The 72,089-nt window shown below is 42.8% G+C and overlaps 1 protein-coding gene across 1 annotated transcript; it reads right to left on the bottom strand.

The window, feature by feature from the left end:
• Positions 1-21,146: 21,146 nt before the first annotated feature.
• trim71 (tripartite motif containing 71, E3 ubiquitin protein ligase) lies at positions 21,147-66,525 on the bottom strand. Its single transcript, XM_043707320.2, has 4 exons — positions 62,127-66,525; positions 44,056-44,223; positions 31,276-31,410; positions 21,147-28,231 (listed from the first exon to the last, which is right to left on the bottom strand). The coding sequence occupies exons 1-4, from the start codon at positions 63,225-63,227 to the stop codon at positions 26,780-26,782; spliced, it is 2,856 nt and encodes a 951-aa protein (XP_043563255.2). The 5' UTR covers positions 63,228-66,525; the 3' UTR covers positions 21,147-26,779.
• Positions 66,526-72,089: the final 5,564 nt, after the last annotated feature.

The raw sequence follows: 72,089 nt of genomic DNA, 5'->3' as shown, positions 1-72,089 counted from the left end.
GGTTTATAAAGTCATGAGGGTCATAGATAGGGTGAATAGGCAAAGTCTTTTTCCCAAGGGCAGTCCAGAACTAGAGGGCATAGGTTTAGGGTGAGAGGGGAAGGATTTAGAAAGGACTTCAGGGGCAACTTTTTCACTCAGACGGTGGTACGTGTATGGAATGAGCTGCCAGAGGAAGTGGTGGAGGCTGGTACAATTACAATATTTAACAGGCATCTGGACGGGTATATGAATAGGAAGGGTTTAGAGGGATATGGGCTAAACACTGGCAAATGGGACTATTTAGTTTGGGAAAACTGGTCGGCATGGACAATTGGGCCAAAGGGCCTGTTTCGTGCTGTATGCCTCTAGTTCAAGCCCCCAAAGTTGCCGCATCTACGAATTCTGGGAGGGGACGCCCACCCTCACAGCAGCCTCTCCTGAATAAACAAACTGGCCGGTGTCAGACTGCAGAGATGCGGAATGTAAATTGCCTCAGTGGGGTGAGCAAAATCACCCAGAGTGCAAACCGAGAACCCAGGCAGGGTGGGAAAATCCTGGCGCTGAATCTGTGAGAAATAGCACCTACCCGAGGACTGGACATCCTCCACCCCATCCCCCTGGCTCATGTTTATCTTGCCTGTCTCTAGCTTCGGCATCTCCACAAGTTAAACTCCCAGATTTTTGGAGATGGAAAGAGGTCCCTGCAAAGGATTTTGTCGGGAATGAGCAGCTGACAAGCACCAACCCGTCTCCCAGGGGGCACCAGCCAGTACTGAATACTGGGATTCACTCCGAGTCAAAGCTAAACAGGATTCGGAATGGTTGGAGCAGGCCTGAGCTTCCTCTGCCTGGAAGAGAAGACTGAGGGGTGCCCCAGTTGAGGTCTTCTGAATGATGAAAGGGTTTGATATGGTCAATATAGAGCAAAGATCAAAGGTGAAATACAGCACAGGGACAGGCCCTTTGGCCTTCCGAGCCTATGCCGATCATCATGTCTTATCTAAACTGAAAAATTCACCTTCTGCCCTTATTCAGTCCATATCCCTCTATTCTCTCCCTATTCACGTAACCATCCAGATGCCTCTTCAATGATGCCAATGTGCCTGCTTCCACCACCTGTTCTGGCAGTGCGTTCCAGTCTCTGACCATTCTCTGCATGAAAAATGTCCCTCGCACATCTCCCTTAAACATACCCCCTCTCACCTTGAACCTGTGCCACCTTGTAATTCAAACTTCAACCCAGGGCAAAAGCCTCAGACTATCCACACTTTCAATACCTCTCTTAATTCTGTCGGCCTCGATCAGGTCTCCTCTCAGCCACCGTCTTTCCAGGGAAAAAAAATCCTTGTCTTTTTAACCTTTCCTCGTAGCCAATGCCTTCAAGACCAGGCAACACCCTGCTGAACCTTCTCTGCACTCTCCCCATAGCTTCCACATCCTTCTGGTAGTGTGGTGACCAAAACTGCACACTGTACTCGGCAAGTGCGGCCTAACAAGGGTTTTATATCGCTGCAACGTGGTTTGCTAACTCTAGTACTCCATGCGTCAGCCAACAGAGGCAAGCATGCCATGTGCCTTCTTGATGACCTTGGTGGTGCCACTTTTAGGGAACTGTGGGCCTGCACGTTCAGAATCCTCGAGTTTCCCCCGAAGGAGAGGACCCGATCAAAGCTGCCCACTCTTTCTCATTGACACCTCTTCGAAGATGGCTCCCAGACACCATCTCAATTCTGAGCCATCTCCGAAGAGGACGGTCAGTGGCAGGTAGAGAGTTATCTACAAATTGGTTTAATTCAGACCATAAACCGGAGGGGCAAAAGTAGGCCAATCAGCCCATCGAGTCTGCTCGACCATTCAATGAGGTCATGGCTGATCGGATCATCCTCAACCCCACTTTCCTACTTTTCCCCCATAACCCTTGATTCCCTGACCGATTAAATATCTCAATCTTGACTATAATTGATGACCCCGACTCGACAGCCCTCTGCGGTGAGGAATTCCACAGCTTCATAACCCTCTGAGACAGGAAACTGCTGCTCATCGCTGTCTGAAACATGCCGTCTTATGAGGCTATACCCTCTGGTCCTCCACTCTCTGACAGGGAGGAAACAAACTCTCCCCATCCACCCTGTCAAGTCCCCCAAGTATCCTGCATGTCTCAACGAGCCTAATCTACTCACCCTCTCCTCATGAGACAGTCCCTCCAGACCCAGGATTGGCATAGTGAATGGACTGCCACCAAAGCCAGTGTACCTTTCCTTAGATAAGGGGCACAAAACAGGCCACAGTATTCTGACTACAATCTGACTAGCACCTTGTACAGTTATTGCAAGGCCTCTCGAGTTTTATATCCAGTCCCGTTTGAAATAAAGGCCAGCGGGAAGTGGAGGTGCTCATTAGCTGCTGGGTGCTGCTTGTACATTCTCCCCGTGTCTGCGTGGGACCCCTCTGGGTGCTCTGGTTTCCTCCCACAATCCAAAGATGTGCAGATTTGGGTGAATTGGCCATGCTATATTGCACATAGTGTTCAGGGATGTGCAGGTTAGGTGCATTAGTCAGGGGTAAGTGTAGGGTAGGGGTCTGGGTGGGTTACTCTTCGGAGGGTTGGTGTGGACTTGTTGGGCCGAAGGGCCTGTTTCCACACTGTAGGGATTCTCTGATTCTATTCCATTCACCTTCCCTATTAACCATTGAATTTGAATGTGAGCTCTGTGTAATTCATCTGGACTTCCAAATCCCTTCGTTCTGTCACTTTTTATGGTCTTTCTCCAATGAAATAGTTCAGGGTGACCCCTGTATCCATGGAAACATTTCCCGCGGCTTCAGTTACCCGCAATTTTCCATGGCCTGAGCACATGGTGGGGAGTTTTCCAGCACCAGGGACCAGGGGCCTGCTGGGAAGGTATGTTTCCCATTGAAATGAATAGGTTCACTCCTATCTGCTGTAAGTCCTGGAACTCAGCCCCCGCGGGTATGGGGCGGGGCCAGGGGAGGTCGACTGTATTCAATTCCTGCTAAAGTGTGTCGCCTCACATTTCCCTGTCTGCTGAGTTTAGGCCCTATTCAAGCCCTGTTCCCATAGCAACCAACTTCCGCATCATAGACAACATGGCGGGAGCAGAGTGTTGGGGTGTTCATTAGCTGCTGAACCTGTGTGCTAGACTTTTGTGAAACTTAAGGCTAGACAAGGTAAACAGGTAAGCTATTTACCCGGGGAGGGAATCTATAACCTTGGTGGCATAATTTAAAGGACCAAGAATAGCCACTGGGCTGCTGGATGCTCTCCTCCCCCTTATCCCCCCCAACCCTCCCCACCAGAGGTGATATCTCTGCAGGGTCATGGCCAGGCATCTCCAGTCATTCTAAGAAGATCACACCAACTTATCTTTGCCAGTCACACTCTTTCTCCAGCTTTGGATCACCAGCTCCCAGTAATTCATGGATTCCAGCCTCGGGACGCCACCCCAACATTCCTGAATGGAAAACGAGCTTGTTCCAGGTGTCTGATTGACCCCGATGCTCCCCGACCCCGTTTCAAAGTAACCCACAGGCCCGGGGCAGGGAACTTCACTCATCGTGCCAAGGTTCATGACCCCTTGATGGAGAACGCGCCTCCGTGTTGGGGTAGGGCGAAACCAGGCACCGTAAATGTGGCTTAGACGTCCAGGAATGCAGCTGGGAACCTGCGATCACCTCCTCACCCAGAGACTGGCTATGACATAAGCAGTAATCGAGGTAAAGTGCATGTAAGGACAAGCTGGATAAGGATACGGGATGGGCACAGCTGGAAGAGTAAGCTGATTGGATGAGGTGGTGTTGGGTAATCGGGGGCAGGTGGGGGGGAGATGGGGGTGAAAAGATATTGGGGGAAGGTGGGAATGCGGACGAATCAAATCCAGCTTCATCAGACTGAATGACAGAGCAAGATCAAAGGCCCAGTCTTGGTTGAGAGTTCTTATCAGTCCATAAGACACAGGTGCAGAAATTAGGCCATTCAGCCCATCGAGTCTGCTCCGCCATTCAACCCCATTCTGCTGCTTTCTCCTCATAATGGAATGAGCTGCCAGAGGATGTGGTGGAGGCTGGTACAATTACAACATTTAAAAGGCATCTGGATGGGTATATGAATAGGGTGGGTTTGGAGGGAGATGGGCCAAGTGCTGGCAAATGGGACTAGTTTGGTTTAGGATATCTGGTCAGCATGGATGTGTTGGACTGAAGGGTCTGTTTCCGTGCTGTACATCTCTATAATTGTATAACCCTTTGATACTCAAGAACATATCTATCTCAGTCTTAAATATACTCAATGAACTGGCCTCACTGTGTATATTTAAGATTGACATAGATCGGTTCTTGAATTTGTATATTCATAGGATGAGGGTCATTGGGGTCTAAGCACCAGTGGACAGTGGTCAGGCCAAATGGCCTGTTTTTGTCATTACACTCTGCATAATTTCACATAGGGATCCCTTGCCACTATTTGAAGCAGTTCAGGGTGTTTCTTTACACAAACAGAAACAGAAGTTGCTGGAAAAGCTCCACAGGTCCAGCATTGTCAGTGAAGGAGAAATCAGAGTTATGTTTCAGGTCTGTTCTGAGGAAGGGTCACCGAACCCGCAACACCAACTCTGATTTCTCCTTCACAGACTCTGCCGGGCCTGCCTTTGTTTCTGACTTACGGCGCCCACAGTTCTTTCAGTTTTTACAAGGTGCCTGTTTTCCCCTGGTAGCCTGAGCAAATTTGATCCCTCAACCTAGCTCCTAATGGCAACTATCCACTCACCACCTCACATGGGATCTTGCTGTGCACATGTCGGCTGCTGCATTGTCTGCTTTGCAATCCAAAGTTGTGTAGGTTAGGGTGAATTGGCCGTGCTAAATTACCCATGGTATTCAGAGATGTGGAGTTAGGTGCATTAGTCCGGGGTAAGTGTAGAGTAATAGGGGAATGGGTCTGGCTGGGATACTCTTTGGAGGGTCATTGTGGATTTGATGGGCCGAATGGCCTGATTCCACACTGTAGGGATTCTATGACTCTACACCAAATGTTTAAACGGAGAGTGTCGGCCCTTTGCAACACCCTCATTAGTTGTCAAGCATTGCAGGACATGGAAGGCTCTATGTAAATGCAATTCCATCCCTTCTTTACCATACTGAGTGAGGCCAGGAATGGGACTGATGCCCTATGTAGAGGAGTAGTTCACAGGGACAATACAGCTCCCTGTGTAGCCGTGTCCCGGGGGGCCTGAGGAGCTGGGGCCAGAGAAGAATCATAGACCCTTTCCCTCGGCTTGTCAGTATTGCCCCCGTTGGGTTTCTGTCAGGCCAGCTAACTTGGTGGATGTCTTCTCTTTTTCTGTTGTTCAAATTGAAGTGAGAATAATTCAGCACAGAACCAAAACGCAGAGACGTGACTTGAGAGTTCCGTTTACAGCCCAGGCCCTCACACTCATGTGTTGCCCCCTTCCAGACTATTAATGGCGCCAAATGGCGACTGAGGTAATTGCGTTTTATGATGAACAAACATGCAAAGAGAGAGACAGAGACCAGCAATATATCCCAACAGGGTGATAAATGGAGATTGTTCACGACACACAAACACCCAAGCAAGGCAAAAGATTAAAAAGAGCAGTACCCAAATGACAACTGACATTCAGTGAGGCCCTCCCTCCCTTCGTCTTTGAAGGGGCCTCCATCAAGTCCCTTTGATTTACAATTCAGAGCAATGCGAAGGAGCCAGTCTGTGTCCTGTCAGACGTGCGTGATTTAAGTACCAGAAAGAGCTTTTCTCTCCTCTTCCCCCTTCCCCTCCCTCCCACCGCCCCGTCCCTCCTTTGTTTTAAGGGGTATTTGTAGCGAGGAGACCCAATGCTGGAATTCCTGCCGACAATGGCTCTCTTAACAGACAGCACAATGGACGCTCTGCAAAGTTACCCTGTCAGCTCGCTGTACTGTACGGTCTCACAGAGCCTCTGAGTGCGGGGGTGGTGGTGGAGTGTGTACTCGCTTTGTAGAAAAGGCGAAGAAATGCCAGGAATTCTCACTCACTGTAGACTGAGCAGCCCCACCTCCCCCCACCCCTCAACCCCTCACTTTGGCGCGGACGAGGTCTGAAAGCATCACAACTGAACAGGAAGATCAAAGGGAGAGTGAGGCCACACTGGAGTCTTTCACTTGCTGAGCTGCACTGCACTTTGCGAGAGCAAGAAGAGACCTTGCCTTGCTGTTCCCCACTCGCGTCGCGATCCCGGTCTAAGGCAGGCCTCAGGCCTAGTTGACGTTCTGCCATTTAAGCCCAGCGTGCCAAGCTCTTGGGAGGACTCTGGCTTCGACTTATACCGAGTTAGTTGACCTCAGGGATCAACGCCACTGCACTGCATTCCATACAAAGACCTCCTCACTCCACTGATCCTGCCTGGAGATGGGCCAATGTTGGGAGAAGACATGGGGAGGGCATTCAGTCACTTCATCCACTCCGTCCAGTCCTGGGTAGATGGGGATTAGGCCTCAACCTCCCCCCCCGCCCCACACCCCCCCCCCCCCCCCCCCAATGTTTGGCCGATGAAGTGCTTCCTGCCCTGACTTTATTCCCAGAGCTGTTGAACCCTGATGGAAATGTAAGCCTCCCCTTGCCTGGGGATGTAGTTCCTCTCTAGAGTTGAGGTTGTACAGTCAGCTCTGCTATAACACGATGGGTCTGTTCTCGTGCAATCCCAGGTTATAAGGAAATTGCACAGTAGCAGGACCATTTAAACTAATGGGGCCTGAATCACGTTATAACCAATATATGCTTTAAACGTTCGCGCTTTAGAAAGTGTCCCCAATTTGTCGATCACAGATATAGCAAGTTTGTGTTAACAAAACGCATGTTATAGCAGCACGACCTGTACAGGCCATTGGTGAGGCCTCTTCTAGAGCACTGTGTCCAGTTCTCAGTTAGAGGACAGACATCATCAAGCTGGAGGGGACTCAGAAGAGGTTTACCAGGATGTTCCTGGGAATGGAAGGTTCGAGTTATACAGAAAGGCTGGATAGGCTGGGTCTTTTTTCACTGGAGTGTGGGAGATTGTGGGAGGAAGCTTATAAAATAATAAGAGGTGTCAATAGAGTTGTATCCATGCCAGTCATAATTTTATAAACCTCTGTGAGGCCACCCCTCAGCCTCCAAAGCCCTAGGGTAAAAAGTATCATTTGGGCCCTCTCCCTATAGCTCAGACCCTCCGATCCCAGCAACATCCTTGCAGGTTTTTTTCTGTACTCTTTCTAGTTTAACAACATCCTTTCTCTAGGCAGGGAGAAGAGCATTTTACACAGTATTCCAAAAGTGGCCTAACCAATGTCCTGTACAGGTGTAACATGACCTCCCAACTCCTGTACTTAAGGCACAAACCAATGAAGGCAAACATGCCACAACCCTTCTTCACCATCCTGTCTACCTGCAACTCCACTTTCAAGGAACTAGGAAACTCTCTCCAGCAAATGGCTGCAGATGCTTGACGAGTTGTGAATTTTAATTCTGAAATCGCTAAACGTTTTGTTAAGGAAAAGGTATTAAGGGATGTAGGCCAAAGGCCAAAGGAGTTAGGTCAGAGATCAGCCACAATTTCAGTGAATGTCCTTACTCCTGTTTTGCACTGTGAAACCTGTTGTTCCTTAGACACTCTGCCCTTCATTCAATCACAGATCTCCTATCCATCGCACCCCGCCTTCCATTTGCCCACTCAAACCATCTATATCCCTTTGGGGGTTCCTTAAACCACCTTCACAATTCACTTTCCTGCCTATCTTTTGTGTCATAAGTAAATTTAGCTGCCATTTCTTTAATCGCTTCATTCAAATATTTATATAAATTGTAAAGAGTTAAGGCCCCAGCAGCAAGTCCTGTAGCAGACTACTGGTGACTATCTACCGGCCTGAAAAAGACCCACTCATTACCATTCTGTACTTCCTGCCAGCAGGCCAATCTTCTATCTATGGAGAAAGTGAGGACTGCAGATGTTGGCGATCAGAGCCGAGAGTGTGGTGCTGGAAAAGCACAGCTGGTCAGGCAGCATCCGAGGAGCAGGAGAATCGATGGTTTGGACATAAGGAAGAAACAGAGGGCTTGGAGACCTTCATCATGGCAGATCAATGTGTACAGGGACCGGATGTCCATAGTGATGCCTTCTTGCAGATCGTTTCAGATCTCTGGGACACCCGCACCCACCAACCCCACCACGCTGTGGCTGAACACGTCGACTCCCCCTCCCACTCCATCAAGGACATGCAGGTCCTGAGCCTCCTCCACCACCAAACCATTACCACCCGATGCCTGGAGGAGGAACGCCTCATATTCTGCCTTGGGACCCTGTAACCACACGGGATAAATGTGGATTTCAACAGCTTCTTCATTTCCCCTCCCCCCACATTATCCCAGTCCCAAGTCTCCTACTCGGCACTGCCCTCTGGACCTGTCCATCACTCCCCCCCTCTGACCTATCATCTTCTCCCTCACCTTCATCCACTTATCGCATTCTCAGCTACCTCCCCCTAAATCCCAACCCCCCTCCCATTTATCTCTCGGCCCTGACCCACAAGCCTCATTCCTGATGAAGAGCTTATGCCCAAAACGTCGATTCTCCTGCTCCTCGGATGCTGCCCAACTGCTGTGCTTTACTACACAATCTTCTATCTATGCCAATATGTTCACCCCTACACCATAAAGTTTAATTTTAGGCAATAGCAAGAGGTAGACCAACTAGTGGGAAGGATTTTCCTGGGAAGGAACCAAGGGATCAGTTAAAGTGTGTTTGCTTTAACGCAAGGAGTATCAGAAATAAAAGTGATGAACTTAGAGCATGTTTCAGTACCTGGTGCTATGATGTTGTGGCCATAACAGAGACATGGGTTTCTCAAGGGCAGGAATGGTTGCTGGATGTTCCAGGGTTTAGAGCATTTAAAAAGAATAGGGAGGGGGGGAAAAAGAGGAGGGGGTGTAGCACTACTAATCAGAGAGGGTATCACAGCTACAGAAGCTTCCATTGTCGAGGAAGATCTGCCTACCGAGTCAGTATGGCTGGAAATTAGGAACAGCAAGGGAGCAGTCACCTCGTTAGGGATTTACTACAGGCCCCCCAATAGCGGCAGGGAGATGGAAGAAAGCATAGGTCGGCAGATTTTGGAAAAGTGTGGACGTAGTAGGGTTGTTGTAATGGGTGACTTTAACTTTCCCAATATTGATTGGAACCTCCTTCGAGCAGTAGATTTGAATGGAGCTGTTTTTGTAAGGTGTGTTCAGGAGGGTTTCCTAACTCAGTACATTGACAGGCCGATGAGGGGAGAGGCCATTCTAGACTTGGTGCTCGGAAACGAGCCGGGGCAGGTATCAGATCTTGTGGTGGGAGAGCATTTTGGAGATAGTGACCACAACTGCCTCACATTCTACATAGCTATGGAGAAGGAGAGGATTAGGCAAAATGGGAGGATATTTAATTAGGGAAGAGGAAACTATGATGCAATTAGACATGAGTTAGGAAGCATGGATTGGGAGCAATTGTTCCATGGTAAAGGCACTATAGACATGTGGAGACTGTTTAAGGAACAGTTGTTGCAAGTGATGAATAAATATGTCCCTCTGAGACAGACAAGAAGTGGTAAGATAAAGGTACCTTGGGTGACGAGAGCAGTGGAGCTTCTCGTCAAAAGGAAGAAGGTAGCTTACATAAGGTGGAGGAAGCTAGGGTCAAGCTCAGCTCTAGAGGATTACAGGCAGGCGAGGAAGGAGCTCAAAAATGGTCTGAGGAGAGCCAGGAGGGGGCACGAGAAAGGCTTGGCAGAATGGATTAGGGAGAACACAAAGGCATTTTACACTTATGTGAGGAATAAGAGAATGGTCAAAGAAAGAGTAGGGCCGATCAGGGATAGCATAGGGAACTTGTGTGTGGAGTCTGAGAAGGTAGGGGAAGCCCTAAATGAGTTTTTTTGCTTCTGTCTTTAAGAAAGAAACAAACTTTGTAGTGAATGAAACCTTTGAAGAGCATGCTGGAATGGATAGAGATAGAGGAAGCTGATGTGCTGAAAATTTTGTCAAACATTAAGGTTGACAAGTCCCCAGGGCCAGACCAGATTTGTCCTCGGCTGCTTTGGGAAACGAGAAATGCAATTGCTTTGCCACTTGCGAAGATCTTTGCATCCTCGCTCTCCACTGGAGTCGTACCCGAGGACTGGAGAGAGGCAAATGTAATTCCTCTCTTCAAGAAAGGAAATAGGGAAATCCCCGGCAATTACAGATCAGTAAGTCTCACGTCTGTCGTCTGCAAGGTGTTAGAAAGGATTCTGAGGGATAGGATTTATGACCATCTGGAAGAGCATGGCTTGATTAAATGCAGTCAACACGACTTTGTGAGGAGCAGGTCATGTCTCACAAACCTTATCGAGTTCTTTGAGGATGTGACTAGACAAGTTGATGAGGGTCGAGCTGTGGATGTGGTTTATATGGACTTCAGCAAGGCATTTGATAAGGTTCCCCATGGTAAGCTCATTCAGAAGGTCAGGAGGAATAGGATACAGGGGAACTTAGCTGTCTGGATACAGAATTGGCTGGCCAACAGAAGACAGCGAGTGGTCGTAGAAGGAAAATATTCTGCCTGGAAGTCAGTGGTGAGTGGTGTCCCACAGGGCTCTGTCCTTGGGCCTCTACTGTTTGTAATTTTTATTAATGACTTGGATGAGGGGATTGAAGGATGGGTCAGCAAGTTTGCAGACGACATAAAGGTTGGAGGTGTCGTTGACAGTATAGAGGGCTTTTGTAGGCTGCAGCAGGACATTGACAGGATGCAGAGATGGGCTGAGAGGTGGCAGATGGAGTTCAACCTGGATAAATGCAAGGTGATGCATTTTGGAAGGTCGAATTTGAAAGCTGAGTACAGGATTAAGGATAGGATTCTTGGCAGTGTGGAGGAACAGAGGGATCTTGGTGTACAGGTACATAGATCCCTTAAAATGGCCACCCAAGTGGACAGGGTTGTTAAGAAAGCACATGGTGTTTTGGCTTTCATTAACAGGGGGATTGAGTTTAAGAGTCATGAGATCTTGTTGCAGCTCTATAAAACTTTGGTTAGACCACACTTGGAATACTGCGTCTAGTTCTGGTCGCCCTATTATAGGAAAGATGTGGATGCTTTGGAGAAGGTTCAGAGGAGGTTTACCAGGATGCTGCCTGGACTGGAGGGCTTATCTTATGAAGAGAGGTTGACTGAGCTCGGACTTTTTTCATTGGAGAAAAGGAGGAGGAGAGGGGACCTAATTGAGGTATACAAGGTAATGAGAGGCATAGATAGAGTCGATAGCCAGAGACTATTTCCCAGGGCAGAAATAGCTAACACGAGGGGCCATAGTTTTAAGCTGGTTGGAGGAAAGTATAGAGGCGATGTCAGACGCGGGTTCTTTACACAGAGAGTTGAGAGGAAAGTATAGAGGCGATGTCAGACGCGGGTTCTTTACACAGAGAGTTGAGAGAGTATGGAATGCGTTGCCAGCAGCAGTTGTGGAAGCAAGGTTGTTGGGGACATTGAAGAGACTCCTGGAATTGCATATGGTCACAGAAATTTGAGCGTGCATACATGAGGATCAGTGGTCGGCACAACATCGTGGGCTGTACTGTTCTATGTTCCATGTTTTCTGCAAAACCTTTGATATGGCATCTTACCAAATGCCTTCTGGAAATCTCAATACAGTGCTTCCACTGGTTCTCCTTCATCTACAGCGCAAGTTACTACTAAAATGAAATCCAATAAATTAGTTAAAACATGACTTGCCCTTTCAATAAAAGAGTGCTAGCTCTGCCTGATTCACTTAAATTTATTCAAGTGCTCTGTTCAAATAGCTTTAATAGGTATTAAGCTACCGAGTCTGTTGTTTCCTGCTTTCTGCCTCCCTTCCTTTTTGAATAAAGGAGTTTCATTAGCCATTTCCTAATCTAAAGGAATCTTCCCTCAATCTAATGAGTTTTGGAAAATTAAAACCAACACATCAACTGTTTCACTGGCTATGACTTTAAGATTGTAGGATTAAACCCAGCAGTATCTGGGGACTTGTAAATTTGCAGTTCCAATGTTTTACTAGCTGCTACTTCCTTGGTAATTGCAATTTTGCAAACTCCCCCATCCCTTTTGATTCCTGATTCACAGCTAGTTCCAGGATGCATCTTGTGTTCATTTTGTCAAGACTGATGCAAAATAGCTGTTCAATTCATCTGCTATCTTTCTCCCCTGTTACTAATTTCCCAGCGCAACAGTTCATTTGTTTACTTGTTTCTTCAGATATTTGAAACAGAAAACTTGCCAACTGTTCTCATATCTTTAGCTTTCTTTTGTTCTAATTTTTCCCTCCTTATTAGTCTTTCAGTAAGTTTTTTTTGTATTCTGTCCAATCTTCTATCCTGCTGCCTTTCTCTGCACAACTGTGTCTGTTCTTTGACTGCATTGCTATCTTTCACTTATTTAGTTAACATAGTTGGAGCATCCTTCCCATAGAATTTTTCTTATTTGTTGGAATGCATCTATGCTGCATTTCTGAAATAGCCCCTTAAATGTTTGTTGCTGCACCTATATTGAGCTGTCCCTTAACCTAAACTGCTAAGTCCATTTTTGCTTTCTTCCGCTTTCACACCCTTATAGTCAACTGGAGTAAAAGTATGGTCACTGTCACCCAAAAGTGTTTTCATTATAAAGGCAATCATTAATCCTATCTTGCTGGTCAAAACCAGGTCTGATTTAGCCTATTCTCTAGTTGGTGCCATAGCATGCTGCTCTAAGAAATTGTCCCAAAAACAGTCAATGACTTCCTCACCTAGACTTCTTTCACACCATCTGATTTTTTCCAATCAACATGTAGGTTAAAACTCGCCATGATAATTGCTATTTGCCTTTCGACAAGCTCCCATTATTTCTTTCTTTATACCTTACTCTACCACGTGGTTACTGTTAGGGGCCTTATAGGCAACTCTCACAAGTGACCTTTTGCCTTTGTCATTACTCATCGCCACCCAGACTGCTTCCATATCCTGGTTTCCTGAATTTAGGTCAACCTTCTCCATTGGCTAATATCATGCTTAATTAACAGATCCACTCCACCACCCTTGCCTAGCTGCCTCAGCCTCATTCTTCAGTATTCAGGTGCCAATCTTGGTCTGAGTAATGACCTGCGATGTCCCCCACCCAGAGTACTGTGTCGCCCTTTTCGATGCGTCCTCCAAATGCTGATCAATATGGAGGAGTACTGATTCATCAGCTGACAGGGTGGTGTAAATCAATAACTGGTTTTCTCCCCAGTGATTGACCTGAAAGCATAAGAATTCACGAGGGCTAGAGTTGGTGTTGGTGGGTTCCCAGGCAGCTGCTTCCCGACTATATACCACTATGCTGCCCCTCTGCCCGATCTGAGCTGCTAGTGGGAGAGAACATAGCCAGGGATGGTGATGGTAGACGGAATAGAAAAAGCAGCATATTATCTAAATAGTGAGGGGTCGCTGACAGACTGGGATATGCTTGTACGTGAATCACAAAAAGTTAGTAAGCAGACAGAGCAAGGGATCAGGAAAGCTATATTTTATTGTGAAAGGAATTGAATGCAAGAGTAGGAAGGTTATGCTTTGGTTTTACAGGGCATTGGTGCAGTATTGTGTACAGTACTGATCACTGTTATATAGCAGAACGTTGATGTGTTGCAAACAGTTCAGAGAAAATTACAGACTAATAGCAGGAATGAATGGATTGCCTTATGAGGAAAGTCTGGACAGACTGGGCTTGTATCCTCTGGAATTCAGAAGAATCAGAGGCGACTTAATTGAAACATTCAACAAGCTGAGAGGACTTATCGAGTGGACGTGGAGAGGATATTTCCTCATGGGAGACTCCAGAACTAGGGATCATAGTTGGAAAATATGGGGTCACCCATCTACGACAGATGAAAGGGAAAAAAAAAAGGCTGGGTGTCTTCGAAATTACTTTCCTCAAAAAGGTAGTGGATGCAGAATCCTTAAATTTTTTTTAAAAAGCAGAGTTAGATAGATTGGTGATGACCAAGAGGATACAAGGTTATCAGGGATATGCAGCAATGTAGAATTAAGGATAAAATCAAATCAGACAGGGCATCCCAAAGATAATGGCACATGAGCAGCAGCAGAAGCCATTGTAAGTGATATCCTGGGGGCTACTATTAGCTCAGGAAAAATGGAAGCAGGCAAGAGCAGTCCCACCCAAGCAGAAAGCCAGAGGAGAGGCTCTGGAGGAGGATGGTGTGGGCCAACTGTGTCCAAGACTAGAGGCAGATGGAGGTGGTGGAGGAGGAGGAAAAGAAGAGAAGGTCGATAACAGCAGTTTCTTAACTGTGAATGGGAACCCAGTGGATTCAAATATATGGCAATGCTGAGAAATATGGAAATGGATTTGAGGTGAAAGACATCCAGGGAAGGTGATGAGACAGGAGTTTTTTGCAAGGATGGTGGGGGTTAAAAGGTTGCTTCAAGGAGAACAGCACATTTCAGCTTGTGCACCTCCTCGTGGAAAGAAGTTAGCAATACTGGCTAAGGGGGGAGGGGGGTGGGGCGTCAGGGTTGGGGGAGGGCCATGAGGGAAATATGGAGGACAGCAAGTTTGGTAATTGTAGGGTAATGGACCATGATCCCCCAACCTGAGGATGGGCAAGCTTTACACACTAGGTGCAATGATATGCTCAATAACTGAGGTCAATGATTCCAATCTAACGGGGAAAAAAACTCAAAATACAATAATGTGGGCAAAAGCAAAGTCTTACTGGACAAGCATGGATTGATAAACAAAAGCCAACACTGATTTGAAGATGCAGTTAATTAAACACGGTGGGGTTTTAAATTCGATAACTGAATTAAATCAGTAGCGATCCCCGCTGGGCTAGTTTAGGAACAACTATTTCTCTGAGTTGGACCAAAGTACAGGCCATAAGAAGTAGGATCAGGAGTCGGCTGTTCTACCCCTCGAGCCAGGTCTGCTGTTCACAGGACCATGCCTAATCAGACATTCCTCACATTCACTTTCCTGCAGTATCTCAATAAATCTTGATTCAGCAACTGATCAAGAACATATCATCACCTTAAATAAACACAAGCCCCCACAGCTCTCTGTGGTAAGGAGTTCCAACCCTCAGAAGAAATTCCTACTCATCGGAGTCTTAAATTGGCTCCCCTTTATTCTGAGATTGTGCCCTGTGGTCCTAGACTCTCCCATGAGGGGAAACATTCTCTCAGCACGGATGGGTGGCTCAGTGGTTAGCACTGCTGCCTCACAGTGCTAGAGACCCGGGTTCAATTCCCGCCTCAGGCGACTGTGTGAAGTTTGCATTCTCCCCGTGTCTGCGTGGGTTTCCTCCCACAGTCCAAAAGTGTGCAGGTTAGGTGAATTGGCAATGCTAAATTGCCCCTAGTGCTAGGTAAATGGGTTGCAGGTCGGTGTGGACTTATTGGGCCGAAGGGCCTGCTTCCACACTAAGTAATCGAATTATATACAATTGTTTAAAAATTTGGGCAGTGCGGTGGCACAGTGGCTAGCAGCACCAGCGACCTGGGTTCAATTCCCACCTCAGGCAACTGTCTGTGTGGAGTTTGCACATTTTCCCAGTGTCTGTGTGGGTTTCCTCCGGGTGCTTCGGTTTCCTCCCACAGTCCAAAAATGTGCAGGTTAGGTGAATTGGCTATGCCAAATTGCCTGTAGTGTTAGGTGAAGGGGGAAATGTAGGGGAATAGGTCAGCGTGGACTTGTTGGGCTGAAGGGCCTGTTTCCACACTAAGTAATCTAATCATAGAGGTTTCTATGATCTCCTGAATCCAGTGAGTAGGGTCCCAATCAGTTTATTCTTTCATCGTAAGACAATCCATCCAGACCAGGGATCATCCTCGTGAATCTTTGAACTACCTCTAATTAAATATTTTTTCTGAAATAGAGACCAAAAGTGCTCTCAGTACTCCAGATGTGGTCTCCTCAGCACCTTGTACAGTTGCTGGATTTCCCTACTCTTGTACTCTAACCCTTGAAATAAGCCATGATTCCATTTGCCTTCTTTATTACCTGCTGCCCCCATGGTAGCTTTGTGTTTTATGTACAAGCTTCCCAAGTCCCTTTGTGTTGCAGCTTTTTGCAACTTTTCTCCACTTAATTGTTAAATTTCATTTTCCCTTTCAAAATAAACTTTGCATTTTCCCTATCTTTTACTGCACTTGCCAAGTTTTTGCCCACTTACTTTATCTATCAATACCTCTCTGTAAATGTTTGTATGTCTCTTACAACCCGCCTTTCCAGAACATCAGCGTCGGTGCCTCGATTACTCGTCCAGAGACATTACCATTTCACCACCATCTCAAAAACTTGGAAATCAGCGTTCAGGGCACAAACTTGCAGCCCTCCAGCCAGTGTTTAAGATGTGCAATGTCACAGTACATCAAGTGGCACCCAGCAAGTACTTAAGGAGGAACATGATGCAGACCACTGCTTTTACTAATACAGAATGAATTTGCGACTTGGGTTTACACAGCACAGTTTAAAAAAATTTACATATGACACAAAACGCTATGTATAGTGAATAGTGACTGAATACAAAATGATACTGGTGGAATGCAAGATGTGGCAATGGAAAAGTGCGAAATGCTGTGTTTTGGGAGGAAATTAAAGGATACAATGTGAAAATGGGGATGCAATGGGATCTTGGTGTACAAACTGACAATTGTTGGCAGGGCACGTTGATAAAGTGATTACAAAGTCAAATGGGCTGCTGAGCTTTATAAATGGAGACAGCACAAAACCAAGTCCCTTACGTTGAACCTTAAAAAAAATAATTGATTGGCTTCAATTGGAGTATCGCACCCAATTCTGAGCACCATACCCATAGGGAAGATGTGAAGGTTTAAGGGATGATGCAGAAAAGAGTTATATGCAAGACTCTGGAGATGAGAAACTCTGTGGGTTTATTCATGATGATCAGTCACGTTAGGTTTAAGAGAAAGTAGGAGAGTGTTCACTCTAGCCGAGGGGTCATGGACTAGATACTGATTGGCAAATGAACCTAGTGAGACAAAGAAAACCTTTTTACACAAGTGGTTATTAACAATGTCAATGCTTGAAAACAGATTAATTGTCTTTAGGAGTTAGATAAATACTTGAAGGAAAACAATTACAAGGTGACAAGGAGATGAAGGAATGGGATTACCTCAACTGCTCTAAAGTGAGCTGGCAAAGCTTTCAATAAATCACCTTGTGTTGTAACCAATGATTCAAATTAATCGTTTTGTTTAGAATTATTTAAAATTATTTCTTGCATCTGAAAATGCATTTTTCTTCAGTTATATTCCGTATTTCTAATTATACAGAAAGATACCTGACTGCAATTAAAAATGCATATTATAAGGGGCATTTCATGGTTTTTTGTTAACGCGGTTTGGATCAATTTGAATAGCATGCTGTGGAATCAAATTTGGCGATTTGGAGCCCTCCATTTACCTGCATGTCTATTCAGATGTGACATGTAACTCAGCTGTTCGATTACTCTTGTCCTGAGCTAAGTGTACTCCATTTTGCGAGGACATTTAATAGTCTAGAGACCAGCAGCTCCTATTGGTAAGAATAGTAGGTGAAATACTGGTCACTGGATACAGCTTTGGGCAACCTGTTGTATCAGATACTTTCATCCCGTGAGACATTTAAAGATGGAAATGTGCTTCAATTAAATGCAAATTTTTAATTTTAAAAAAGTTGAAGTTCTTTCTCCCCCCCCGCCAACATATCAAAAATCTCAAAGTCAAAAGGCTTACCTCAGGAAAAAGACAGAGATAATGTATGAAAGATCAAGGGCTCCCTGGCAACTTCCTTCCTATAGCCTGACATCACATCTAAACAGTGGCAAATGAAGAGTCAACCTGACATGATATTGCACAGAATAAGATGTAGATGGGTTTGCCAGAGTTTGCTAGCATGCCCTGGGCAGGCAAGTCTAAGCTTCTATTCCTGATCTCTATTCAGTGAGAAAGTATGTGTGTGCAGCTGTTGAAATATCATTTAACTGCTGAGCTACTTGTTCCAACCTCCCACCCCACCACTCTATTCATTGGAAATGCAGTGACATGCAAGTGCCCCCATAAACTTGAATGCAATTTTATTTTAACCACCATTTGTTTCAGGACTTCAGTGACTTGTCTCATTTTTGTTGGCAATGAGCACGTGTGGTGAGAAGGCAGTCGTACCAAGGAAACGGCGCCTGAGATTTCAAAAACGGAAGCTCGTAAAACTGAAAGCACTTCAAGTCCTCCATTTTCTTGGAGGTCAGAAGTACTGAATCTCAACAGCTGTTCTAAATTGTGTATCTTTTGCCTCGTGAATCCAAAATGAAGTGACCTTTGTTTGGAATGCAACTTCAATGGAACTATTTGTGCGATTGCTCTTGAGCCACAGCTCACTATGAACCAGTTTGCTACTTTTTAAAGATAAGTTTCAGTACCAGCATATCACTTGCATGGACCTATTTTTTCTCCAAGTGATGAGCCACTTACAGCCATTCTGAGGCCATTTCAGAGCAAGTGAAGATTTAGCCACATTGGTGTGGGACTGGAGTAGGTGGTGATCCTGAAAAGATGGCAGATTTCCCTCCTGACAGGGGATTAGTGAACCAGAGGAGATTTGCAATGCAACAATTTCAAGGCCACATATTTCCAGATTTGATTTAAATACTGGATGTAGGTTTGCTCGCTGAGTGGTGGTACCAGGGGACTGGAGAGTGGCGAATGCTGTGCCCCTGTTCAAAAAAGGGAATAGGGATAACCCCGGGAATTACAGGTCAGTTAGTCTTACTTCGGTGGTAGGCAAAGTAATGGAAAGGGTACCGAGGGATAGGATTTATGAGTATCTGGAAAGACACTGCTTCATTAGGGACAGCCAGCACGGATTTGTGAAGGGTAGGTCTTGCCTTACAAGTCTTATTGAATTCTTTGAGGTGGTGACCAAGCATGTGGATGAGGGTAGAGCAGTGGATGTAGTATACATGGATTTTAGTAAGGCATTTGATAAGGTTCCCCATGGTAGGCTTATGCGGAAAGTCAGGAGGCATGGGATAGAGGGAAATTTGGCCAGTTGGATAGAAAACTGGCTAACGGTCGAAGTCAGAGAGTGGTGGTAGATGGTAAATATTCAGCCTGGAGCCCAGTTACAAGTGGAGTTCCGCAGGGATCAGTTCTGGGTCCTCTGCTGTTTGTAATTTTTATTAATGACTTGGAAAAGGGAGTCGAAGGGTGGGTCAGTAAATTTGCAGATGATACAAAGATTGGTGGAGTTGTGGATAGTGAGGAGGGCTGTTGTCGGCTGCAAAGGGACTTAGATATGATGCAGAGCTGGGCTGAGGAGTGACAGATGGAGTTCAACCCTGTCAAGTGCGAGGTTGTCCATTTTGGAAGGACAAATAAGAATGCGGAATACAGGGTTAACGGTAGGGTTCTTAGTAAGATGGAGGAGCAGAAGGATCTTGGGGTCTATGTTCATAGATCTTTGAAAGTTGCCACTCAGGTGGATAGAGCTTGTAAGGAGGCCTATGGTGTATTAGCGTTCATTAGCAGAGGGATTGAATTCAAGAGTCGTGAAGTGATGTTACAGCTGTACAGGACTTTGGTTAGGCCACATTTGGCGTACTGTGTGCAGTTCTGGTCGCCTCACTTTAGAAAAGATGTGGAAGCTTTGGAGAGGGTGCAGAGAAGATTTACCAGGATGTTGCCTGGAATGGAAAATAGGTCGTACAAGGATAGGTTGAGCGTGCTAGGCCTTTTCTCATTAGAACGGAGAAGGATGAGGGGTGACTTGATCGAGGTATATAAGATGATCGGGGAATAGATAGAGTAGACAATCAGAAACTTTTTCCCCGGGTACAACAGAGTGTTACAAGGGGACATAAATTTAAGGTGAAGGGTGGAAGGTATAGGGGGGATGTCAGGGATAGGTTCTTTACCCAGAGAGTGGTGGGGACATGGAATGTGTTGCCTGTGGGGGTGGCGAACTTTAAATGGCAATTGGATAGGTACATGGATGGGTGCTTAAGCTAGGACTAATGTTCGGCACAACATCGTGGGCCGAAGGACCTATTCTGTGCTGTATTGTTCTATGTTCTATTTCCAGACGTTTCGTTACCTTACTAGGTAACATCTTCAGTGGACCTTATGCGAAGCAATGCTAAAAATTCCTGCTTTCAGGAATGGAAAACATCTGGAAACGAACCTTTCAGCTCAGCGAGCAAACCTACATCCAAAACCTCAACCTGAGCTACAAATCTTCTCAAAACTCTATTTTAAATACTGAAATTTGAACTCAAACTGCAATGGTGGCATGTAAACATTTTCTCAGAATTTAGTCTAAACCTTGAGACTAGGATAAGTTGTGTAAGAGCTGGTACAATATTATAATCTAAGGTACGTTTACCTTAGATTCTAGGGGATTGAATTTCACTGACATTATTGTAGCCAGCAGCATTTTATATCATGCCACTGGTCTAACAGACACAGCCCTGCTGCTTGGAGCTGTGGGTACCTGGGGATCATGCAACTGTACTCCTAGCTCAGGTTCACAGATTTTTGCCTACTTTCAGTTTCATTTGCTGCCTATTTAGGTCCTGACCAGCTTTCAATAATTTCCAATTGGGGGGGGGGGGAAAAAGAGCCACATGATCAATACACAGGCAGAGCGCTCTTGAAGCACAGTGGTACTGTCCCTGCCGCTTGGCCAAAAAAATCATTGTTCAAGACCCACCCACCCCAGAAGTGTCATAACATGTCCAAATAGGTTGATTAAAAATCAAGAGATTAGACAGGGTTAAACTATTTCAGTTAGATCTGGCATAGTGATTATGATACAACCACCTGATAGCGACCAATCCAAGCTTATGCAGCAAGGAAACGAATTTCACCAGAGTGCATGACTTCACATTTGGTTTCAAACTTAACAGCTTCCATACCACACAAGAGTATGCTGTGGAAATTAAAAATTCGAGACTTCAACTCAAACAAGATCGATCTCTTAATTCAAGTATGTCATGAATTCCATGTCACTCATTTCCATCCATTTTTCCCCACTTGAAATCCAGTGTGTATAGTGCTCTGATTTAAGAAAAAAAAGCACAAGAATACATCAATTGTAAACAAATTTTATTGAACTTTCATCCAGATAAAATTGCACAAACATCAATTTTTAGGCTTTCAAAACACACAGGAATAAGTAGTGTTCCAGGTCAGTAAACCTCATTCTTTGGTGCAGAGGCTGGATCTTACAATGTAGAGGTAAATTATACAAAAGTGTGAAACAAAAAAAAAATTACCCGTCACCTTACTGTAAAGACAACCCCAAGAGGAATTTTCTTTTAAAACAAACACTTTTCTGGTAGTCTAGGACCCCAATTTCCCCTCTCCTTTAAGCAGTGGTAACCACCGATGAACATTAAATGCTGGGTTGTTGTACAACAGTAACTTAAACAATACTGCTCAGACATCTTTAAATACAGAAACAGGCTCCGTCATTTTGAGGCACTTGTCTAAGTTTGAGAAAAGGGCCTTTGACCACTTGCACCAGACATTTTAATGCTATCCCCTTAATCTAGAACAGACTACAAAGTTAAAATTAGCAAAGAAAAACAGAGGCAATAAGCAAAATCGCTACTTATACAACTCAATAGAACCTTTGATTTTACTGTAGTTCTGCCTCTAAAATAATTTGAGCCCAGAACTTGGTTTCACTGTTTTTAGAAAACAGCGAAAACTTCTTTAAGCTATATATTATGTCTTCTCAGCCAGGATTTCTGGATCTTGGACCAGACACTAAATTCTCAAGAATAAATTTTGAATAAAGTCTGCTTAACTAGTGGTTTGAAACCCAGTTTCACAATATATAAAAAAACAACTTAAGCACTTCATAAAATCAGTTCACAAAAACAATTTGTTTAAACAAACAGCACATCAGGTGCTCCCATTATCAACCAGAATCATATTTTGTCAATGGAAAAAAGTCAATAACTCCGCTGTCTACATTTTAACAACATCCAACATTTTAGTGAGGAACGGATTTATTAAATGTCTGATGACTCAGTTTTGAGTAAACTGGACTGGCTTAAATGGTCAAAACCTGCAAAACTTCAATTGCATCTGCTGGCAAGCTTAGAAAATCAACTCCAAGTGCCCGTGATCATCAGATTCTATTTTGCACACATGTACATGGATGACAAACCAAAATGGCCTAGAGTTCAACTGCTCCCAAACCTACCTTATCAGCTCCCTGCCCCCCCCCCCACTCCACCACCTTCCAACTAACCAGAACAGCCCCTCCATCTCCACTTTTTCCAAAACCTCACTTGGCATGAAGAACAGAAGAGACGCCACATCAAGAACCTTAAGGGAAAACTCGAGACATCTGATCGAAAGCTTGCCCACTTACTAGCATCCATACACTTAAGCGAAAATATTTTAGAACAGTGAAAAAAGGATAAGTCACCATTGGGATTAGGTGGTTTACTTTGCATGTAAACAATTCTTCCATGTGTGAGAGGTAGAGATTTGGCCTGCCCTGTGATGCCATTAAATCAAGCTACATGACTATTCATAAAATGACCATTCAGCACAGCAGGGCCAGTGGGAAATATTCATTTGCAACTGAATTTTCCCAAGAGTTTCCTTTTGACGGAATTTAATAGAATAAGCCTGGGAGCACAAGGTCTTTCAAATGTGCAAATGACATTAAAACAAGGATAATTTCTATTAAGTTCAGAAGTTTGTTCAGATTATGGAATTTCTATTTTTGCAAAGTGTTTCTGGAGCTGCACTGCAGACACTTAACTGATGAACCCAACATACACTGAATGGGAGTTTGCTAAAACAAGTGACAACAGACTAGTAGGGGCTTTGTACAAACCATCATCCATAAACTTATTTGTTCAATGCCTATTTCGGCAGCTGATTCATGGGTGCATTAAAATCCCGCTATAAGACTGCACATTAGCCCCGGGTGCAAGCTCTTCACCCAACGGCGGGTGAGCCAATTGGGTTCCAACATGAGGTAGTTTGAAGCTGCCACAGAAAGAGGCACTGAGGTAGACAAAAACCATTACCTGACAAGGCACCAGAACCACATCTTGCACCCCAATTACCATTCAGAGATAGTAGGATCACTTCCCTGAGAATTATGTATCATTTTGACCCTACTCTCTGAATTAATTGGTTTCTTGGAATTCTGCAAGCTGATCGCTTGTTAAGGTTATTGGAGGTAAGGTACTGTGCCTGCTTAAACTTCAAGAATTGTGAACATTATCCATTAAGCACTTTGAGTGAACTCTCTGAATTTGCTTGTAAAGCTGTGTAAAGTTATTTTGTGAATACTCAAGCTAAAACAGACTTTGGGGATTTGTCCAGTTACAAAATTGGAAAAAAAGTGATGAGTTTTGAACACTGACCCACCCAATTCAAAATGCATAGAAAACTAAATCAAGATCTTAAGTCACCAATTGGATAGCAGGCACTTAAGCCAAATTGAAAATGATTAAAAAGGATGAATTTTTAAAACAAGAACTTCTCTCCTGGAATTAAGCTTTAACTTTACTTTTTTTTGCACCAAAAAGATAAAGTTTCAGATCAATACACTGCCTTAGAAAACTTCAAAGACCCATTATGATTTGAAAAAAACACTAAATATTAACTGATTACCTCATTATGAGCAACATGATCAAAAAGGTCATCACACGATAGATTAGCAAAGTTCACCAGGAGCCAGAAGGAAAAGAACTGGTTATCATAACCACATTTTTTTCTATCTAGCAGCCAGTGCAAAACCTACATATCAACAACCTCAAACAAAGTAAAAGATATTTTAAACAGTTTTAATTAAGGAAACACCCCATCTTTAAATAAGATTCAATTTGGTTGAGACTTATCTGCTATCCCAAAGGAACTCAATACAGTAATAACTGATTCATTTGGTTTGTAAAAATTGATACTTTTTTAAAGGTTGAATTTTTACTTTTAAAATGGTACCCCAAAGTGGGGTGACAACTGTGTGCTTGTATCTTTAAATTTGTGCTGAGGGAAAAATAATGGCTTCAAGAGATACATCTATGGCTGTACACCAAAAACTGTAACTGCATAAAACTCAAGAGCACAGCATTCAAATTACAGGAATTTTTTGTAGGTTTCAATCTAATTTTAAAGACAAAAGCCTATTTCATAGTTCAAAAAGGTGGAGAGATCAAATGTGCATTTCAAATTGATGGGTCCCTTAACTGGTTTGCATTAATCAATAACCACCGCTGACGAACTGTTTCCCGATGTGTAAAACAAAAGCCATTCTACACTACAACATCTAACCACGACATATTCAACTGACTGTCACAATTTGAAGCAGCACATTAGCCAGTTTCATCTTGAAAGCTAAACAGATTAATTAGGGAGCTTACAATAATGCAGAATATTAACATTTATAAACGGATACTGCTCTGCAAAAAATTGAATTTTTAATCTTAAGGTTAACCAAAAACAAGCACTTTTTTCCTCGGCTGGGACCTCAAATTTACATTAATGTTACCTCTCATTTCAGATTTCCCCATCATTTTACTGACTAACATGCCTCTTCCAACCTGCCAAGAACTAAAAAGTCTCGTTTCAACAAGCTCAGAGTAATGATAAAATTTGCATTAATTTGTCTGTTTTAATTAAATAGCAGCTCTTACACTTGAACCCAATCCATTGTGGTCCAGAATTAAGGTCCAGTTGCATTCAGAGTTCGGCCCAGTAGTTCATCCTTTTGCCTGATTTGGAAAGCTGGCCTAGGTGAGTTGATCTAAAATGAAGCCACACCAGTCTTTTGTTCAAATGAAGGAACCAAATGTGAAACCCCCCCAACCTTTTAAATACTTGGACCCATTTCCTTCCCAAAAGGCAACTGATCACACATTGTTAAAGGTGGAATGCATCACAGGTTGCAGACTTTTGCAAGCTGCAAACAATTGACAGGTAAAAGGCTAAAAAAAGGAAATGGAAATGGGATTGTGCCTTCACTCTGATTACCAAACTAGCAAGGCAGGTAAACTAATGGAATACCTTAGGTATGATGAAACTGGCTCAGAGTTAAAATTACGCAATTTATGGCTATAAACCACAGATTTTGCAAAAATATTCAGTGTGGTTTCTGTAAAATGTCAGGTTTATATGCTGCGATTCCTAGACTGTAAAAATACTGTATTTTCTAAAATCTGTACTTAAGAGAAGGCTGTGAAGGAAATCATTTGCATAAACTTAATTTAAAATAGTTTTAAAGAGACATTGTCTCATTTCTAAACTAATTGGTCACTTTTGGGCTACAGGAAAAATGGAAGATTCAGAGATGGAAATAAATCCAAGGATTCTACCAACGTTCCTACGACTACAGCATATATATAGGTGTATATATTTCCTCAACTATCAGCTACAGCCAGAATCCTGGCAGAATATTAACATAACAGCACAGTTGCAATCAGCAATTATTGCCAGTCCTTATGGGTCTTCACAAGTGTTACTACTGCTCCAGCGCACGACATACAAACCATTACAATAATGCCCTTTAAAGAACTGACCTTTTTTCTGCTTGAGGGGCCAGGACAATATAAATCATTGCCTAAAACTCATCAGTAAAGAACTGGTTAACTCAATTTCATTTTACAGTTGTTTTGATGAGAAAACATGTTGATGTTTTTAAATGAAGCATAGAGGATTAAAAATCTCCCCACTTAGGAAACTTGGCATTGAGAACCAATTAGTTAGGTGGCCATTTCGGTTTATGGCATCTGTAACAGTGCGTGCGCATCCAAACAGTGGCACACCAAAACAGGACCAGTGGACTTTGCTCACCCTGAACTTGTTTTTCTGTAGATTCCCACCTAACAGGACTCTGATTAAACAAGACCCAAAGAAAAAGTCTAAATCAGCCAATTCACACTTCCAAAGCAAAGTAATACTGCCTCTGAAACCAAATACAGCCTACCATTTCAGTAGGAAATTGATTTTATGTAGGTACCTGAGCTAGCAGTTGAGGTAAATATAATTTGATTATCCCAGGTGCCTTTTATACTTTGATCTTCAGGGTATCAAATAGCATCCCAAATTTTCCTTACACAAATACCCCAAATAAACAAACACACAGAAGAACCCTCAGCAACTTCTATGTTCACCATTATGTGCATCAGGCCAAAGAACATTACAGCCCAAAAACAACAACAACAAAAAAAAAAGAGGTACTTAGTTTACATTCAGGTGGAGCGTGGGGCTACATTCAGAAGAGTGTAGGGCTAAACGTACGAGATATTCAATATCAAATAATCCCTGAAAACAAAATGTATGCAGGTAGGCAGCCAAAACTTTTCAGTCACCCACAAATGGCCATTTTTAGGCTACAGAAGAGGCCAATAGTCTTCCTACCTGAGAGATTTTTCTTTAAATAAAGCTACAGGACAATTTTAATACTAAGAAACAAGTCTTTGGATTCAGGTCATAAAGGCACCAATTGCCTGGACACATTTGCACAGTTCCATGGAAATATCCAAACATTAAGTCAGCCCAACATCTGCAGGCAGTGAGGTAGGTCTATATATTTATGTAGTTTTGAAGTAGTCTCACAGCTCACACTTTACCATCATGAGGTAGATGACTGCAGCACAGAAAAAAAAAACCTGTCTTCTCTAGGGAAAACAATTAAGACATTGTCCCTGAGCAACAATTCCACAATATAGAAAATCAAAGCACACAGCATTATTAAAACAAGAGGATACGATTGTTGCCAAAGTCGACGACTACTATCAGTCCATCTGGCATCAGGGCTATTCCGGATGGACGGTCCATCTGTCCAAAGCCACTGCCTTGGGTCCCGAACTTACACAGGAAATTGCCATTTGGTTCAAAGATCTGAATGCGATGGTTCCTGGAATCAGCTACAATGATGCGGCCTTCTTGGTCAATAGCTACACCCTGAGGTCGGAGGAACTGACCGTTACTTGTGCCTTCAGAGCCAAGGAAACGTGCAGACTGGAAGTCAGGATGGATTACCAGCAGCCGGTGGTTGTTGAAATCTGTAACCACAAGGTGTCCTTCATGGTTAAAGGCCACTCCACGAGGAGAATCAAAGTGCTTCCACAATGCTCCCTCAAAGCCATATTTACTTACAAAATTTCCATCTGGGCCAAAAAGCTGAACTCTATGATTACGAGTGTCAGACACTAGGATCTTTCCATCAGTATTGACTGCAACATCCCATGGGTAGTTGAACTGGCCATTCTTGCTTCCTTTCTCCCCAAATTTAAGGATAAACTGTCCCTCAAAGGTGAACACCTGAATGCGGTGATTGTCCTTATCAGCCACTACGATTCGACAATTCTGATCACAGGCAACTCCAGCAGGACGATCAAACTGTCCAGGCCTGGCTCCTGCTGTCCCAAACTTGTGGTGATAGGTTCCGCTTGGTGTGAACACCTGAACACGGTTGTTGCTACGATCAGCGATGATAATGTAGCCTTCTTTGTTGACACAGACACCCCATGGTCGGCAAAGCTGTCCATCTTCATCCCCTTCTCCTCCAAAGGAGCAGATTGGAAGCCCAATTCCAGAGTAATTGCGACCTGCTTTGACAATTACTCGAAAAGGGCTGTTCTCAATATGCTGACCACGAATTGTCACTGAGACTACATGCTCTCCTTCCAGATGCGGGGAATAACTAACTGTGTAGGTGCCGTCATGATGATCAAGAACATCAGCACGAAAGAGACAGCCATCAGGACCCATGATAACAACCACTACCAAGTCACCACCAGACGATCTTCCTTCACCAGTGTGATCCTTTGTGATTACAGTGAAACTGCTCATTTTCCCACGTAATGCCCGTTTCAATCCTTCACCAGTTGCTGTAGATATTGGAGCATATGCACTGCTACTAATTATGCCCAGTGACTTGATGGCTTTGTACAGTACACCATCGGGTGGAATGAACGAAAGGGTGTCGTCGTCTTGAGGTTGTAGGAGATTCCGAAGTTTCTTCAAGTCTTGGATTTGGACAAACATTTGTTCTTTTGCCAAGAGAACATCCACATCACGCCCGTCCAATAAGGCTTTCTGAACACAATCTATAGTGCTTTCCAGCCTGGTTAAATTCTCACGCAGTGCTTCCACCTGAAGGTGCAGGGTTTTGGCCTTCATCTGCCGGATCTTTTCAACCTGTTCACATGGAAATTAAGGAAATTTTATTTGAAGTGCTGCACATTATTTTAGTGATTTCACCAACTACAAACAAGCAACTTTGACCACCCATCCTGTTTTTTCACCTCTGTGGCAAAACTCTTACTATGGAATAGTCTCAATTTCTTTACACACAAAACACAAAATAATACATTTTATCGAAAACACAGAGCCAAGTTTCAAATGTCAGACCATAGTAAAACAGCTAAATTAAAATAGAGTTCTAAATTCTCAACATTAAATCACAGTTTTATGTTATTGTCACTAGAGACACCTTACTGTGCATAAAATGGGTGCAGCAATGACATGTCAGAATACTTAACAGTCTGGAACACCCAGTTTCAAAACAGACTATATAAAATTGAATTTTAAATTACTTCGAATATTAATACTTCTGCAAATACTAATGCAACACCTCCCAGCAAATGTCAACTTCAAAATTGAGCTAACCTGTATCTCTTCCTCAACAAGTTCGCAAACTTGAGTTTCAAGACAAATTCCATGGATGCAATTTCATGTGGTCTCAAGTATTCCACTATTTTTAAAAATGGTTTGTATAATGTATATTAAAATGCCACCCAACAGTACTTAGATCATTCGCGTTCTACTAGTGAAATGTTCTAACGCCACACTTGTGAAGAATGATCAATTCCATAACACTGCTTACGTAATCTGGGCTATTACACTTTCTCCTCCCCCTCCTTTTCTCTATCTGAACTGTTGATTTAATAAATGAAATGCAGTTTCAAAAACTATTAATCTAGATTTGTGAACCCCATTTTTAAAAGTGTTTTCTGCTGTTCTCCCAAAGAATATCATCTTCCTCTACTACAATTCCAAGAACCTCCAATACATCACTCAAATTGCCATTCAATTTAATCCTTGCAAATGCAATGGATGCAATCTCCTGCTGTGATTCTTCCACCCTCCATCTAGTGAACCTTTGCCATAATGCCTCCATGCAAATACATTCTTTACTTAGATAATGAGGCCAAAACTGTACACAGTATTCAGAGTGCGGTCTGACTAGCGCCTTGTATAGTTTAGCAAAACTTCCCATTTTCATACTTCATTCTCTTTACAAGAGGGCCAACATTCAATTTGTCATCTTAACCTTTTGCAATTTATGCTTGAGAACTGCCAAATACTTCTGTGCTGCCCCATCTACAATCTCTCTCCATTGAAATACTCAGGTGCTCCTCTTCCTGCCAGGAGTTGGCTGACTTCTGGCCATCTTCCATGCTGTAAATTTCTACTATCTAACTATAGGCCAATTAGTTTAACATTAATGGCCAAGAATGAAGTTCTATTCAAAGAAACATGGGTTTTAGGAACCTTTAAAAGCAGATCACGTCTAAACTAAGAGTTCTCTGAATAAGGGAGGCTGGAGTGGTCGGCCTGATTCAAATCCTTACTCCTATCCTTCCTCCCCATTTGAGGATCATTTGTTGTTTTTGTTTTAATGACTGGGGTACTTAACAAAAAAAACAGGATCTTATTTGGAAAGCTTTCAAGATGGCAGAACAAGCAGCTGGCTAACAAGCCAAATGAGAAACCTCCATTTTGTAAATAGGAACAATGCATTTAAAAATGCAGTGATGCTATATTTAGAAATCTCAGGTTTGACTTCAGCTGGAATGTTCAGGCGCTGGAGAAGGCAGAGATGATGTTTACCGGAATAATTACAAAGAGAGATTGAAAAAGCTGTAATTAGTTTAGGACCCAGAGATGTTCAAAATTAGAAGCATTTTGACAATCAAAAACAAGCCCAAGAAATTTCCCCATGCAAATTAGGTTGAAAACCAAATGACAATTTTTACAAATTTTGAAAAAGAACAAACTTTTCTTCAAAAGGTTAGAACCTGGAGTAGAAGGGTGGTTATATCAGATTCCTTGGAAGCTTTCACAAAGAAACTAAAATGCGTTCACACAGAGTTAGATACAGAGGCATGGGATAAAATGCTAAGGGAAACTCGCTCAAACTAATTTGGACAGTTGTCACAAGTGTAACAAACAAAATTACCTTCTACATTAAGATTCCATCCCATTTAAATCTGCATCTTGAGCAGGTGTTAGATTCCAAGATTTGTTTACGAGAGAAAAGCTTCCCAGTATAGCATCAACATCAATACAATCAAGAACAGATTTAAGTGGTCATTCATCTGATTCCATGCTCTTCATGACTACAGGAGAGTCAAAGCAATTCAAGACAATTCTCTGATGTCATTTGAGGGAGACCACTACTTCTTTTCCCACAACCCATTGCCAGTGCAGGAACTCAAAGATAACGTGCACATTGTATTTGACGCTGCCAGCCATTGTTCGGCTAACGACAGACTAGAGTCAGTCTGGGTTTCAAAATCAGTTCAGATGTAGTACAACACCTAGCCCCATTGTGCAAGATACTGTTGTCCCTTCACACTCACTGTGTCAAACTCTTGGAACTCCTTTCCTAACAGCACTGGGAGGTATCCTTACACTCCAAGGACTGTAATGCTGCAAGGCAGCAGCTCACTACTACTTTCTCCAAAGCAACTAGGGATGAGCAATGAAGGCTGACCTAGCCAGTATTGCCCACGCCCTAAGAATGAATTAAACAAAAACAGCCCCAAAGTAACAACTAAACCAACAGACAAAGCATGACATAAAAGTGCATTGCAGCACAAATCAGGACAGGATGGGGTGGGGATGAAGCGGCAAAAAGAAAATTTGGTTTCCACTTGAACACTGAGCATTGGACACAAACAGAGATGCATCACGTTTTTCATTAAACTTCTCACAGCAAGCTGTAAAGAGAGTGTCTGACATTCACTGCTTAGTCTTGAGGTTGAGGCAGAAACCCTCAGCTCATTCAAGAGGAACCTGGTTCTTCACCTGAAAGCTCTGTAGCCTGCAAGGCAATGGACCAAGTGCTAGAAAGGGGTAAAGAATGTATAGTTAGTTTATTATCACAGCTCAAACGTGATGGACTAAGTTGCCTCTTCTTGTGCCAGACCTTTTCAATGCTTCTCGAAGTAACTCACCTTTCTCAACAGGTCACACTCACGTTCCTCGAGAGCCTTCTTATGCCGTGAAGTAACTGCTTTGACTTCTGATCGAATCACTTGAGCTTTCATCTCTACTTGTTCCACCATAGCTCTGACTTTCTCTATACTGAGCTGTTTTTTTTTTGGGGTCAGGAGGAGGAAAAGAATAGAAACATAATGAACCACAGATATCTTCCAATCTGTCTGCACAAAAACCCAATTTTCCCATGACTGCTATAGCACTGGAGGTCAATGTCTTTATATTTTTAAAGCTTCCCATAGCCAACTTTTATTGTTATACTGTGTTAATGCAAGGAGAGACAGCTTTTGTATGGGAACACTGGATAATGGGAATTGTTAAGCCATTTGAAGATTTGTAAAGGGGTTGAAGGAATTACACCAAGTTACAGATTTAGGAATTACGCAGAAATCTACATCTTCAGCAACATTGTGCCTTGTGCTGACAGATCCTAAAGAATGGGGATCAAAAATAGTAACTGAAATTTTGCCCTTCACTAACCCAGGGTAATGCAGCCAGCTGTAGCACCCCACTGCAACACAAGGGATCAGCCTGTATGACTCAATTTTCACAGATTTAACCAGCTGCATCATTATGTCATCTGTACACAAATGTTCTAACATGGACAGTTGCTGCATTAATCTATCATACAACATTAACAAGAAATTTCTACTGCAACAGGAGCTGAGAGTTACTAATGCAGAAATATTCAACCAGTCAAATTTAATTCCCAGACTACTTGACACCCAACTAAATTTTCAACATAAGCTGCAGCAGGGAAAGGAGCTGCTCAGAATGAACAGCAAAAGGATCAAATTCACTTTGGATTAGCCAGCTAGAAATCTCTATGTTCAGTGTTAACAGCTTGAAGGAGGGAACAGGTTGATTATCTCATTTTACAACAATCTGAAGTGTTTATTTTTAATCTAAATGGTTCAAATAACAAGCAGGAATGTTTGTGCACTGTGGCTCAGTTAAGTACCATTTGGAAAAACATTTCAGCAATTATCAAGGTCTCACTATTGTCATTTGGAACACTATTTCAGCACAGAAGCTTTCTTCCCATTTGAGATATCAAAAATCTAAACTTATTGCTTAAATCACATTCAAGAAATATTCCCAAAGCAGATTTATTAGCTGCATCACTCAAGTCCCTCCAATTCACTTCAGTAAAGTAGAACATCAAGGTATCTACAGTCAAGATAAGTTTAAAAATATAAATTGAGCTGCTTTCCCTTCCTGATTGAAATGCTAATTTGATAGCATGGTCACAGGTATTGGTGAACTGAACCCAATTCAGGAAGCAAACATTCAGATTTTCAAAGTTCTTCAGTTTTTGAATATTTTGGTTGGTAACACAATTAAGTGCAACTCCAACACAAACAACCCACATTATTAAACCCAGAACATGGTGTTCCTTGGTGTTGTTTGCTCCTTGTATGGGAAAATTAATGGGAAAGTACCACCAAAGAGCCAGAATGACAACTACAGCTACTTCAGCAGATAATACATGTACACCTGAGCAGTAGAGTGTTGCATTGTTGGAGATGCCCCCTTTCAGTGAGATAGTTAATTGAGGCATTTGCTTGGCCACGCTGATGTTACCCAGTGCCCAGGTCAGTGGCTAACCCTCAAATCAGTATTACATTAGATTAAATGTTCTTACATAATTCAACATCTCTATTTTCAAACTTCCCAAACAACCAAGTTTAACAGACAATTTCCTTTACCATTCTTCATTGTATAATAATTTATTTTTCAGAAGAGTGTGTCACAAACAGGATTGACAGTAAAGAGTCATGAAAGAAAAGACAGTAGCAACATGGATACAATGTTAGCTGAGTGGCAGGAAACATCAAGGGCCAATGGTCCTATTTCAGACTGAGGAAAGTATATAGAGAGCAAGAACTTCAAACACATTTTGATGCAACTGCAACCTTTATACAACCCTTTATATTCTTTATCTATTATAAATTTTGGGCAATTCTCATGACAGAAGGGAAACACCTCTTATTTTGCATGGACAGTGCATCTTCGAAGGTGCATTTGTTTCAAAGGTCCAATAGTTTGTCATTTAGATCAAACTATAGCTTCTTCGAAGACAGAGTGCAAACTTAAAATATTCAATTTATCCAAAGTTGACAAACTATTGGACCTTTGAAACAAATGCAAAAACAGGCAGGAAGATATCAAATTACTTTTGTTTTGAGTTTATTTTCTAATTTTTTCATTAAAAACAGCTGAAGCCTAGCTTAATTTTGACTGCATTTCTAGTCCTTGGTGGATTAACCATCTTTTAAAGTGATGAAAATGAATTACTGAAATCTACAACATCAACAAATTGATCCCTTTCAATGTGTGCAGAAAATTTCAAAATTTCAAGCATATTTCTTTTCCAACAGTTCAACAACTTGTTTGCAATAGCATTTTCAGAGCGCAATGCAAGTAATTTCAAAAACCACAAGCCCCTGTGGAGTTTAGAATGTACAGCATCAAGCTAGAAGCAGAATTTGAGCATTTACACAAAATGATAGATCATATTCCAAGTATTTGTGGGCAGAGAAGAATTGTCCCACAGCTTAAGGTCAACATCAGTCACTTTATTTAAAGGGAACTACCAAGAAATAGGAGCGGACAATGCAGCACCTAGAGCCTCCTTTGTCATCCATTAAATTCATGGCTTAACTTTTGCCTATTCCACAGGTCTACCCCATCCTCATATTTCTCAATTTCCTTGGTGTCCAAAAATTCAATGCATCATCCAGAGAGCTGCCTAACAGCCTGGTTCTGCATAGCCTCAAGTGATAGTATGCATAGTTTAGAATCAAAAGGGCATTACACGCCAATGCAATAGGATTTATTTAAAACACAGGCTAGCAGTGCACAGAATTGGAATAGTGAAGACAGCTGCCCACACAGTGCTGAGTCAACAGCAGAATTGCATAGTTAATAATGCAGACATGTAATATCTAAATCTAAAATAGTTGCAATTCCAGAAACAAACATGTCAAGGAACTATGCCGCTACTAGACAATTCTCTCCTGACAGAAGAGGCAATGCAAGCTTTGTTTTTTTAAAAAAAGAGAAAACAATTGGAAAACCAGCACACAGGAAGGAATACTACTCCCAACATTTTGTGAAGTCCTCTTTTACCACCCAAGTCAATTAATTTTATCAATTGATCTTCAGAAGTTGATTTAAACAAAAAGCAGAAAGCCTAAAAATTTTTTTTAAAGTTAGAGAGAGACATCAAACCAAATTAAAAATCAAGCTCACGATCAATGGATGCATACATATGGCCAGGGTTAAGGGATAAACTTTAAAAATTAAATTGAAAATAAAAAATAAAATTGTACTTTCTTATAGATTTCTAATTTCTTACAGACTAGAGTTCTTTACTCAGAATATTCAACAATTCAATAACTGGAGAGAAACGAGAGAGCGCAAAATAAAAGACAGATGAATGCAGAAGCTTCCAGCATTACACTTTCTCCTGCCAAACTCAAAGTCTTTAATAAACAGTCACTGTGGTTGGCTGATTAGCACCATTCCTCCCATGATCAATTCAACATCCAATCAACTGCCAGTCCTGTGCACAGCAACCACAGTCAGTTCATCTACAATGCCTTTAGATCAGTAAATAATTTGCATTTTATTCCAGGCCAGTTCAAACAGAGCTCTTGTTTTTGCTCTGTTCTTTCTTAAAAACAAGCTGCTGTTCAAAGTTCAATCCTCATTCTCAACCCTGTTCCAAACCAAAAAGAGATAAATACAAAAAGTGACAGTCTCTACAGAGCACAGGATGGAAGTATATTCTGATGGGCATTTGAGCTACCAGAATTGGGCTTGAGAAAAAAAAAATACCCTTATCATTGTCAGTAAGCTTTAACACTGTGCTCTCTAGAGAATATCTTAACCGTGCACCAAATGGCCATTTAAAACAAGCTATCAGTATTCATAACTCTCAAACACTTACCATTAAACCACTTTTCTCTGGATCATAGATAGGAGTGTCGAGGGCTGTTGACCCAGTCAAGAATGGGGCACCAAATCTCTAAGAACACGTATTAACTCAGGATGTGAACATCACCATCTCGACTATAATCCGTAATATGTCATTTCAACCAGAGCCTAGCGGGGTGCCAACTTTTAACTCAGCCTGAGAACATTCCACTTTGCAGTGACTAAACACTCAAAAACTACATAGAGACTAAATGAAATAATCCATTAGATTTAATTGAAAGCCTGTCTTTTTTCAACAGTAATGTTAGTGTCTTATTTTGACCAGTTACAGATCTCGAGAGAGTACAACAATTACCAAATACTAAATTTGACTAGGAGGTCCTAAAGAAAACTTCATCTCAGGTGTAGAATGCACGACTTTTTTAAAAAGTTCTTTCATGACATCTCATCAGGTCACCAGAGCAAGCATTTACTGCTCATCCCTAATTACTTCAAGGAGGTGGCAAGTTGCTTTCTTGGACCACTACACTCCATTTGGTGTTAAGTACATCCACATTACTAGTAGAAGAGACAAATCTGAATGAGGTAATGAAACAAGGGGCTGGAAAAAACTCAAGTCTGGGAGAATCAGAAGTTAACATTTGACCCTCCAAACCTGCATTTCTCGAGCACTTCTGTATTCATTTCAAATTTCCATAGTCCATTGTATTTTACTCTTTTGAAAATAGTTCAACAAGGATCAGCAAATAGCCACATTCCCATTATGATACCACTTAAAGGTCAAAAGCTTTCCTTCCAATGTGAACCTCAAGCACGTAATCTTAGCCTTATGTTATCAATCAGTAGTGTAGGAGATGATAGTGCTGAAACATCATAGGAGTAAATACTCTAAATCAACAACAGAAAATTCAACTGTCCAGCAATAGGTCTGATCAATTCCAGGTCACAAGCTAAACATGAAACTGCAGCCCCCATGTTGGGAGAGAAATGGAAGAGGTGTTTGTGGGGGGGGGGGGGGGGGGAGAGAAAGAGAAACAGAAAGGGGGGCAGAGAGAAGAGAGAAAGGGATGGGTGGGGTGGAAGAGAAAAGGCAGGTTTGCAACATGGTTTTTGTTAAAAAATAAAGATCCTAATGTGGTAATTTATTACATTCAGGTTTAAACAGGCAAGTTTTGATTTGTTTCCCTCCCAATCTTAACAGTCATGCAATCCTGCTGACACACAGGTCATGACCAACTCACTCACTTTATTGCTTCAAGTCCTATCCCACACAAATCCTTTCAGTTGATTGTCGACTCATGACTAACCCAGAAATTCCATAGCACTATGTTCCATCTGAGCTGCTCATCAAAAGGTCTAGGTTTAAATCAAGGGAATTTAATGTTAAGCCAACTGCCGACGTTTGTCTGCTGTAAGTTGTTCATTAAAAGCAGGTAAGAAGAGTGAGATCCATTTTAAGAATGATGGCCTATACAGAGCTGGGTGAGATTGCCGTGTATTCATTCCAAGCATAACAATCAAATTAGGTTCAAATAATCAATGCAGCCATCAAGAAAAAAAGCTTCCTCCTTCTGGTGTAAAGTTCATGCACACAGCTCCTAATGTGCAGAATTTTATGTATTTAACATTGTGTTTCAAACCAATTTTCTAAAAATCAACCAACACTACATTTCACAGCAAGGGAGTCTAATTTAAAACAACAAACTGCACACTATCTGCCTAACTACTGCTATAAGGAATGTCTCATCTGGTTCCAGTATACTTTTTTTCTAGTTTTCATCCCACAAGAGGAGGACAAAGTAGATGCTTTGATACACAAATGAGACACGCATCCAGTAAGCCACACACCAGTTACAGATCACCTTAGCATGTTTGCTTTCAAACGTTATCCCAGTTCTAAAATGTAGAACGATTGATGGTCTGAGTGTAATTACATAGCATGACAACACAACCACAGACCTAGGAAATGATCCTAAAAGGATTAAACGCTGTCAGCCAACATAGCAATGTGGCTCCTATAAAATCATATCCAAAGCCACAACTTTTCACTTTGAAGCCAAGGATAGAAATCTTGAGGTGGCTTTGATTCAGTTGCTTTATGATTCAAGTCCGTATGAAAGGGGCTCAGGCTCCAGGTCACAGGACCTTGCAAATGAAAAACAGGCTGGTGCCAATCACCACATGAGCAAATACTTGCGTCTTTATTTATTATTTTAATTGTTTTAATTCACCATAACACATTCACAATCACAAACATGGTCAAAAGTTGGCTTACTGCTCACCAGTGAGAAAGAGACTTCTTTGTGGATAGCTGTTGATCTAATATTGCACTCAAACACGGTGGCTCAGCAGTTAGCATTGCTGCCTCTCAGCACCAGGAATCCAGATTTGATTCCATCCTTGGGCGACTGTCTGTGGAGTTTGCACGTTCTCCCAGTGTCTGCATGGGTTTCCTCCGAGTATTCCGGTTTCCCCCCACATTCCAAAGATGTGCAGGTCAGGTGAATTGGCCATGCTAAATTGTCCATGGTTGTTAGGAGCATTAATCAGTCAGAGGGGGGTGGGTTACTCTTTGGAGGGTCAGTGTGGACTTGCTGGGCCGAAGGGCCTTTTTCCACACTGTAGCGGATCTAATCTAAGAAAAATCTAATCTGTTAGAGTCAGAGATGTACAGCATGAAAACACACCCTTCGGTCCGACCCGTCCATGCCGACCAGATATCCCAATCCAATCTAGTCCCACCTGCCAGCACCCGACCCATATCCCTCCAAACCCTTCCTTTTCATATACCCACCCAAATGTCTCTTAAATGTTGTAATTATATCAGCCTCCACCACTTCCTCTGGCAGCTCATTCCATACACACACCACCCTCTGCGTGAAAAAGGTGCCCCTTAGGTCTCTTTTATATCTTTCCCCCCTCACCCTAAACCTATGCCCTCTAGTTCTGGACTCCCCGACCCCAGGGAAAAGACTTTGCCTATTTACCCTATCCATGCCCCTCTTAATTTTGTAAACCTCTATAAGGTCACCCCTCAGCCTCCGACGCTCCATCAAAAACAGCGGCAGCCTGTTCAGCCTCTTGTAGCAGTTTGTAGCTTTCCATGGATACTGGCAACGGTCAGAAAAAAATGGAGCAAGATACTGGCTTTGATTGACAGTTGTATCATAGACTTTGGAGATGGGGACACAATCACAGAAAGCTTGTGGTCAGGGGATTCAGAATCTCAGAACTGATACAACCAGAAAGCTACTGAATTCATCAGGCCTGCAGTTTCAGTGCCATCCCTCTGCTTTCTCCCTGTAACCATGCACATTCTCTTTTCCAGTAGCAGTCTCATATTCCTTTGAATGTCTCCACCACAGTCAGCGTATTCCAGATCCTAACTATACACAAATGTTTCTTCACATTTTTGCTTCCATTTCAGATTACTTTTAAGTCTGCATCCTCGGTCTATCCTTTCATAGACGCAACATTTCCTCTTCATCTACGCAGTCTGATTTTGAATACTTCAATCTGACCTCCTCTCTGCCTTCCATTCTCCACGGAGAATAGCCTCAGATTTACAAAACTAATCTGCATAAATGAAATTCCTTTCCTCTGAAGCATTCTCATAAACCCCTTGTGCATTCGCTTCAATGCAACACAGCCTTCAAGTGTAACACCCAGATATGAATACAATTCTCCAGAGGCCAAACTAATGACTGCAGAAGCTCAACATAACCTTTCTCTTCTTAACTATGCCTTATTAATAAAGCCTCAGGTACTGCTGCATTAACTGTTCTCTCACACCTGTACTGCCATTTTTAATGTATGCACTTGTATGGCCTCTGCTCCTGTATCCCCTTTGGAGTCACCTTTTTTGAAGTCATGCATGGTCTTCACCTCTCCTTTCACTGCATTGAATTTTATCTGCCACTTGGCTGCCCACTTGCCTATGTCATTTTGAGGTTCTGCACTTCAGTTTACAACACTTCAAAGTTCTGCATTTTCCATGCATGCTGAAATTGCGCTATTGACTTCAAGCTGCAGAATGTTGTCCAACCTGCCAGAGAAAATTAGAATTCCTAGATAATGGCACAAATGATAATAAGCCATTGAATATAGTTTCACGTTTCAACAGCAGATTGGGAAAGTCTCTGAAAACTATTTGTATTTCACCTACAGTGAGAGCTTCAACATCATGTAGAACACTCAATCTGTGCTAATCAGAACAGACTGGTTAATTCTGAGCCTGTATTACACAGTAGAAGGGAAGAAATGATAAAAATCACAACAAAGTTATAATCCAACAGGTTTAATTGGAAGCACTAGCTTTCATAGCACTGCTCCTTCACCAGGTGGTTGTGGAGTATACAATTGTAAGAGACAGAATTTATAGCAAAAGTTTACTGTGATGTAACTGTAATTATACGTGGAAAAATACCTTGATCATTTGTTAAGTGTCTCATCTGTTAGAATTGCTAATGATCGTTTCACTTCCATATGTAAATTGCAAAACTTTTTTTCAAAGTTACATTCTCAGGTTAACTGTAACAATTGGTGTCAGCCAGATAAGATGTTGAAGGTGTTAGCCCAGTGTTCTGTTGTCTGAGCCATAATGTTTAGACTGATTCTAATCTAAAAAAACGAGTTAAGAGTATAATTAACACTGCAAGTACAAATTCACCTCACAAATGCGTATGTGTGCATGCAGGTGTGAGTGTGCACACGTGTGTGTCTGTCTGTCTGGGATGGGGGGTTGAGAGCGTCTGAGAGAGTGTGCGCTTGTCTCTTAGGAAGAGGAAACAAAAGGTGGTATTTTATTTTACACATCAAGGACAGCACTACTTTTATGGTTTATCTTGTGTAAATAAAACCAATGATTATTCATTTTGCTAAAACGTATATTCAGTCCACTTCAAACAAGAGCATTGTATGACCCATTCCAGTGGCTAGTGTACAAAGTAAGGTTCCTGAGTAATGATCCCTTGGTCTTACCATTATTTATCCAAATAAATAGATAATAAAGATTGCATGTTGGATCATTAAGCAGGTGATGGTTCTGTTGTTTGCATGCGACTGTTAAACCTGAACTGTAGAAAATATCAAGATTAAGATCTAAAAACACGAGTCTTTGATTACTATGTAGCAGCCTTTTTAAAAATACACTTACTCACACCAGGCTTGGCTCTGACAACACCCCATAACAACAGTTAACATATTCTGTCCATGTTCATGTGTTAGGTCACTGTAGAAGTGTACAGGAAAGCAAATGCCATTCATGGAACTAGAAAGCAGATTCCATTTTGGGAACTATACCCAGCAGGAAAAGGGAAGTTGAAAGTGACCTAAAATGAATGTCATTTCTTCAATCAAAGCTTCTTTGAAGGGCTGATATACTTCGGCAAAATGCCAGGGAAATGCAGATGTCGAAACCAGATCAGGTTAAGGGTTCAGTCTGATTTGCAGACATTACAATGTCAACTTCTCTGGTCAGATTGAGTACAGATTTTTAAGAAAAAGGAGATAGTAGTGGCAAATTTAAGACAAAATCAAAAGATAACAAATTCCACTCAATTTATAACTCATCTTTTTAAGCATCAGTTTGATTAGAGCCAGTATGATTGAGAAGCAAAGAAAATTTTCCATTTCAGTGGAGGCTGCTGAAACCGATAACTAATCAAATACATTTAATTGCTAATACTTGGAAGTTGCAGATTTCCCAACTTTTTTTAAAAAACAAATTGACTGTATAGCTAGAAAGAAATTAATTACAGGGAGATATGAAAAGGCATTATGTCCCATGAGGGCCCTTAAGAATTACTTAGGCAAAGTTCTCCGTTTTATTTCACTCCAAAGCAGAGTCTGCTCCCACACTACCAAAGAAAAAGTACATTTCTTGGACTTGCTATTCAACTCCCAAACTGCAGTTGATTCATATTAAAAACACGGTGACTCATCAAATCATGGGAGTTTACAGCCATATTACCACAAGAAAACAATTAACCACACTCAAAGATACTGAATTTTATTTTTATATATTATATACACACACGATTACAAAGCTGCATTTATCACAACGAAAGAATAGAGAGTGGACATATTCAACTTGTCCAATTAGCTGAGATTACAGTGAAAGCAGAGGCACTTTTGACTAAACAAGTTCAATTCAATCCTCAAATAGATTAACGTTCACTAAATACCATGAACCCTTGACTGGAAGTTTCCTTTCCAAGTAGTCTCAGGACAATCCAAAGTTAGCAATTAATTGCTGCCCCAACTTATTCAGCATAGAAATCAAACAAGACACTTCGCAATTTGTGCAGCTCAGTACAGAGGGGAGGGAGGAAGGGAGGGGGTAGAGGATGAATGGAAAGAGTATATTTGAAAATGTGTTATCAGAATTTTGTTGGACAAAGGATGCAGATTTCAACATATAAAGTACAGCTTTCTAGGGTCTAGTAGCTCTCAACTTGGTGAGAAACTACCATATTGTCACTCAGCTGCACAGAAATAAAGGGTGTTGGTTCAAATGGAGTAGCCGAAAACAAAACAAAATCAAGCACTAAAAACATGACTTATCTTTCAGCATTCGCCTTAAATTGAACCTCTTAGGAGATTCTATAAGTCAGCACATAATCTAACGATTCAAAAGGGTGAAATAGGCTTTCCAAGCCAAAAAGAAATTGAAAAGAGGATAACAAAGCCAAGCCTGGAAAGAACTTAATGACTAGTTACAAATTTGGGAATCAGCAACAGAGTAGTGGTAACAACCCCACTCACTTATAATAGCTCTGGTCCCAACCAAATAGGCATACATGTACATTTTCTACACCTACCCTGGTTCACAACAGGTCTGGAACAATGATCAGAATTTAGATGCAGAGAAGTGTCAACTTCTCACAAGGTGATTTTAAACAGTTTTAAATCTTGCACTTGCATGCTACATTTTCTGCTTGTCCTAATGTATATTTATAACACTGTCTTCATCATTAACTACAGCAGCATGTTCAGTGGTCAAATAGACAGTACACCAGGGTTTCATGCTCTAACTAGTAACCATTGGTGGAACGACACACTAACTTGGCTTTTTAAAGAAAAGACCAGGGTCCTACATAATGCCCCGAAACTCACCAGAATGAAATAATCTCCCAAACATGCAAGGCATCACAAAGTTACTACCCGCAAGGGACAGGGTATCACTCTAGGGCTTAACTTCAGGGAAGGAGACAAGAATGCTAGTATTTAAAAGCACTACAATGCTAATAGTTCATTGCCTTTTTAAAGAAGATATTTCAATTTGGCTAGATATGTACTATTTCCATAAAGAATGCAAAATCTGATTGTACATCGAAACCTAACAAGTACTCTATTCATCCCTCGGACCAGCTAAACCCAAACAAAAAATATTTTCCCAACAGTAAGCAATGTTTGAGCAAGATAAAGATTTGGTAGTACTTGCATGTAACATTTAAACAGCAGCACACAATAAATACACCTTAAGTATTCATTTCATTTTGAAATCACAAAAACGAAAAACCAGTTTGACACATTATGCACAGATCACGTTTGAATATTCAACTGAAGTGCACAACCTTTAACAACCCTTATTTTATCATGGTTTCAATCCCAAACAGGTTGAGATATGGCAGTTGTCAAAATCCAAGAAATGTTAGGGCAGTATAGTAGGTTTTAAATTAATTCCACATCTAGTGTTTAATTGCATTCTGGTGGTGACATCAAAATAGAAGTAAAAGCAGAAATCTATTTGTTGGAACGGAGGAATGCATCATGTAATGTGTGTCTAAACTAGACTCTAGTTCCATCCTTCACCACCTGTGTAAGTTCAAACATTTAAGGAAACAGATGTCAGCACATTTAAATAATTGATAGCTCAACCATTGAAAGAAGGTCTGAAGTTCAATTACTGGCCTGTCTCCAGTTAGCTCATCCTTGCCAGCTATCAGAACTAATCTCATTCTCTGGGCTAAGCAATGAATCACTGGCCACGTATCCAGTATGCAAACACAACTAAGCAAACCTTACCAGGTATGCACACTTTACCACCACAAATGGTTCAACTGTCATATTGGAAGGTGGAAAAAAGTTGTTCCAACGGAATATAGTATATTTAGACATAATTGAAACTTTATTGCTTCTTCAGGAATCTGATATAGGGCCTGTGCCCGAAACGTCGAATCTCCTGTTCCCTGGATGCTGCCTGACCTGCTGTGCTGTTCCAGCAATAAAGTTTCAACTTTGATCTCCAGCATCTGCAGACCTCACTTTCTCCTCCATTTAGACATAATGTCAACTTAGCTTAGGGTTGGAACCTGGGGAGTGAAACACAGGCTTCTTCAAGAGGTAAGCTGCAACCTGCGACATGCTCAGAACTAAATTTAAAAGGACTTTCTTTGAAGAAAACTTAAACATGCACACGAGATTATAAATTTATTGATATCAAACAAGGATACACAAACTGAAGAAAGCACAGCATATCTTAAGGGAAGGGTGGACTTGTAGCAAATAGAGCTTCAACATACATAGTTTAGAAGTATATTAGTAAACTTGCAAATGGATTTTAGGAACTCTGGGGATAGACAACCAGCAAAACTTCAAGTAGGAAGAAAGAATAAATCTAAAAAGGCGATGCAAAACGTGAGGCAGTTACAAGCTAAGCTGAAAACAGACCTGAGTTTGCAAACATGAAGTCCGACTGAAACAAGGGCAAAACAAACAAAGATTTATTAATACAAGAATGGTGGAGAATTACAACCTCTCTGTTTTGGGCTTAAATGTTCACTTTTACAAACCTGAATTGCCTGTCGTCCTTGCTGTGCATCTGCTAATAACTGTAGGGTAATTTCTTTGGAGTCCTGTACGGCATCCTGGAGGTAGACAAAGCTGTGCCCTACATGACGGCTCATTGTGCATTCTCGACAAATTGGGACAGCGCAAGTATCACAGTACAGACGCATCACCTGGAAAGAGGAGAGGGTGACAATTTTAGTTAAGTTAAATAAATGAGATCAAAATTGAAACTTGCTTTGAGCAAAACATTGAGAAAACAACAAATTCTAAAACTCTTGGAAAAGCAACTCCATAAATCAAAATAGCACTAACATTTCCAAAGAATACTAGTATTCCAGAATGTGCAGAAATTATCTTTTATCTCCCAAAAAGCATTGCTTTTTCAGATAAAACAATCTTCAGTTTATCTTTGTTGTGCACCTGATGTCCTATGCCAAGGCTGGTGAAACAAACAGAGGGATCCTCTAACTCCCAAGGGCAAATTAGTAGGTAGCATGAAAGAGTCTACTCGGAGACTACAACTGCTTTGTAGTAAGTCCCTTTACATCCCATTTCCCCCTATGGCAAAAGAATGGTCTGCACTTAGCATTGCATAAAAGGATAAGAGAAAATATGAACAGAGTGGTAGTATGATTGCACTGCTTAAGTTCCTGAATGGTCTTGACAGGATGAATGTAGGAAGAATATATGCTGGAGAAACAGTGGAGATGAAACAGTTTCTTTTGTTCTTCAGGGTCAGCCCAGAATTTGGGACAATCATTTGAAAATTAGAGTTCATTCTCAGGACATAGATGGGATATTTCTCCCCCTCTACCATTGAGGGGCTCTGGAACGGTCTCAGAAGATTGTGAACATGAAGTTTTAAGTATTTGCAAGAGGTAGATTGATTCTTGGTAGACAAGGGAATCAAACGGTCATTGGGGGTCGCTGTAATTCAGAACAAACAGATCATCCACAAACTCCATTGTCGAGCAGACTTGAGTGGCCAAACTTGTTTCTATTTCGTATGTTCGAATGCCAGTATTAACCCTCACCTTGCTCCCCCACCCATATCTAAATACTAGAAATAAAAATGCTGAGAAATTTAAGGCAGAATTAAGCGGTGTTCCTCACAGCTCTTACTGCTATCACAAGAATTAGCATGTTTTCTTTTGCAAAGCTTCTGGAGTCTGAATGGTCACAACTCAAACCACTAGAAAAACGCACTGCAGAATTTCAACACATATGAACACAATTAAATTAGGAAATACAAAAGTGAACTATTATTATAGATAAATTGCAAGCTCCTGATAACATTCAGCTGACTGCTAACTGAATTCAATGGAGAAGGAACAAATGCATCCAGGAAACAGATTTCAAGTTGGGTTAAAGATGTTAATATTCTTTCCAATTTAAAATATCCGTTCTCATCTCTAATTCCGTGGAAACAAAGTTCAGATATACATAGCTCCTTAGCTTAGTTTGATGCAAAAGCCTCAGCCTCATTGCACTGGCAAAGTTTCCATATTTGGCTCACATAATCCGCTTGCTCTACTCTTACCCTACTCACTCGATTCTCATGGATGATAAATCTAAAATTGGAACAATTGAGTGATGAAAACGTGAGACTCCGGTTTCCCCATCGTGTACACAAGTACTACTGACTGCATTTGCAGGCTCCACTCCTCCCATGCAAAACTCCTCCCATTAAAAAACCTAAAGCTATGAAACTGTGCCTTTCATCTCTCCTGAACAATTCTTCAAAGCTTTCAGCTGGCTTCTACATTAAAGTACCACCTGCTGTCCTTGAATGGCCCTGATATCTAAATTTTAGGGGGGAAAAAAAATCAAATCTCGTATTAACTGAAATCAAACTAAATCTAGTGAAAAGTATAGAACTTGAGGCATTCCAGTCACTTACCCACAATCCAAAAGAAACCACACTAAATACTTTCAAGACCCAGCGAGACTACCAACTAACCAAGCTGAGTAAAATCCTGTATTGTGTGGAATTACCATGCAAAACAAAAGCTCTATTTCCATCAAAATTCTTCTTGGAAAAGTGGGGAACAAAGACAAGGAAACATGATCAGGAGGTCAAGAGAATCACGTTTCACCCCTTCCTCCAAAGCAGTACAGCAAAGGAGCATACGTAAAATGCCTCAATGAAACCAGTGCAAAGAAACTGCTAAATTCATGAATGGCTCCTCTGGTGATCACACAAACACAGCTTTCTTTCAGCTTCTACTTTTTAATAAAAAGAATATGATAGGATGCAATGTTTCTGAAATCTAATAGTGGCAGCATAATGGAGTAGTGGCACTATTCATGCAAAGCACCAATAAATTTCACATCTATGCCGAGTGCTGGTATTTTAAAGCTGCAAGATTATTCTGAATAAACAAAAGACTGCCTGAAACTTGAGACATTTACCTTCTAGAACTTAAACGGTATTAGGTCATATAAAATGGTTTAGATTTTGTACAATAATGGGCATAATGACATCAAGGATAAATTGCACTGTGGCACACAGACTGATTTCAATTGCTGCATGGAATGCTCAAAGGCACTTCACAGGGCTATTGTAAAACAAAATGACATACAGTCACATCCCAAAAATAATGCATCATACGAGTAAAAGCTTGGTCAAATACGAAGGTTTAAAAAGAGTCCATTAAAAGGAGGAAACCAAGGTGGAAGGGTATAGGGCGGGATTTGAGCATTTGCAGCCTCGACAACTTAAATTCTAAGTTTTATGATCCAGCCCCACTAGCTACCTGACGAAGGAGCAGCACTGCAAAAGCTTGTACTGTACTTCCAAAAAACCTGTTGGACTATAACTTGGCGTTGTGCGATTTAAAAAAAAACACTCTGGGTATGTCACCAATGAAAAAGCAATTATAACTAGGAATGTAAGAGAGGCCAGAATTAGAGAGAATGAAAATCTCTTTCATCGTGTTGGAGACTTTCTAACTTGCACAAAGCTAGAAATCAGCCTGATATTTCATGAAATTATTTACGTTTATCACAAACATAGATGGATTCTAAGAAGAACTTTTAAACCAAGATAGTCATGCCTGTTTTCAAATTATTTTCCTTTTAACTCCATACAACCTTCACACACAATCATGGATCAGTCCATCAGCTTAGTGACATCTACAAAGAACAGCGCACAATATAAAAAAAGTGAGGCTGTTCATTACATTCTTTTCATCTCTAAATATACCACCAGATGCATCAATTTAGAGGGATCTTCCAAAGTGATCCTTGAATTGTCACTACACAATTCAAAAAATGCATAGATGGCAACTTTTTTTTTGAAAAGCTTAGTCTATGGATTAATCTAAACCTTGAATATGCTACGTAACTCGTGCACTGTCTTTGCTGAATAGCAATCATTTTAAACAGTAGCTTTGAAAAACTTCAGGTCAAACAGGAATGCATTTATTGCAAACAAATACTCAGTTTATTCTCAAAGCTTAGCTTTTCCCTCATTAAATTTTTTGGCCATTTTTTGCTTTTTGAAATTCTCTCAAATCATCTAGCCTACCACTAATCTTTGCCACAGTGGACATTTTCTCTTTCATTTTGATGTTATCATCAACTCCCCGGTTAGTGAGGGTTAGCTTATCCTCTTTCTAGAATCCTCCTTCCTCACTTATTTTCTTAAATGCCTGCCATTCCTGGTAAACTCCTTTCCCAGTCCACTGCCGCTAGCTCTGCCACATTCCTGTATAATTACCCTTTATTTAAAACATTGCACATTTGTTTCCAACCCACGTTCATCCCTCTCAAATAGAGTACTAAAGTATGCCATGTTACGGTCACAGTTTTCTGTGGGATTTTTAAAAAACTGGCATTATTTATCAAACCTGTCTCATTACATAATACCAGATCCAAAACAGCCAGATTCCTAATTGAATCCACAATATATTTTTCTTGGAAAGTGTCCTCAGGCTACCTCTGCCAACCTGACTATCCAAATCTACCTCTGTAGAAGTGATGTACTTCTTCTAGTACATAGTTGCACATGCACAAAAAGCACCAGTATCCAAAAGCCCTATTGCAAGCATAGATGGACCCATGATGATAAAATGCACTGCTTTTATTTTCAACGTGTACTTATTATCCCCTGCTTTGCTCTGTCCTACAACATAGCTTGATAGGGGGTCTATGCACTACTGCTTATTTCCACCATCTGGCTTTTAGATCTTCTGATCCAAGATAATTTCGCTATTATACTTAATGCATTCCTTCCTAATGTTAGCAAAGCATGTTTTCCTTTTGCAATGTCACAATCCTGAATATTTAATTCTCCTTGTAACCATGTCACTGTAATGGCTATAAGATCACACATTTGTCCCCGAATTTACTTTTGTTCCAAATGCTACTTACATACAAATAAAAAGCAATTGATTTTGTCTTTGTTTTTTTTCCCTATCTTTGACCCTATTTACTGTTGCTTGGTACCCATTATCCCTTTGTTTCACTCCAAGTATCAATGTTTACACCTTGTTCACATGTTTTAACAAAGATCAAAGTTTCAGACAATTTACAGTCCTTACTTGAGAACAAATTTACATTTTTAACTGTGCTTCCAATCTTGAAACTGTAGTTAGTTTGGAGAACAGGAATTACCTAAATATAGATTTATAACCACAATGTAAGCAAAGCTAATGATTTTATGATTCCACTGTACATCGAGAAGGAAGAATAATATAATTCAGTTATCAGGATTTTAAGTATATAAATTTGGATTTGAGCCAGCTAAATTAGTACTGGCAACATCCCAGCTGTTGTGAACACACTGTATTACACCATGAACAATGGTTTGTGGTTTTATAAAGCAACACCACACCATGAGCTGACTGTGCTCAAAACTAGAGATTAGGATTACTTCAGCAACCCATGTTAGCAGCTTTCCCAAATTCAGCTGCCAACTGGTTACCAGTTTAATCTTAGAAAAGACAGTGATATAGTGGTAATATCACTAGTATTCGAGAAACCCCGACTAACACTCTGGGGATAAGGGCTTAAATTCCACCACAGCTGTTCACGGAGCTTAAAAATAAAGACTGGAATTAAAAGACAGACCATGATAACGCTCACCAGATTGTTGAAAACTCAACTGGTTCAATGTTATTTGGAGAAGAAAATCTGTCATCTTTAGGCTAGCTTACATGTGACCCCAAAGCTACTGAAATATGATAAGAGGACTCCTCCTGCCCTCTGAAGCCTCGCAAGCCACACAGTTCTAGGGCAGCCTGAGCACTTACACCTTGTTTTAAAAAAAATCATAAATGTTATTTCTGTAAAAGAGGCGAGGTGAACAAGTATATTTTGATGTGTTTGATTCTCAACTTCCCTCTGAAATAGCCATTGTAAGACACTCATTTTAAACTGCAATTTCAAGTTGGCGGGTAATAAATGCTGGCTTAGCCAGCAATGCCCACATCCCTCAAACAAATATAAGATTATAATTATTTCATATCCATCCAGTTTCTTACTCTCTCTTTTTCTAACAGTCTGGATTGTTAACCTAATGCAAAGTTATAGGCAGTTTTGACTCAGGTCAAGAATGATCAGAACAATACTAGCCACAGACTTCCATTCCAACAATTGAAATAAGACTGAACACAAATCCAGGGATGAAGCAACAACATTAAGTGCAACTTAGTAGGAAGAACTACCAGTAATTCTAAGGAGGAACACCAGTGAGCTATAATTCTTAAAGTCTTCAGGCTAAAATGCATGTCAAATGTATTTCAGTTCAAAACTTAAAATGTGGTGAAAGTTGGAATCAGAAGGAGGTTGCAAAAAGAGAAAGTCTGAAAAATGCTGAGTTTTTTCAAAAATCCTCTGCCTACCACAGCTTGTTAAAAGCTTTAACCTCACCCTGATAGCAATCTGGTTACAGTATACAAGTGTTGTTCTTTCTAACTTTTCTTCAACCTCACTGCCTACAGGGTGGTACAAATACAGGAACATTAACTCCCAGTTATTGACACTTCAGTATCTGGATGTGAGCCAGCTTCAACTGTTCTGGAAACATGCCTGGGAGTATTTTCATTATCGACATGATTTTCAGTGCTAAAATTCATTGGTTGATGAGAGAAATCGAGGAGTAAAATAGGAAAAATCCAAGGGATTGAAGGAGTATACATGGCTTTCATTTAATTTCCTTGAGTTAGGGACAATGTAAACTTCTGATAAAAGACAGGATGGTAGCAAGGCAAACACTCAGCACCTCAACATAAATTATTCTGCCCTATTGAGAGATTATCGCCTTCTCTAGACAACGACAGGAAGACTATACGGTCAAGGACCGTGCCAAAACTGTTTGCAGAGCTCCAAGCTGAAGCAAGATGATTGAATTTGATGCAATTATTCCATTGCTCCAGGGGACAACCAGCTACTTCAAAAAAGGCTGAACACCAATGATAGCAATACAAGTTATGTCTTAAATCTCTACACCACTTCACCCTTTTTTAAAGTCTAAGAGAGATAAGATTTTTAGCTAGTGCCGGGTTGATGAAGGGATGTCAATCTTAGTTGAAGTGACAAATTAGTTGAACAGAGAGAGGGGTCAAAGCACTAACTTTCAAAGCAAACTTTTCATTCCTAATAATCCCATCTCAAATGTGAAATGATGAGGTAAAGTGTTGTCAACGCTTTGTGCAAGAGAAATGGATGCGAACCCTCCTCAAACATCACCCATAGGCACTCCAAGACCCATCTGCCAGCTGAAAAGGCAGCTTGTGCGTCCTGCCTCCTATTTTGTATCCTAACTAAACTTCAAAAACACCAATGCCTGCTTTTAAATCATGTTTTAACCTAAGGATAACTGACTTAGAATAATATTCAACTCACCAACATTTCAAAATTCTCATTATTGCATTTTAAACCGTCCGACAACATAATGGCGTTAAATCTTCAACTTCCTTCTTGCATATTACCTCAACCCTTCGGCTAAGGGCTCATACACTGGAATTCCCTCACCAGAACTGACCCACTTGCCTTTCAAACCCTCCACAAAATCTATTTCTTTGACCAGAGTTTTTGACAGCAATCATGGAGGAGCTAAATCCTGTCCTCAACCAAGTTCACTGGAAAATGATTAAGAACCACCGTGCTTACTTTCCCCTTAGTTAGCATCAATCAGTTATCATACCTCATCTTCAAATTAATGAATCTTTAAGCAATAAATGAAACATTAATTTCAAGATCAGCTCATTTTTCAAAAAGTAAAAAGACTCGTCCCATAAAACAGACTAAATAAGACCATCTGCAGTAAACCTAGGCCTTGCGCCTCCTTGACTAGCTAGAGTCTTACACTAAGCACACAATTCAAAGAAAAAGGCATGTTAAGGTCACATCCTCGGGAACACAAGGTCACCAGTGACAAAAAAAGTGCCATGCATTAATAACAAATGGCAGAAAGGCATTAAAAGCAGCTGCCATTCTAAGTTACTTAGTCACTCAGTCCTAGAAGTAATCGAGGATACACACAAAGCATGGAAGGCAGTGTATAATTCACATTGCTAGTTGTATTTCTGGCAACATACCAGATTTCTAGTGATTTCATGATTCCTGGGTCATCCTGTTTCTCCTTTATCAAAATGGGGAGAAACTTGCTTGACATTCTGGAAGGGGAATCCTTCAAAAATTACAAATTAATTTCTCATTGTATGGAGGATGCAGTTTTTACTTTCTGAGAGGGGGGGAAAATAAAATTAGTTAGTGGAGTAAAGTCTAGAGATTTACAGCATGGGAAACAGACTCTTTGATCCAACTCTCCCATGCCAACCAAATACCCTAAATAAATCCAGTTCTATTTGCCAGCATTTATCCCTCTAGTTCCTTCCTATTCATATACCTCTCCAGATGCCTTTTGTACCAGCCTTCACCACTTCCTCTGGACGCTCATTCCATACACGCAACACCAGTGAAAAAGTTGTCCTGCAAGTCCCTTTAAATTCTTACCCCTCTCACTTTAAACCTATACCCTCTAATTCTGGACTCTTCCACTCCATGAAAAAGACTTGTCTGTTCATCCTATCCAAGTGCATGATTTTATAAACCTCTAGAAGGTCACCGCTCAGCCTCCAATGCTGCAGGGAAAATAGCCACAGCCTACTAAGCCTCACCCTATAGTCCAAACCCTCTAACCCTGGCAACCTTGTAAATCTTTTCTGAACCCTTTCAAGTTCCACAACTTTCTTCCATAGCAGGGAGACCGGAACTGCAGGTACTATTCCAATAGTGGCCTAACCAGTGTCCTGTACGGCCACAACATAACTTCCCAATCCTATACTTAATGCACTGACTGATAAAGGCAAGCATATTAAATGCCTTCTTCACTATCCTATTACCTGCAACTCTATTTTCAAGGAACTGTGAACTTGCACTCCCAAGGTCTCTTTGTTCAGCAACACTCCCCAGGACCTCATCATTAAATGCACAAGCCCTGCCCTGATTCCCATTTCCAAAATGCAGCACCTCATTTGTCTACATTAAACTCCATCCACCAGTCCTCAGCCCATTGGTCAAGATCCAGTTGTACTGAGTAACAGTCTTCACTATCCACAAAATCTTCAATTTTGATGTCACCTGCAAACTTACTAACCATGCCTCTCACCTATATAACAATTTTTCTTGGAAAAGTGATAATATTTGAATTCCAGCTCAAATTACTTTTCCAATTCAATTAATTCTTCAGTTGAGACTTTTCACTAAATAACTTTTGAAATGCACCGTATTGACACCTCAAATCTTCAGTCCTGTCAATACAGTGCATTTCAAAAGTTATTTAGTGAAAGACCTTCAGTGAAGATCTTCAGTGAAGGTTTGAGATATTATATCAGTATACTGACCCTCCCTTTCTAAATAATTTAAGTTTCACATCAGTAGGTTTTCTTGTTTCTCAATTATGCATTCCAATTCCACGAATCACATTTCATCTCTGCAAGTTACAGATAAAAATTAATTAAGTCTCTAATTATACTGGCAGACTCAACCAATTATTCAGGTCATCTTTGTTTTAACATAAAATTTACAATCTGGCACCCAAACCCATTTTATTCAGGCTTCTGTGCAGCTGACCAATCATTCAATTGGTGCAAGTTCAAAATAGGTGCCATGAAGTTAAAAAGGACAATAGTTTGCAAATCTTGTGGGGCTTTATTATTTAAGCTGAAAATGTGTTGCTGGAAAAGCGCAGCAAGTCAGGCAGCATCCAAGGAACAGGAGAATCGACATTTCAGGCATAAGCTGAAGGACTTATGCCCGAAACATCAATTCTCCTGTTCCTTGGACGCTGCCTGACCTGCTGCGCTTTTCCAGCAACACATTTTCAGCTCTGATCTCCAGCATCTGCAGTCCTCACTTTCTCCTCCTTTATTATTTAAGGCCAATTTATAATAATTTCAGAGTACGTTAAATTTAAGGGATCTTAAAGGGAACTTTGAAGGTGGAATGGTAAAAAAAATCAAGTCAGTTTTTAAACAGAATACTTTAGTCATACTGTACCAGTTCATTACTGGTTGATTTAAAAATGGATGGCAAGCAAAGTAGTTAGCCTTCACACGAAAGGAGGCTGTCATGTACCCAAAGCTTTTTGTTTTTTTTAACCAAATGTGAATTTCAAAACTTGTGAATTGACCACTCAAGGTGAAGAATGACAGCACACAAAGAACAAGAATACTTCCCACTTCGGTTATCTAGTGTCAATACTATTTACTCCCACTGTCAAGACTTTCCTCCTGTGCTCAACGAATACAAACTGTGCCTCCACTGCCAGAGTGACGCGGGTTAATTTATGCCAAGATCGATTTAGTCCCAAAAATCAAGAATCTGATTGAAACTATCCACAGGAGTGCATCTTGAATCAAACGTACCATAAATCCATCCTGATCACATTAATTAATTACATTCTAAAAGCAAGAGTGTGCAGATTTAACCACCTGCATTAACAAAATGCTAGAAATACTCAGGTCTAGCAGCAACCATGGATAAAATGTTTAAGGTCTTATGAAAATGTTGACTGGAAATGTAAACATTCTCCAAATGTAATGTCTGATCAGATGTGTATTTTCAGCAACTTGTTTTTATTTGCTACAACTGTGCACTTTTCACAACAGCTGAAAAAAAGGAAGGCAATCAGAAAGTACCCAAGAGCCTTTTTTCTCTCCTCTACAGTGCTAGCAAGCACCTCAATCCAGTGATAGATAAGCCACATTACACCAAATCCTCCTTATCCACAGGCATAGGCATAAGTACGACTAATGGATAACAGAAGTGTGGTTGCCACTCCTACGTAGCTCTTCCATGTACAAAGATTATCAGACCAGACAAGTCAATGAGAAAACAAAAACTATGCTGCCTGGACCTGACCTCATCCAAATCATTCAATAACAAAGGTGAAGCACACATTAACAGTTCCAACCTTTATAGCCCACAAAACAAACATTCTGTTGGTACTTCAGCAGGTTTGCCTCACCCATTAACGCATACAGATTCTATGTTTCATCAGACATCCTAGGATACTGAGAAATAACTGAAATTGGTACTGATACTGAGTCAGTACCAATTTCTAAGGTGCTTTCTAGATATTCTTGCAAATAGGTTCATAAACATCATCCTGAAAACAGAATCAATTGTTAAACCACAGACGGCCATTTAGCCCATACATTAGTACTACGTTATATAGAGGTACTAATGCCCTGCACTTTTCCTCCCCCTACTCACCCTTCCACATTCTTATCCAAATAATCCTCCAATGTCCTCTTTCATGCCTTAACTGAACCGGCCTCCACCACATTTCCAGGCAAAATTTTCCATACTGAGTAAAATATTTTAAATCATTTTCCCCTTACTTATTTTGCAAATAATTTTAAATCTATGCCAACTTGGTATTATTCCTTTTTCAAGCAGAAAGTGTTTCTCTCCAATTATTCTACCAAGCCCACTCATTTTGAAAATCTCTAGATGCCTTCTCTTCAAGAAGAGTTCCAACTATTCTCATGACTCAAGTTCTTCGTCCCCAAAACCTTTTGTAAAACTATTTTTCCACATTCTCCAATACAGTCACATCTTTCCTATAATATAGCACCCACAACTGGACACAATACTCCAGCTGAGGTCTAACAATTGCGCTATAAACTTCAAAATCGCCTTGTTCTTGCACTCTATGCCACTATTAAAGCCAAGGATACTGTATGCTTCATGTAATTATTTAGGCATCAGAACCAATGAGAAACAGTAATAGATGCCTGTCCAAGATAGGGAGAAGAGCATCAATTCAGCCAGGTACTTTTTCAGTTACACCTTTTACAAAAGGCAACATAGGTATTTATTGATTTGTTGCCCTTGCCTTGAAAACACTGAGCACCACATGTGAAGCTAACACAAACTCCTGACAATTCTGAGAACATAGGTAAAAACAATGACTGCAGATGCTGGAAACCAGATTCTGGATTAATGGTGCTGGAAGAGCACAGTATGGCCACCTGTGACAGCATGGTATTTTGGAGGATGTGTGGGGTTGGAGAAACCAAGATAATTTTCTATACAACAAAAGCAATTAGCACTTTGTCTTTTAACTACTTAATGTAGATGCTAGCAAACTTACTTCAAATCATTAACCATAAACAAGATGCTTCCTACACATGGAATGCAACTAGGAGTAAGCAATGGCAGTTGGCGCAACTGTAGTACTGCTCATCATTAAAGCAGAGGAATACCACATGGGAACAACTGCAATGCCAGAAGTGTAAAAATATGAACTATGATGCATTGTTAACTGATTCACAGGAATAAACCTATATATAGGTTTTAACAAAGTGCCTCCAGCACAACATTAAACTTAGTTCAGCACTATGGGGTCCCTCCTCTACGCAATCAATAAAACTGTACAGATGCATTCTGTGAAGCAAGGTCACATGGAGCAGAAGCTGCTGGGAACTAAGAGCTTTAGAAATATTCAAGCAAGCAAAATTCCGTCAAATTAGCAATGTCGATCTGTAAAAGTCAGATCTAGAATGGTAGTTTGAATAAGCACAGCATCAAGATAAACGTTAACCCCCCACACACTTTCCAACTGCAATGGAATACAAGACTGCAAGATTCCACAGTCGATAAAGCCCACCAAAAAGGAAGGAACAACATAGGTCACATGATATGGTCATCGCAGGTTCAAGACCAAATGCATTCTAATTACAATGATCACTACCTTCTTCCACAGAATTGACCACCAGTGAATATATATACTTTTATACTAGATCACTAGATGCCACCCTAGTGATTTCTCATTTTGTTCAATTAAAATTCTTATCTATCCAGAACAGCCAACAACTTGGTATTACGTAAAGATAGAAAATAGAAGGAGTAAGCCGTTCAGATCTCAGGAATAGACAGCGAGAGGTCTGATTTTTATGAGGAGTGGGTAAGGTTGTGCAACTGGTTCCCAGATTGTCTGTAGCTACCTTTCCCCCCATCCCCACATTTGTCCCTCGGTCATCAGCCCCCTCCACATTCCTGATGAAGGGCTTATGCCCGAAATGTCCACTCACTTGCTCCTCGGATGCTGCCTGACCTGCTGTGCTTTTCCAGCACATTTTTTGGCTCTGATCTCCAGCACCTGCAGCCCTCACTTTCTCCTGTAGTCAATAATGTTCAAAATGGCAGGAGAGCTCAACCCTTTGGAATATGCAGGTAGTCAGATTAACGATTTTGCAGATGGCATGAGAACTGCGTGGACAGTGAGGAAGGATATCAAAGGATACAACAGGATATAGATAAGTTGGAAAGTAGGGTGGAGAAATGGATAGCAGAATTTAATCTGGATAAGTGAAGAAATGCATTTTGGGAAGTCAAATATAAGAGGAAAGGATACTGCAAATGACCAGACTCTCAGTAGCATTGATATCAAGGGATTTGGCATCCAAGGCCATGGCTCCCTGAAAGTGGCGACAGAAGACTGTTAAAGGCAGCATTAGGCACACTTGCCTTCATCAGTCAGAGTACTGAGTATAAAGGTTCGCAAGTCATGTTGCAAATCTATAAGACTGACCCTAAAAGATTGGTCACCTTAGCACATTTCCTGCTCCAAATCTACATCACAACACTGCCAGAAACAATGGACTGGGCTGTGTGCTGTGCGCACTGGAAGCTCCTGATAATAAGTCTGCGGAGGTCAAATACCAAAGATCTGCCAGTGCTCATAGCTAGTCATCCGATAATGTATGTAAATGGCCACATATCCTCTGCATACTTCAATCAGAGACAATGACCCAAAGACCCAAGACAAACAACATTTCATAGTTCCATCAGGATTGCTCCAACCATTTCTCCAAAGTGATGGAATGCTTGTCCACTTAAAATCCCAGCTTTTTAAGCAAAGTAATTGTAACCTTGTTCATAGCTTTAAATTTTGGAGATGTGACTACAAATCAACACTTCAATATTGAGAAAGAAACCAAACAAAGTTTAATCCCATCTCAAACTCTAACAACCAGAGAAACATTCACTTCTCAAATCCCATCTGACATTAAATTAGGAATGACATGGTAACCTCAATGCAAAATATCTTCATCCTCAAATTGTGTGCCATTCCCATTATAGAGCAGCCATCTATTTGCATTAGTATCATACACATCTAACAAAACACAATCATGCCACTTGATCTGCTCACCATGCCATCTGACTACCCACCTTCACAAACTTTGACATGATTTCAAGAAAGGAGCATAATCACTTAACATCTGAACTATGAGGAATCACTGCTTTTACTTCCAAACAAAACACTAAATTTGATACAGTTTTCACATTCTTCAGGAGAAACAAAGTCTTTAAGTACTTCATCTACAGTTGCTAGCAACTAATTTTGGTAAGGTATTGGAACACAATGTTTGTTAAAACAGAGCTCGATTGTGTCCACCTGCCTACTACTTTGGAGATGAACTAAACTTCCTAAAGCAGCACTGAGGGCAATTGGTTTGAAATAAAATCCAATTGTTTTCTCTCCCACTTCCTCCCTTACACAGAACACTCCACCTCAAACTTGCTTCAGTTTGGCTCACCACACAATTAGCAAATCAGAATAAACAGTCCAAAACTGACTGATGTTTCAAATGTTTTACACTTGCCATTTAATTAAATACAAATCAAAATTTTCACTAACTCTTTGCAGTTGATAGTTTACACATACTTCCTATACTATAAGCAAAGATAGCTGTTGGAGAGCGGGGAATTGAACATTTATCAGATTAAATGTATAACAGTAACAAACAGATGTTATTCAGCACGTTCAACTTGTTACATCACTCAAGATTACAGTTGATTGAATGGAGGCCTTAACTCTATCATCCTGTTTTCACTCCATAATCTGAAACTCCTTCATTGATTAAAAACCTTTAAGGAGAGATGCAAGGCATTGCAGTCCTATTCCACAGCATAATATATGGACAGACGTGAAAACGGTGGACACTGAGGATATTTTACAAAACACTTCACTTATTATCACTTGAGGTCCACTGCAAAAGGGTAAAAGAAAGTTCAAAAACTTTGGGGTGGGCAAATACAGATCTAAAACATTGAAAAAGCTGATAAAAAGTTGTGAAAAAATAAACCGTAGAAGGGAAATGAAAGATACATTACAAAACCTGTACCTCATTCATAATATATACCCAGATTTTCCTTTAGAAAGGGTAACAACCCGCTGGAGAGAATTGCTTTTTCACTAGTGATAGATTCTACAGATTAATTTTAACATTCTCAATTTCAAAAGACCTACAAAAACCACTGTTCTCCAATTCATCCAGTTATAAATTCTAAAATTGAGAAAGCAAGGAAGCATAATGGAAATCATCCCAGGTAATTAGACATTGCTGTAACATTGTAAAAACATACCAGACCACTTGCACACTGATCCCATAATTAAACATGACCAAATTATTTATTTTTAATGGTGGACAGAATGACTCTCCTAGACTGAAGTCCAGACTGAATAGAAGGGCTGCATTCAAAACATTACTAGGCCAAAAAGTTCATCCCAATCACTGGATTTCTGGAGAAGTCACCTATATGCAGTTTTTTTTTTACAAACTATCTACAATCTCTAAAATTTATGCACCTAACCATAAGTTGTAGTTACCCTCTCACACTGGAATACAAGTTTTGCTGATAAGACCACTGTTGGAAATTAATTTGCAACTATGTAGCACCTTATGTCACTCAGGAAATCCCCCTAAGTGCTTTGCCTGGATGAAATTACTCGTTGTCCGGTCACCATTTCAGCTCAATGCAGCAGTTCCCTTATACACAAAGTAAAACAATTCAATGTTAGAAAAGAGTCCAAGGGAATTAACCACTTCAAATAATGAGAAAAGAAGCCAGTTCAAAGCTCTTCAGTCAATTCCAGTTAGGTTAGACTAGATCACCAACAATGTAGGTAACTAGCTTAAAAATTTAAGAAAAACAGAACTATTTCTGAGAAAATTGAAAGGAGCTGTTTCGTTAAGACGTGAATTGAAAATCAGAGCTATCCTTGGGCTCTGGGCATAAAGAACACTTCGAAGACGACAAAATGCACTGTAGAATGCATGATGTAATGAGCTCTTGGAATGTCTGTATACAAGAAAACCATACCCCAACATTCTCAATTTCATTTAAATTGATTCTGGGCTTGAATGTAGTTTTCCTGCAGCCTGGTGTTTTACCAGATGCTCCTGAGCACTACCTCCATAGGCCATGTGTTAACCCCACCCTGATGAGCATTATGATCCATTAGAAATTTGTTTACCCTCCAAATGACATTTGAAATTCTGCAATTCTTGCTGAACACTTCACTGAGATAGCCGTGTTTTAAAAATACCAAAATTATTAACAGAATAACAGTGGGTGGCACAGTGGTTAGCACTGCTGCCTCAGCGCCAGAGACCCGGACTCTGTGTGGAGTTTGCACATTCTCCCCATGTCTGCGTGGGTTTTCTCCGGGGGCTCCGGTTTCCTCCCACAATCCAAAGATGTGCAGGTTAGGTTAACTGCCCATGCTAAATTGCCCGTAGTGTTAGGTGAAGGAGTAAATGTAAGGGAATGGGTCTGGGTGGGTTGCGCTTCGGAGGGTCGGTGTGGACTTGTTGGGCCGAAGAGTCTGTTTCCACACTAAGTAATCTAATCTAAGAAAAATTGCATAACGCAATATAGACCAGATATGATTTATGTGGCCAAGACTGAGCTTTGTAACATTTGCAATTCTTTGGAATACATTTACCTATCCTGGGTGAAGGATATCCTTCATTTAAATTAACGCATCACTGAAATGGGTAGAAAAAAAATGAATGACTAAGACGATGTTATTCATTAGCGAGGGCGGGTAAGAACAGGGTCGACGACAAAGCAAATTCCCTGCATTTACATTCTACGAAACGAGAGACGGTCCTAAAAGTAAATCGCACGCTTTGACTCTGCCCGCCCAACAGAAGGCACCATTTTGTTTTGGGGAAAAAAGGCTGCCCCGCAATCCCGGAATGGATAGGGACGACACGTGTGCGAGTACACACAAAACCAAATCAAACCCACTGTTTTCTCCAGAGTGGGAAATTAAGTTACAGTTGCTAACTGCCACAACCCAAAATTAATCGATATGTTATGCAACTGACACTGGCCAGAACATAAATGTACACAATACAGGAGCATAGGCTGAAAAAGACGCTCATGCTGCCGATACCACGTTTCTGAGGACATATTGTTTCCAGGTTGCTAAGCAGGAGACACCTTTGCGATTAAATTGGCGAGTAGCCAACTCATCTTACGAGGGAAAAAAAGTCCCAATTTATTCGTAACATTATGTAGCGCAATTTTAGACTTTCGTTTAAATGTGTTCATCGTCCTTTTCCATTAATACCCGTTGAATAACGGAGATTTATTAACCTTCCAATTACCATCTATATACTGGTCATTTTAAATATTTATATCAATTCCACACCAAGGCAGCCAGGAAAATGTCAACAGCTTTAGTAACCTGAATGCCAAATTTGTAATCAAAAACATCGAATTAAGCAACCGACACAACACTGCAAACAGTACACCTGTGAATTTGAACTGAAGATCGGTCACAAGTCGGAGCAGAACACATTGCCCCATATCGCTTTAGTAAAGCTACAGTGCAAGTTAAAGTAAAATATAAACAAAAGGGTTCGGAATGTCAAGATTTGCGGCCACGAGAATAGTTAACGGTCGTCGTTCGTATTAAAATGATCTGCAACCAGAAGGTAGGGAGATGAAGTACAAAACTCCCGACTTGAAACATGAATATGGTGAAACATATAGTTCGAGTCCTTTCGAATAACAGAAAACGTCTGTGATTTTTTTTTAAGTTAAAGCAAGAGTGTATACAATGTATTAGGCCCAGAAATTGTCATTGGTTACCAAAAGGACCCCAGTCCTTGGTATTAAATCTCTACATTCATGAAGCTACAAAGCAAATGTTATAAAAATAATTGGGTGCATATACTAAATTGCACCTAATTCATATATTCCAAATCATCTGCTAATCTATTAGCACAATTTAAAAACGATATTTTCCTCAAAACTAAATTAATCAAATCAGAATTCGGCACAAAAACACCGAAAACCATAAACCTAATCCAAAACGTCGCATTTTCCCCAGTGCAATGAAAACAGGTTGTATTCGCTCCCCAAGCAACGAACACACAGCAATGTAACCCCACGCCACAAACGAAATGCTCCGTACTTGAAAAACCGTACAACGAAAGGAGACAATCCGCGATAGCGATTCAAACCCCCGTGCAACCAATGCAACTCCCGATTGCATTTTAAAACCCCGTGAAAAGAACTCAATCCCTAGGAACGCATGAAACCCAATTCATCGAAATGCCGGAGCAACCCCATTCGAAGTCAACTCGCTGGAAACGAAGGGAACCCGGTGCAACTCAACCCCAGGCGAGAGGAAAGGCTGGTGCCTTTTCAGTTCCCCGATGCCACCAGCCGAGCCTGGGAATTGGAAGCAAACGGTGCATCCCTCGCCCACCCCCCCATCCCCATCTCGCTTAACCGGCTCGACACTGGGACCTACTTCGTTCTCGTGTTGCTGGCAGTAGCTGACCCGTTCGTGTGCGATGGGCAGGCTGGCGAAGGGCTGCTGGTTGTAGTGGGGCTGGGGCTGCTGCCTGAAGCGGTGGATGGCGTGCTCCTTGGTGAGGCGGACCCGCTGGTGGGCCCGCACGCAGCGGTCGCACAGGTACTCGGCGCAGTCCAGGCAGCGGGAGGTGACCGGCGCGCCTTCGTCGCAGGAGCTGCAGCCTCCGCCCCCGGCCCCGGCCTGGGAGCTCCGGGGCCGGGCACGGCCTCTGCCCCCTGCCGCCGCTCCTCCTCCTCCCCCTCCGCCGTCCAGCTCGTCCTCGGCCGCCGACACCACGTCCAGCAGGTTGTTGAGCAGCAGCAGCTCGGCCGGGAGGCCCGGCTCGTTGTCGGAGGGAGCCGAGGCGCCGGGCATCAGGCGCTCACAGATCGGGCAGCTCAGCCGCTCCGAGGTGGAGCAGGAGGACGACGACGACGAGGATGAGGACGACGACGACGCGGAAGACGAGTTGACCGTCGAGGCGGCGGCCTCGGACTCCGCGCCAGGCCCGTTGCCGGGCTGGAGACGCCGGTGAGCGGCGGCGGCGGCAGGCGGCCCCCCCGCTCCCCCTCCCCGCCGCTGCCTCCGGGCAGCCCCGCCGGCGCCAGCGTGGGCCTCCAGGCAGGCCGCGCAGAAGGAGTGGCGGCACGGCAGCAGGCGCAGCTCGTCAGCCGCCGCGGGGCCCCGGCAGCGAGGCCCCGGGCCCGGCAGCCCGCGGGCACGGCACAGGCCGCACTGGGGCTGGAGCTGGGCCTCGGGCCTGCCGCCGGCAGCCGGGCCCTGAGAGGAGGCGGCCGCCGCCGCCGGTGGAGGGGGAGGAGGAGGAGGAGGAGGAGCGGGGGGAGGAGGAGGAGCAGCAGCCGCCGCCTGCTGCTGCTGCTGCTCGGAGCCGCAGAAAGGGGCGGCCATGGCGGCGTCCGAGCGCTGGAAACAGCGCGGGTAGAAGCGGCCCTGGGCCAGCTCGGGGGCCGGCGGCGGCGGCGGCCGGGACGAGGGCAGCCGCTCGGCTTCCTCAGCGAGAACCGCTCCCCTCTGCAGCGACCGGGAAATCCACATGGAGCGGCCGGCGGGGGCTCATATTCCCCCTCCCCGCGCGGGAGGTCGGGGTGGGTCCAGCACCCCCGGGGACGGGGGGAGGGGGGGAGGGGTGTCCCTTCAAAAAAAATTAAATTTATATTTAAAAAACCTCCTCGTCTCCTTCCCCCTCCCCCCAAAACCTTTCTTTTCCCTCTCTCTCACTCTCTTGCCGCCGCCGCCTCCTCCTCCCACCCGCTACTAGGCCTCTCGTCAAATCCCCGGGCTTTCCTAGGCGTCCAGCCGGTCCTCCTCCGCCCCCCGGCGGCGGCGGCCTCGCTTCAGCTGCGCTGCGGGCTCCTGACGCTGCTCGTGCCGCCGCTCCCCTCCGCGGCTGCGCGCTCCATCTTCTCGCACTTTCTCCCTGTCGCTCGCGCTCTCGCTCTCTCTCTCTCTCTCTGTGTAGATCTGCCCCGCGCGCTCCTGCCGCCTCTTTCGACGTCGCCCCCGACGCTGGCGGGAAGGAGGCGGGGCGAGTTACGGTGTGGTGGTGGTGGCGGCGGTGCCGCCCTGACGTCACCGCGTCGGGCGCCCTCACGTCACCTTTGCGTCCAGGTGCTCGGCTCTCCCTCCCGCCTCTTTCCGTTCATTCATTCATGCGCTCAGCCAGCCCATTCATAATTCATTTCATTCATAATTCCACACACACACACACACACGCGCGCGCAAGCTGGACCCAGTCGAGCTCAGGGGTTGGCTTTTTCTCTCTCTCCAAATGCACGCGTAACTGTGCTTCCACCGCGCTTTATTTTACGAATCGTGGCCGGAATTTGACGCACTGCGAGATGGCCAGGATGGGCAACACAATCTGACCCAGCCAGACGTGGAGAAATAAGACCGGGGTGGGGGGCTGTTTCCAGAAGTAGAGGGGCGTGGGTTTAAAGGTGAGAGGGGAAAGATTTTAAAAGGGGCAACCCTTTTCAGGCAGAGGGCGGTGCGTGTATGGAATGAGCTGCCAGAGGGAAGTGGTGGACAAGCAGGAGGCTGGGAGACCACAGCAATCCAGGCGGCATCAGGAGGTGGAGAAGTCAACGTTTCGGGTAGAACCCTTCTTCAGGACTGGGGGGTGAGGGGACAAGGTGGTGAGGTGGGGATAGGTGAACACAGGTAGACGGTGTGACCTGGTCGATGGGAGGACTGCGGTGACTACCATCAGGCAATTCCTCCACCTTCCCACCCCCCTCACCCACTGCAACCTCACCATCTCCGAACGTGCAGTGCTTCACTCTCTCCACACCAACCCCCCCCGGTTCACCATCAAACCTGCTGACAAAGGCAGGGCGGTGGTAGACTCCGATACCACATCCTACCTCCCCCCTGACCACAACCCCGTTGTGACCCATCACGCCAAAATCACTCATACTGTCCATTGCCTCCGGTGATCCCCCCGCCACTGCCTCCAATCTCATAGTCCCCCAACCCTTCACTGCCCTGTTCTGCCTGCTCCCCAAGATCCACAAGCCCAACCACTCTGGCAGACCCATGCTCCTGCCCCACCGAATTCGTCTCATCCTCTCCCAACTCCATCCTCTTCCCCATTGGCTCAGGCACTTGCCAGGACATCCATGCCCTCCATCTCTTCAATAACTTCCAGTTCCTCACCCGCCCCACCCACCGCCTTATCTTCATTGTGGACATGCGGTCTTTATACATGATCGTATCCCACAAGGATGGCCTTCAGGTTCACAAACTCAGGTCAACAGTAAACAAACACTAGGCTTCTACTTTTTTTCTTCTTTTTCTTATCTCTAAATCTCCTGTTTTTACATATATAAATATTCCTTTGCCCCTACACTAGCACCTAACTGCAGTAGTGCTTATATTTTCCCCAGCACACGTGAGTGTGCAAGTGTGAGACACAGTGTAAAACAACAGGTGTACAAATCTTTATTCAATTTTCACTACCAGGAAGGAAGGATAAAGTTAAAAATCACACAACACCAGGTTATAGTCCAACAGGTTTAATTGGAAGCACTAGCTTTCGGAGCGACGCTCCTTCATCAGGTGAAAACAGAGTTGGAGAGGGAAATAATACACTCATTCTGGATTAGTGGTGCTGGCAGAGCACAGCAGTTCAGGCAGCATCCATGGAGCAGCGAAATCGACGTTTCAGGCAAAAGCCCTTCATCAGGAATAAAGGCAGAGAGCCTGAAGCGTGGAGAGATAAACTAGAGTGGGGGTGGGGAGAAAGTACTCCCGTCTGGACCACGGAAGTTGATGAGGTGTTGAACCGAATCTTGCAGTTTCTTCCAATTCTTTTTAGTTTTTTGCTGTTGACACAAAATTGTTTGCACACCATGCTTTCCTTCACTCACTCCTTGAAAATCTGTCCTAACATTGTCTTTAGAGATTGTGAAGAGTAGATGGTAACTCCTGGAGACTATTTGGCGCCTGCGTGCAGGAAAGATACTTTTGTATGCTCTTGCGTTGCAGAATGTGTGGCTCTCTGCTACACTGGCCCCACCCAAGCCATGATCACCTGGTCAGAAGCCAATCAACCTGCTGTTGTCAAGCAGTTGTTCAGGGCATCACCTCCACTGTGCCTGCTTTTGCTTCGAGGGAGAACACAACATTATATGCAACCGACAATGTGCTCCTGTAAACATATTTTTTTTAAAGTCCAGCCATCTCTTTCCACGGTCTCCTTGGTTTAAAGCAGTACCTTTTCTTTTTAGGCCATTATCTAAAAATTAAATGAAAATAAGAAAAGTTATGCTCCATAAACTACTCTCCTCGAAGGCTGAGAGAAAGTGAGGACTGCAGATGCTAGAGATCAGAGTCGAAAAGTGTGGTGCTGGTAAAGCGCAGAAGGTCAAGTCAGGAGCATCTCCTGCTCCTCGGATGCTGCCTGGCCTGCTGTGTTTTTCCAGCACCACACTTTTCAACCCTCCTAGGTGTCTGTCAATGATTTACGAAGAACAGATGAATTCTCACCATATTCTGGTGAACATCTATTTTTCTTTCAATCAACACAACCAGCTCCAGGTTATCTGGCCATTGTCTCATTGCTGATTAAGGGCCATGCAATGAGTAAATTTGCTGTTGTATTTCCTACGTCACTGACTTCAAAATTATATGTTTGGCTGTCAAATGCTTTGAGACATGTTGAAGCTATGAAAGGCACTACATAAATTCAAATTCTTTGTACACTTCATTGTATGACAACAAAGCAATACAGGTTAAAGGAGAAAGTGAGGACTGCAGATGCTGGAGATCAGAGCTGAAAATGTGTTGCTGGAAAAAGCGCAGCAGGTCAGGCAGCATCCAAGGAGCAGGAGAATCGACGTTTCGGGCATGAGCCCTTCTTCATCCCTGAAGAAGGGCTCATGCCCGAAACGTCGATTCTCCTGCTCCTTGGATGCTGCCTGACCTGCTGCGCTTTTTCCAGCAACACATTTTCAGCAATACAGGTTAAACACCAACTTTAGAAAATAATGTGGTAACAAATTAGGAACCTGCTCATCTGATATTTATGCTCCTCCTCCCACCACTTGAGTGGTTTGTGATTATTCGCCACGTGAAAGAATTATCCAACAAAGTTCTGGTTGAATGGTTCATGTTATTGTCAAAGCCTCTCCATTTGTGATGCGTGCATCCTCACTCTCTGCTGCTGCTGCTCTCTGAGGGTGTAATGTAACCGACTGGTCACAGGCTGTGCCTTCTTGTGGTGTCTGCAACTGTACGGCACAAAAGTGCACATGGTGAAGTATCTTACTGACAGGTCGCCCCCTCATGGTCAGAATGTGCCAGTGATTAGGTTGTGTGCCAAGACTTATGCCAACTGGAGGTATTGTCTCATGTGGTCCATACTTCAATCTCCAGTTAAAGAGAGCGGCTGTGGCTTAACATCAGAAAGTCCTGTAAAAGCCCCAAGGGCCTTGCCGTATCTGTGGAGCATAAAACAGAGTGACTGCGGCTTGTTTGTGTACAGCTACGATTTGTGTCTGGCAAGTTCTGGATTCAAATCCTATCAAGCCCTTTGTTCTCTTATTGTGAATGTGAAACTCACCAACTTTTGTGAACCAAAAATATTAAAGGATATGGGACCACAGAATGTTTATGGAATGAGGTTCCTCACCATCCAGGCAATGACCACCTCCAAGAAGAGAGAATCGAATCATTACCCCATGACATTCGATGGTCCCCCCTATAATCAACATCTTGAGAGTTACCATTGATCAAAAACTAAACTGAACTGTCCATAAAAATACAGAAGCTACAAGAGCAGGTTAAAGGCGAATATTCTTGCAGTGGTGATTCACCTCCTGACTTTCCAAAGTCTGTCCACAAGGCCCAAGTCAGGAGTGAGGTGGAATATTTCCCTCTTACCTGGATGGGTGCAACTCCAATAACATTCAAGAAGCTCGACAACCATCCTGGACAACAACTCAGCCTGCTTGATTGGCACCACATCTGCAAATATCCGCTCCCTTCACCACTGACGCTAACTCGTGTACTGGAGAAACTCACCAAAGCTCGTTAGACAGCATCTTCCAAAACCCCCAACCACTTCGTTCTAGAAGGACAAGGGCAGCAGATACATGGGAACTCCATCACCTTAAGGTTCCTCTCCAAACCACTCGCCATGCTCACTTGGAAATATGTCACCATTCCTTCAGTGTCACTGGGTCAAAATCCTGCAATTCTTCTTCCTCTACAACAGACCCATCCAGTTCCCCTCCACCAATACCCTCCTTCGCCTCACTGAACTAGTCCTCACCCTCAATAATTTTTTTCCCATTTCCTCCAAATCCAGGGGGTGGCCATGGGCACTCGATGGGCCTCAGCTATTCCTGCCTCTCTGTCGGCTATATTGTATAGTCCATCTTCAGTACCTACACAGGCACTGTCCCACAACTCTTCCACTGTTACATCGATGACTGCATTGGTGCAGTGTCCTGCACACAGACTGAACTGGAGCAGTTCCTCAACTTCACCCACAACTTCCACCCCATCCTTAATTCACGTGGTCTATCTCAGACACCTCCCTTCCCTTTCTTGACCTCTTCACTTCCATCTCTGGCAACAGTCGACAGATGGACGTTCACTATAAACCCACAGACTCCCACAACTACCTGGACTATACCTCCTCCCACCCAGTATCCTGCAAGATCTCCATCCCATTCTTCCAATTCCTCTGCCTCCGTCGCATCTGCTCAGACAAGGAGACATTCCACTCCCAAGCATCCCAGATACCCACCTATTTTGAACAACGTGCTTTTCCACCACTCTGTCATCCAGACAGCCCTCCATGGCACCGCCTCCATTCCCCGCTCCACTGCTCTAAACCCCTCCCCACAAATGCAAGAAAGACAGGGTCCCCCTTGTCCTCACCTACTACCCCACCAGTCCCTGTATCAAATGCATCATCCTTAAACACTTCTGTCAATTTCAACTAAACCCCATGTTTTAAAAAATTCTCAAGGTCAAGGACCAGGCTCGCAGGAAAGTAGTCTGACACAGAACAAACAGCCAAGAGGCGAGTCTGCTAGAATATAAGTGTTTTATTCCCCGCAGCGTCGCCACAACCAGGTCTCGTACTTACAACGGGTCTGGTTTATACTCACTCTACGTGTTACCGGAACTGGGAGCCGTCAGTTCTCGTAGAGCGGTTGCCAACAACCCACGCTCGGCGGTTAAACGCAACCCCGGAGCAGACTCTACCGAACTGGAGACTTTTCCAGCTGATATACTCTTTTCAAGATCTAAACATTCATGTGAACAGCAGAGCAAGGCTGAAAAACACATTCCATTCTGGTCACATACAGATAAGAAGATTCACACGGGAAGGTGTGTAATAAGATTCACACGGGACTAAGCGACACCTTCCATTTTCGGTTAGATTCACACATGTATTGGGACACAATTTTAACCCTTTCACCACATTCCACTGCTTGGCCCAATACATGTGTTACATTATGATTCACACATGTATTGGGACATAATTTTACACCACATTCCACTGCTTGGCCCAATACATGTGTTACATTATGCCCATATGTATTCTTTCTAACAAGCGCCTATGTACACGCCAAATATACAAGCAAGTCAGGACATTACAGCATGTTAAAATCACCAGGACCGCTACCAGGATCGACAAGGGTGGGAACAGGAATGTCCCCGCAGTGGAGGACATACCACTCAATATGTCCCACCAATGATGAGCTGACTCCACGTCCACTACACGGGCAGCATGCACTACCTCCTGTCCATGTATAAAGGTAGACACCGTAACCTTGGTGACATTGGTTTGATGCTTTCGTAATATCTGCTTAAGCTCCTCGGATCGGTCCAATGCTCGCTTAAACCAATCCAGGGAAATGTTCCAAGGATTCATCAGCACTTTCCACTGCACCTTGGTAAAGTGGCGAGCACTGCTATAAGTGGTCAACAGATAGGTCTGATTCTGCCAGTGCCACTGATAGACATTTGAGAGGCATCCCGAGAACGGTGCTGAGGGAAGCATAGGATGTGGATTATTGGTAGCCACACAGAGCGTGTGTGGCCCAATCTGCCACATCATGTCCCTTGGAGTTTCAACAGTCCATTCGCACAGGGCCGTTCCCTTAGTCAAGCAAGGGTCCTGATACCTGTCCATCAGTAGGCAAGTTTTCCCCTGATCAGTCTGTTCACAAGCGGACAGATCATAGGTAATATCGGTATCTGGGCTAAACCACTGTCCCCTTGTCTTCAGAAAATAATATCCAGAAGATGTAATCACTGGTAATACATAATATCGACAGACCGTAACAGTGTGGGTTACATTCATGGTAACAAAGTATCCATTACACATAGTTGCGTTACACCATGTTCGCTCTGGATGGGTTATCATCCACAATTTCTCAGATACATTCCATAGTCCCCTCCACGCCTGTACATTGGGGGATGTTACCACACGCAAAAAGCGTTCTTTCTGTATTTGAGCATGCAACATTTGAATATGACAGGCAGTCCAATTTAACTGAGCCGTAATGTTCTCAAACAGTTCCTGAGTGGCGCCCCAGACATCCAGTTCCCATTGCAGAGATCGTATCATTATTTCAGCTGTCTCTCCTTGAGTCATCATTACGGATGGCATCCACCTTCCAATAGTATGTAGTCCTTGTGAGGTGGCCTGTCCCGTGTTAGATAATTTAGTACGGGTTACCTCAGAGTCAATGGCATTCGAGATACCCATAACAGTTCCTGCGCCTCCCAGCAGGGTGTCGTACCACGCTCGTCGCCGCCTCTTGGTATGACACTCGGGTATGAGGGGCAACTGTACCCGCCAATGAACATCAGTGTGCAGTACCGCCCGGGCCGTCTGTTGACAAGTTGACATAATAGGGGCCAACTGTGTTCGATGCAACCGCACGCCCCCCGTGGCACCCCTCTTCGGTGCTGGCCCGCCCCGCGTGGGGTTTAATAACGCCTCAGACGGGGCGTTCGTCGAGGGCAGTACCATTATTAACCACATGAATCGATGACGATTCTGAATATCGGTGGCATTGCGCAGCCACAGATCTTCCCCCCGAGCTGTGACGCTCCAATGAGTCCCCGTTGTCCCGCATGTCTGGGTGCGTCGGTCCCACAAACACGTCTTGACTTGGGCATTTACCACCAGGGTGCAATTAGGCGGTATGAACGATATGTCATATTTTTCCCCATCCCGGCGCATGTAGCACTGTGCACACGTGTACAATTGACAGTCGCTGGTGAGAGTCAGAACAACGCACTGCTGACCGGGTTCACATGTAAAATTGTCCTGCGTCCGTCGCTGGCTACTGGCCTCCCACCGCACCTCATGGCGGGCGACCGGTACCAGCGTCCAGGCCGTGATACCGATGCCCTGGAGTGGCCATCCGATCGCGAACATCGCCAATAGGAGTCGCAATCCCCATGACCACCCCATGTTCAAGGCGGAGGGCCAGCCTGCGGGTGCATAGCAATTACAACATTATTTAGGTCTCACGTAAGTAGCACTGGTTCGCCGGGACGTTTGCCCAGGTCGGGTCCCCGGGGTACATAATGGTGACCAGACTGTCCTTCCCCTGTGCTATGATTTCGGCCGGCCTGGGGGGGCCGGTCGTCTGGCGCACCCATACCTTGGCCCCCTTAGTGTCAGTAGACCCAAATCCCCCCGTCCCACGCTCAGTGACCGTAACGGGAGCTCCCGTCTCTTCCACCGTTGTAAGGTTACATGGCTTAATGACCAATTGCGCTATTCTGTCCCCCTTCTGTATCACGTAAGGTTCAGCAGTGATGTTGACCAGGACCACCCCCAACTCCCCTTGGTAGTCCGCGTCAATTACGCCTGCCATCACATCAATCCCCTTTAGTGACAGTCCCGACCGCGGGAGGATATGCCCATAGGTTCCAGGGGGACAAATCAATCCTAATCCGGTCTTAATCACCGTAGGTTTCTGTTGGATCAAAGTCTGGGCAGTTAGTGCTCGTAGGTCCAGTCCAGCCGAAGCCGGCGTGGCCCTTACGGGAATATCAGCTTCCTCAGCGAATTTCCACATTTTAATAGGCTGAGTCTTTGGGGTATCACATACTCGTATCATCCTATTCAAGGGTGTTACCCCATTTCCTAATGGGCGGTTATTAATTTGTTTCACCACCCGAATTAGTTGCTTCTTCCAACCTGTTAAGTCATTGCAGCCTCCTGCTTTTCGTAGTGAGGACTTCAGAAACCCATTCATTCGTTCTATAAGTCCCGCAGCTTGTGGGTGATAGGGTACATGATAAACCCATTCCACGTGGTTATCGTGACACCACTGCTTTACCACCCTTCCTGTGAAATGGGAGCCATTGTCACTCTGGACCTGTATGGGCAATCCATAAAATTGTTCAATCAAATCT

Source organism: Chiloscyllium plagiosum, unplaced genomic scaffold, assembly GCF_037043375.1.
Source record: "Chiloscyllium plagiosum isolate Xiang-an unplaced genomic scaffold, Cpla_swu_hap1 HiC_scaffold_17, whole genome shotgun sequence".
Taxonomy (NCBI): domain Eukaryota; kingdom Metazoa; phylum Chordata; class Chondrichthyes; order Orectolobiformes; family Hemiscylliidae; genus Chiloscyllium; species Chiloscyllium plagiosum.
The sequence above is the reverse complement of the archived record's forward strand: the minus strand, read 5'-3'. Positions and strand labels throughout refer to the sequence as shown.

What these genes read in the sequence shown, in the direction of transcription:
- trim71 (XM_043707320.2), bottom strand. Translation starts at nt 63,227, where the DNA reads ATGTGGATTTCCCGGTCGCTGCAGAGGGGAGCGGTTCTCGCTGAGGAA. An exon ending in GCCAGCAACACGAGAACGAA is followed by an intron (nt 44,224 to 62,126) that starts GTAGGTCCCAGT and finishes TCCTCTTTCCAG; the next exon opens with GTGATGCGTCTGTACTGTGA. An exon ending in AAGGACGACAGGCAATTCAG is followed by an intron (nt 31,411 to 44,055) that starts GTTTGTAAAAGT and finishes AAAAAAAAACAG; the next exon opens with CTCAGTATAGAGAAAGTCAG.